Source organism: Magnolia sinica, chromosome 4 (assembly GCF_029962835.1).
Source record: "Magnolia sinica isolate HGM2019 chromosome 4, MsV1, whole genome shotgun sequence".
NCBI classification, from domain to species: domain Eukaryota; kingdom Viridiplantae; phylum Streptophyta; class Magnoliopsida; order Magnoliales; family Magnoliaceae; genus Magnolia; species Magnolia sinica.
Window position 1 is genome coordinate 79,466,202 of NC_080576.1, and position 72,089 is coordinate 79,538,290.

General features: G+C 40.1%; 2 protein-coding genes across 2 annotated transcripts; one reads left to right on the top strand and one right to left on the bottom strand.

The window, feature by feature from the left end:
• Positions 1 to 25,999: 25,999 nt before the first annotated feature.
• Positions 26,000 to 27,448, top strand: LOC131244184 (uncharacterized). The gene is made up of 2 exons (XM_058243830.1): positions 26,000 to 26,722; positions 26,837 to 27,448. The coding sequence occupies exons 1-2, from the start codon at positions 26,000 to 26,002 to the stop codon at positions 27,446 to 27,448; spliced, it is 1,335 nt and encodes a 444-aa protein (XP_058099813.1).
• Positions 27,449 to 41,368: 13,920 nt separating this feature from the next.
• LOC131243266 (uncharacterized) lies at positions 41,369 to 56,714 on the bottom strand. The gene is made up of 6 exons (XM_058242480.1): positions 56,517 to 56,714; positions 56,170 to 56,302; positions 55,920 to 56,023; positions 43,066 to 43,237; positions 42,825 to 42,965; positions 41,369 to 42,736 (listed from the first exon to the last, which is right to left on the bottom strand). Exons 1-6 carry the CDS (start codon positions 56,564 to 56,566, stop codon positions 41,645 to 41,647), a joined length of 1,692 nt encoding a protein of 563 aa, XP_058098463.1. The 5' UTR covers positions 56,567 to 56,714; the 3' UTR covers positions 41,369 to 41,644.
• Between the last annotated feature and the right edge of the window lie 15,375 nt (positions 56,715 to 72,089).

The following is a 72,089-nucleotide window of genomic DNA, read 5'->3' on the forward strand; positions in this document are numbered from 1 at the left end:
ATTCTCAAATTTAATATGCTTAGCAAGTGAGTTGAGATTACTCTCATTGCATTGTATTTCTAGATTAGGATGAGGTTAAGCTAGACAAATCCCTTCCTTGTCAATGAGGCATGACTGAATTCTTTGAATGGAGGATGCGAACATCTCTAATGATGCTCTAATGTCTTAGAATGTTTGCATAGCATTTTCATTAAATTATTATTGATCAATCCACCTTCGATCTGGATCCTCTTGGGTTGTTTTCTGTGAGATCTCATAAGTATGAAGCCCAATGGGATAATCGTTAGAATCCAAGGTTGGTTCACCTCTCCAATTTAAATTCTAATGGTTCCACCAATCAAGAGCATATGTGTCATATGTGGGTGTACTTGATGGTTGATAAGCGTAATCACTCATATAATAATCACACATTGTCTTCTTAACTAATGGAACATCATAACCCAATCGGTTCTTAATCGTAGTTCCAGCTAATTGATGACATATAGGGTGTTTCCTAACATAATAATCTGACCACCCTTCAACCAATATTTTATCTCTTAGAAGTTTATTAGAGTATTCTCGTGTCTACTCTGGTATGATCATGATAAAACCCTAATTCTAAACCTACACCTAAAAATTAAAAAAAAATAAAATCCTACATCAATTAGGGAAGCAAGTGAGGGGAGTGAGGAAGGATGTTACCAGAAGAGAGGAACTAGACTGAAGATCTTACAAACAAAAATAAGCAAATGATGTTAGTAATGTTAGAAGATCTAAACAAAATAACAAACCCTACAAAAATCTGAAATTAGAAAACCTACAAGAAACTATAGGTTAGAAAAATAGAGAAACCTAACCTAAAAAACATAAAACTAATTATGTTCGCGCCACTCCCTGGCAACGGTGTTAAAAATTTAATTGAACCAAAGGATTGACAACCCCAAGTGCAGGGCTATCATCCAGTAATAACTCAGTGAGATCGAGGCTGAATCCTCAAGGAGTGGGGAACACAACCTAGAGCTAATCTAAAGTTAGCGGTTTGTCTGGGTTTTTAATCCTATAAGGTAAAAAGGGTTTTAAAACAATAAAAATTAAAGGCTAAGGCCCAGGAATCCACTTATACCAATCACAATATCTCAATCATTGATTCAACTTTTATAACTCAATCAGAATTGAAGTCCTATCCTATCCAATTGCAAGATAATTCTATTAAACCAATTATCAACACCAATAAGATATGATTTCAATTGAGTGATTCACTCATAAAGCACTTGGATCTTAATCATGGAGAATCAAATGCATTTAAATCACCCTAAGGCGACAATAGATCAATCAATTATATGGATTGAATCATTCCCTAGTTCAACCTAACCAATTGTTAAATTAAAGCATTCATTGTACCCTTAGTGCACAACAAATCTAGAAATATATAACTCAAAGACTTTAAAGTAAATCCAAATATATGTCAATCCACTGTCATTATTTAAACCAATGTTATTGAATTAAATAAACTAAATATTGTAATTAACTACAAGCTTCATCCATTAGCCTTAGCTAAGAGATTAGCTTGGCATTGCTAATATCCTACAAGAAAAACAAAATTGACAAACTAGAACTGAAGGATTGAAGAAGAATGACAACTTTATATAAGATCTGTCACTCTTAGGTCTTTCTCCCAAGCCCTAATTCATACTTAAGAAAGCTTACAACATTCATTTAAATAGAAAAAATCCACACCGACTTGAACTGACTTCAAATTTATGCATTTTTATTATGCTTTGATCGCATCAAATAGGTCCTCGGTTGTAGCTGAATTTCTTCAAATTTCTTCTAAAGTCTCTCAGTTGTAGCTGAATTTCTTCAAATTTCTTCTAAAGTCTCTCAGTTGTAGCTGAATTTCTTCAAATTTCTTCTAAAGTCTCTATCTCCTTCAGGTTACACTGAACTTTACTTCGATGGCACCGAACATGGATTTGGTCTAACCTAAGTGTCGAAGCAAATTATCTTTGAAAATTACAATTTATCATCGAATTGTTTTGTGTACATTCGGTCAGACCGAGCATACCTCAAGTGGGACCGAACTGTCTGTTATTACTGTTGTTACACTTTATGATTTTTCAGTCTTCTCTCTACTTTTTACTTTATTTTCTTTGATCTTTGACACTTGAAATCTTCATTAATGTCCTCCAAATCTCCAATTTTTCATTAATCATTCTTTTGAGCATTAATCTATCCTTTTAAGCACGTATTCATCTTTAGGTTTCAAATCACATCGCATGTAAAAAACATATATAATTAGATCAAATAACACTTAAATACTAGGAAATCTAATGCAATTGGGAGGAAAAATAAGCAATATTTAGGTGTTATCATATGCATCATCATCGATCTAACCATGTTTATGAGTATCCTACCCCTCTACAACTCCATTTTGTCAAGAAGTATAAGCTATTGTGCACTATCGGACGATGTTAACGCTTTTATAATATTATTTGAACGTTTTAGATGTGCACTTGCCATATCTATTAAATTTAAGAATTTTTATCCTTCCTCTAGTTGATTTTTAACTTCAACTTTATATTTAAGAAAACAGTATAAATAAATAAATAAATAAAAATCTCAGATTTATGCAAGATGAGGTATGCATATCTATAGCACGAGTAATCATAAATAAAAATGATGAAGTATTGAATCCATTTCTATCATGTACATTTAAAGGTCCATAGATATTTGGATGGATTATCTTTAATAAAATCTGAGACGTAGCCGCTTTTATGAAATGATTTCTTAGAAGTATATTCGAACACAGTGTTCACAAAATGACAGATTGACTCTGGATAAAGAACCTAATAGACCAGAACAAGTCAATCTTATCATACGGTGTTTTCCAATGTGACATAACCTCGCCTACCATTTTATTAATTCAGATACAATTGATTCGTAAAGCATAATAGATAAAATAAAGGGTGCATCATCACATTCTATGTCAAAAATAAATAAATCTAAAAATAAATTTCCCCATGCAAAGATGATGTTGTTCAATCTTAATGAAACTCTAATTTCAAAAAAATAAATATCAAAATTATCTACTAACAACCTACAAACAGCAATTAAACTCTGATGTATGCACAATGCGTAAAGAGTATTAAGAGGATTATGATCCACCCTATACCATACGAAAATGGTAAATGACGATCCCTAGCACATATTTAGCGGTCTTATTTCTTATGTACACATTTTTGCTCCTCATGGCTACATGCTGAAATTTCTCGAGTCTTCGACAATCTCACATTACATATTTTGTTATGCCTAAATTCAAAATTCATTCATTATATAGAGTATCAATGAAAAAGACTTCAGAACAAGCGCCTTAAAATAAAGTATTAAGTGACTTAGGAATTGTTGTCCTTTTGTTGGCACATTGACGGTCATAGTGGTTAAATTTTCTACAAAGAAAACAAATCACGTTGATCATTTTTCTATTTTTTGTTCCTTTTCCTTTATCGAGGTTAGGAGGTGTTGCAAATTTCTATTCTTGGTCATTCTCGTTTGCCTTTTCGCAAGCTTTGGACCATCCAATGTTAGCCTTTTTCATATGAATTTTTATTAAAGGGCATTTGCTTTACCTGACTGAATTGCAATAATTTTCACCTCACATACCAAATGCCGACAAAAGTGTTTGAACATAGTAATTGAATCTTTTTTATTCAGAATCCTTTTGATTGAAGCCCAAGATTCGAGTAAGGACTGTTGTATTGCGATGATCTTTTAATTTACCATCAATAAACACCAACATTCCTAAGGGCACCTATTATTTGCTCTATTTTTAGATATTATCTCTAATAGAGTAATCAACTAACATCCTATATGCTTGAAACCCCAGCTTTATTGTCCTAACTCGCATATCTAACTTCTGCATATAGCTAAGAGCCAGTGCATCTTAGATTCCCTTAATAGTCTCATGCACCTCATATGTAGACATGAACTCCTTATGCATGGTTCTAATTTTCAGGCTGTGCGATTTTGCTTATGCCACTTGATGTGACACTTCATCACCACCTTATATCATGCTAGATTTTCATCTTCAATTATTAGTAGTTACTTTTGAACCTCATCTACAGTATGCAAAATGTCATCCTAATTTAGATGGTATCTCATAGTACAGGACTAGTCTTCATGATTATTGCCATTAAATTTCTGACCATTGAGTTGTTCAACGATTAATATATTTATAGTCATCTTTATATTGCAAAAAGTTTCACTATTTACCTATGATCCTGTCATGCCCCAGACTCGGTAACCGGACTCACAAGGAACCCAATAGCCGGTTCTAATCGCAACAGTCTCTGTAATACCCCATTCTTGCCTCCGGAGGCGGGTTCTGATCCTGAGATCCCACAAGGAGGATTTCTATAATCGAATAATCATTTTCAATATGAGCATATCCAAGATTACAGCAAGTAACATCTCAAAAATAACAAAGGAACACATCGCAAAATCCACTATGAATTTGAACTTTTACAAGTTACATAAGGTCCAAAAGGACATACATAAGATAATAGAAGAAGGAGAGAAAAGTCTGCAACACCGAGGTCCTCAAGCTCAACTCTAATCCAAGCTCTACCACTACAACGCCTGCTTAGGATCTCCTGCACACGTCAATCGTGCATAAGCTTTTAAAAGCTTAGAGGGTGGTGAAGGTGTGTGATAATAGTGCACAGAAGAATATTAGGAGATACAGGGAAAAATATCAATGACAATGTTGCTAGCCTTACCGAGGCTTATCATGAGTACAATGCAATGAGTACTAGACGGCATACCAAGCCGATGCATAAAGGGGCTTATACAGCCGATGCGAATGCGATGCAAGGTAATGTCAGTGCTCATATCCAATCCACATATCAAGTACGTTTCCAATCATAAGGAAATCACCGAGTCCAGTATACTACTGAATGACTGCCGCTTCCCAGACCCATATAGTCAAACGAGCATAAGAGACCTCACTATCCACCTATGGACAGCCAATCACTAACAAGGCTCGACGGCAGCGGACCCATTTATGAGCTGATCAGACTCAGCCTAGTAATGCCTTCTCACACCAGGCGGGTAAGGCCACACCCATACCCAACTGACTACACGACAGTGGGAGTCGCGGCCTAACGGTATAAGGCCCTCGTACGCTCATAGTTTCCACTCGGTCACGGCGTTGGGGTAGAACCTTGGTACCATGGAAGTTTTAGAAATTTCACCCATGGGCATCCTATGCACCCGAACTGCTCAAGTAACATTTCCGTTGTCCACATATACATCCATCCACGAATATCCCTGTGGAGGCAAGGCCCTGATGAAGCAAGGGCGGTATCAATATGAAATGCGATGCCAATGCATGAGTCGCACATACAGATCATGCACTAGCTTCAGGCACTTAATGTGCATAAGGGGAGAAACTCCATCCCTCTATGACCACCACACAATGCAATCAATTCACACAAATGATGCATAGAGGTCATAATGATGTAAGCGTGCTACTCGGCGATGATATCGTAGAATATACTTCTTCCCAAGGAGGGACAAGGTCTAGATACATAGACATGTACTCTAAGGAGAAGTCTGAAAAGGCCGAGCTACATGTCCTAGAGGGGGGGTGAATAGGACTATGCCAAATTAAAAAAATAACAGCGGAATTTAAATAAATTAAATACAGATAGTAATAGACAATCCCATAATGTTGAATTTAAAGACAACCTCAAAAGAATGAGTATTGAGAGGTTGATACAGATGTTGTTCTTAGGACAACCTTACACCATAAAAACCAAGGGTTTATGGTAGGACAACTTTACTAGAACGGTTTGTGCATCAAAAACTCAAACTTGATATAGAGGAATAAATAAATAAATAGCAAGGAAAGAAATCTATGTTATTACAACATTCTCCACATTTACATAAAAGAAATTACAACATTCTCCACAATGCAAAAAAGAAATTACAACCATTCACAACAAGAAATAAACAATCAAACCACAAGACCAGAAATTATAGTGATTCGCTTGTGTGTACACCAACTATTTAGAAAAACAGCCACACAACTACTCCACTCTTAATATCCTCACACAGTAGATATTAGCGTTCACTAAGAAAATAGGTTTTTCCAGGTTCACCTAAAACCCTCACAATTGTGTCTTTCAAGTAGGCTTACACTATTCAAAAAACCCCACACTCTGAGTTTTCTGGATCACCTTAGACAAACCAAAATAGAGATTTTTCTGGCACAATCTCAAAAATCAAAACAGAAATTTACAATAATGTAAAATACCTAGATATTCTCTTTTTGATGCCGCCTAGAAGAACTAAATCGGAGTAGAATTTCAACGTAGAAGTTCAATATCCAAACTCACTTATGAAATGGTTCTAGGGTCTAAATTGATTTTAAATTAAATCAAGTTGGGCTAGCTCTATTTGATTTTGATTCCAAGAAAAGGGTAATCTTCAATTCCTTCCTCAAATATGAATGGAATATAAAATACAAAATCAAATATAACAAAGCTAAATTAAGAGAATATTAAATGAGCATAATATATCTTAAAAAGAACACTAACTTATCTCTCAGAGTAGCATATTGATTTATCTTGAATTGAATGAAAAACTCTGAAATTCGTGCTCTATTTATAAGTGAAGAAATCGTGTTCATGACTGGTCCTGAGGACACTACGACTGGTCATAGGACCAACAGATTTTTGAAATTTGAGTGCGATAAGATAAAGTCGTTCCACGACTGGTCGTAAGCCCTGTACGACCAGTCAACGGATTTCCACGACTGGTCATGACCTATCCACGACTGGTCGTGTGGAACCTGAAATAGTTGCTGGACTTTGAGTCATAGCTACAGGACTGGTCAAGAACGAGTCGAGCACTATTCACACGACCAGTCGAGCAGTCTCCAGGACTAGCCAAGGCTTAACAAAAAATTTTAAAAATTTGCAACAAACTTAAGACTGGTCAAAAGAATTTCTTCGGCTGGTCGAGCCAGTGCTAGGACTAGTCGAAAGAGTCCAGGACTAGTCGAGAAACAGACTATTCACTTATAAAATGTATAATTGAATTATGTATTCAAAATGACCTATCCTATGGTCAATCTAGGGTCATTCGTACCTTAAACATGATATATGAACATTGAAACTTCTTTTTCTTCAATTGATAGTCGTTCTTTAAAGTTCACGAAGCTTGAGATCTTGTCATAAAATGAAGCTTGAACTTGTGACCTTTCGACGAATATTCAAACTTGAATTTGTAGCCTTAAGAAGCTTGAACTTGAAATATCTTGAATCTTGAGCTTGAGGTACAAAGTAAAAAGACTTTGTCTTGACTTGGAGTTTGAATTATGAATCTTGAACATTGAACAATCACTTGATGACCATGTAATCTTGCATTTCTTAACGTAAAGACCTTTGTTCTTGGGTGATGCAAAGTCTTCATTATGTAGTTGACTGGATAAGACACAGATTCTAAGAGAGGTTTTGGCACTACAAAATTTGACAATTATAGGAGCTAGAAACCATAGCACTTACAAAGTCCTCTAATCGGGGCCCAATACTTTGGGGTAGCCCACAAGCTAAGAGAGCCATAAAGGTCAAAGGAAGAAGCAGTCCTAATAGGGATTATAAGGGTCCTATGTGCCTACCTTAGGGCCACCAAGGAGGACATCCAACCTCAACTAGGTCCCAAAAGGTAGCCCGCTAATTACACACATGCAAGGCAAGGCCCAAGGCCTAGGCAATCCATGGCCTAACGGGCCATACACAAGGCCCAACACTTGGGTAACATGGTGGGCCCTCAAGAAAGGTTTAGGCCCAACCATAATGATCATGAGTTCACTCATTGTGGTGGGCCTAATGCGCAGCCCATTATTCCAACCACATGGGCAATTCTTATGTTTAAAACAAGTGAGTTGGGCCTCACATATTGGCTCAAGTATGGGGTTAATTTAATGGGCAACCAAGGGCCCAACTACTTGAGTATTTTGGCCCATAAAACCTATGACGAAGGTGTATTAAATATAGGCCCAAAGGCCAGGGGTCCATCAAGAAGGTTCTAGGACAATGGGCCTACGAAACCCAACATGTAACTATGAATACTATTCCAATAAAATCCCATTTGAAGTGGGCCTTAAGTATGCACTAATTAAGCCCAAAAATCTAATTTGAAATGGGTTAAGACATGTACAAAATATTTCTCTATTTTGGTGGGCCATGCTGCCCTAAAACATACATTTATAGGCAGCAAATTTTGGGCCTATTGCTGAAATTCCAACCCACCCACTATCTGAGCTTGCTGGAAATTCAATAAAAATTTATTTATATAGTTCCTTTAATCCCTGGTGACTTGTACATGTCACAGAGGGTCCACCAGATGGAGTAGATGAAATACATAAATCAGGTGGGCCATGCTGCTGGACTAGACGTCGAGCAGCAGCCCAATGGGTTGGGCGGTTGGGATGCCCCACCCAAAAGTGCATCAAAGTGGGTCCCACTTGTGGACCACAATGGAGGGGATGGCCTAGATAAAACATACATTATAGTGGGCCTTAAGAGGGTGAATGGTCAGCCCATGGCTGGATGTCAGCCCTGCTGGAACGTCCAGCTATGGGCTACCATCCCAGCAGCCATATCTCAATTTTCTGAGGTGGAAATGGTGGCCCACATCCCTAAAATGGGTCCCAACATGGTGGGCCACATGATGGGCAAAATGAGAGGCCATAAGCTCAAGCAAATCATGAAAAAACTTCATGGACAGCAAGGTGAAAATTAAAATTTCTACAGCATAAAACATTGCTGTCCATGCAATGTGCACCCAAAATGTGGGCCCAAACTTCACCTAGGAGGGGAGGGGTTGGTGTTTGATATTTTTCCCATAAAATATAGTAAGGTGAGGTCCACAAAAGTGGCCCACCCCTCAGAAAATCAAGCTGAGAATTGGGTTTTCCCCCCAATTTATAAGGCAGGACGGTCCAGCAAGGTGGACCACCCACCCCCTTTGGGCCTCATTTTTGGGTGCCATTGCATGGGCAATCTGAGGTGTGATCCATCACACTTCAAGGTGGGGTCCACACCTTCAAAATACAATCCTCAATTAGAAGAAAATTAATGGAAATCATGGACCAAATCCATGCCAAACATCAGCTACAACAGTCCCAACAAGGGAGTTCAGATTTTTGGACAGCTATGTATGGCTGGACATATCAGCCTATATGAGAATATATACAGCAAATAAAAGGATGTGTGGCCTTCCTTAGTGGGCCTCACACATGTCCAGATCATGGACTTAGGCTAGGACACTTGCATGCATTGATTAAAGTGCCCAAAAATTATGGGATTGGGTGGTAGGGGCGTCCCACCCTTGCTGGATTTTTGTGATGCCCCAAGCCCACCACGTGGGCCACCCACACATCATCATCTACACATCAGAGAAAAGATAATAAGGAAAGATAATCTGGCCATGGGGGTAGGGCCCCGCCACTAATGGGCTTTCCCAAGAATCAATCTCATCCATACAACTATGTCGATTGAACATGCAACATTAAACTAATGCATGCATGATCTATGATTAAAATGGATGGTTGGGATGTCATCTCAACCTGATATTTAAGGTCTAGATGACCTTGAAATGGAGTATATCATGAAATACATCATGATGGGGTCCATAGAGAATGGCCCCATCATGGATCATGACATGCATGTAGGATGGGCCTAAGGGCCACATCCATGGGATCAAATGGGATCCCCACCATGGATTGGTAGGTCCTATATGATCCATTCATGAAGATAAAGACGATTCAAAGGTTATAAAGGAAATCATAAATTTATAATCACCCACATGCAATGCAAGCCTTCAAACTCCCACACCATGCAGATCTTGGACCTAAGAAGAGGTTTTAATGGTGGAGATATGTTTTTAATGGTGAGAATGGAAGGATTTTAGGGATTAGAGGGCTGGAGAAAAGAGGGAGAAAGGGATGTTGGGAGGGAGAGGTTTGCTAGAAAATGGAGGAAAATGAGAAAGAGAGAAAGATAAAGAGAGAGAGAGAGAGAGAGAGAGAGAGAGAGAGATGTCATGATGGTTTTGTAAGAAAGGCCATCATTGCCTATGGGAGGAGAAAACAATTTTTAGGCTTAGGGTAGGTTTGTGTAGTGTGTATTGAGATGGGTGGTGTTTTCTATAAAATTTGTGTAGTATGTGTAGTGTGCAAAGGGACTTGTGCTAAGAGAGGTAGTCCACATGCATTTCACTGAAGTGGGCCACATGATTAAGGGCCATACAATGTAATATTCATAACTTTAACCCATATATCGGATGGACGCACAAGACACATCATTGGAACTGCAAGGATGATGCGAACAAGATGGCATAGGTCTCGGGTCAATCCAAGTCGGGTCTACGTGACCGGACTGAAGGATGACCGCAAACACAATCCGAGGGTCGCGGGTTCTCAGGATTTGACCGGTAGGACCACGGGACCAAGAGAAATGAAATGCATACCTACACACACATGCACACATAGGAACTTGAGTCGGGTCTTACATGATCTAACATATTTACACTATTCATCAACATTTCTCTATGTTAGATAAATTTTCAATTTACATAAATAGCTAGTCCATCTTCTATAAGATCTAAAATCCACATACCTGAATAGGTCATGCAGATTAATCAAGTTCTCTAAAGTAAGATAAATAAGATGCTTCTGTGACAATCTTACAAATATGCAATCCTTCATTATGAGCGCGGCATCATTCGGTGGTTAAAATGAGTTCACACTTAGGTAATGCATAACTTTTAATCAAATGGTGATTTTCAATATTGATCATCACAATTGATGATCGTTCTAAAAACTAGTGAACGCGTGATTAATAGTGATTAGACATATATAAAGAGAGATCTTCATTTCCATGTATGCACACATGCATTAATGCATGCCCATGTGTACTATATTATCAAGTAATACGTAAAGTAACACATTTTGTTCATTGAATCCTAAAATGTGTGACCCACCTAATATGTCACATATACAAACATGATTACTGTACCAAATTTCATAGTCATATTGTTTTAATCCAAAAATATATTATTATTATATACATTTTATTTTAATACATATATCGATCATCATCATCACAGTTAACGTAGACTATTAATCACAAAAAATGGATCGCACCATCAGTTAGATCTCATTAAAAAACCAAAAGTAACTTTCCAACACTTGGCTTAGATTATTATTAGTCTACAAATGGCATATTAAGGGCCCTTAATAAGATACACTTAATTATTCAAGTGTTAAGTCCCTTGATATACATTGATACACCATCCTCTAATGGCTCGAGCTTTTAAAGAAAGTGGTGAATTGACGTGGTATCAGAGTGAAAGGTCAAGTGTTCAAATCATGGAAGTATCAAATATACCACTGGAGTATATTCTCTCACGGGAGTTGTTTATTGTATGAGTTGAGTGCTCCTCCACCCTTGCCTAGTATGTTCCCATGTGGAGTTCCACCCCGTACATGCGGGGGAGTGTTGGAGTGGTAAGTCCCTTGATATACATTGATACAAGCAAATATGCCTCGGTAATATATTCTCCCGTGGGGGGCCAGGAAAATCAAGTTTGGCTTAATCCCTCGATATACATTGATATGCCATCATCTAATAGCTCGAACTTTTAGAGCAAGTGATGATTTAATATTAATTTTTAAAGAGATAAGTAACTTCGGCTTTAACTAGGACTGAGCTAAGATTTAGGCTCACCAGATTAATGGAATGATAGATAGGATTAAAATAGTGATTAACACTATCCACATTCTTCGTTAAGTGAGGCCAATGATCTATTATAGTTTTGGGGCACAAATAGGCTAAAATCCCATACTTTAAGCCCCAAATTTATCAACCCACCAAGCCCTTACTCAGGCCCATCTCTAAAATCCCAGCTCCCTCTTTCTTTTTCCCCATGTTTTTAAGAAAATCACCATCCTTCCTATCATTTTCTCTTCCAAAATATACTATGGAGAGGGAGATGCACACTAGCTGTCAGGCTTGTGTCCTAGTGACCATTTCATTTCTTAGGATCCCACAATACACCCCATCAAATTTCGACAACCCACAACCCGTAGATTGCATTTGCACGTGACCCTAAGTCACACCCTGTAAACCCGAGTCGACTCAACCTGAGACCTGTGCCATTACGACCGCGTCGTCTCCGCAGTTCCAACGCCGCGTCTTGTGCATCAATCCGGCGTTTAGATAGTGAGATCCAGCCCTCGCATTATCCCAACCATTGATCATACTTTGTGGGACCCATGATGTCCATGTCCATTTCCTTAGGCAATCATGTGAGTGATGTCACCCTAGCTAGCCTTGGATGACATCATCCAACCCCCATAGCCTCATGCTTCTTACAAACCAATGATGACCCTAGCCATGCCTTCTTACAACAAATCATTACCTAGCTAGAAGAGAGAGGCTAGCTACCCCACTTCCCTACCCCACTAACTCTCTCTCTCCTTCATCTCTCTCTTTCCCTCTTTCATTCTCCCATTCTTCCATTGTTGCAAGTGATTGGGCGTCCCAAGCTCTCCAAAAATTCAGCCCCTTGCATGCTCATATACCCCCTCATCCAACCATTCAAAAACAATCTCAACCATTGAAACATCTTCCTTGGCCCATTAGGATCCCATCGGTGGAAGAAGGAGCTTGAGATTTGGAGGTGGGTGCTCTCTAGAGTTAGATCTTAGTCTCTTCCCTAGATCTCTTTCTTTTCTTTGCATGGGGACTTGAAGGACCCACCAATCCATAATGGAGATCCTCCATGATCCCTTAGATGTGGCTTTTGGCCCATCTTGTTACATGTATGAGCCATGGTGGGACCATTCTCCATGGACCCCACCATGATGGTTTTACTTCAATCCATACCTTTTAAGGGTCATCTAGACCCCTGATTTGCATGGTGGGGATGGTATAGCCACCTCAGATTTTTTTTATTTTTAATGTTATAATGGGCCCATGCATGCATGGGACCCAAATGTGATTGCATGGTGTAGATCATGTGAGGGACTCATAGTGGCGGAGTCCCTCCTCTATTGGTCGATTCTTTCTCTCTCGCCCTACATCTCCTATTTTTTTTCCTGATGATCATGGCCCATCTGATGTGCTCAGCACATCTAGACCGTCTAACAGGGTGGGACGCCCTTGCCGTCCCATTTTCTAGACGCAGGTCGGCCCACCTTGCTGCCTTGTCTTACATGCAAAGGTCTGATGCATGTGGACCTTGGTTTAAGTGTGTGGGGCCCATCTAGGTAATCCAATCTTGATGTACATGGTGTTATTTAATTTTTTTTCCAACAAGCTTTTGGCCTAGAATTGGACAGCAACATGTTGTTGTCCAGACTTTTTCTCCAGGCCCATTTGATGTTTGTAAAGGGCTTTTGCTTTGATTTTGCCTAGAATTTATGTGTTGGGATGATACATGTGGGCCCCACTTTGATGATCATCATCACCAGGCCCCCCTGATCTATGTATTTTATATCTTGGTCGTCCATCTGTGGGCCCAACCATGTTATCCGTCCAGCAGGGCTATCCCACCGAGACAGTCGGTTTTAGGCAGGGAAAAACATAAATATCGTCTTGATTTGATGGTGGGCCATGCACGTGTGGACCTCACCTGATGTATGTGCCTTCCATACCACCCATCCAGCAAGCCCAGCAGGGCTAGCGGCCCATCTGGATCACCGTCCAAACCCCTAGATGGTGGAGCCCTACCATAATGTAAGTGTTGCATCTACATCGTCCGGCCCCCTGGACATGGGACCCATTTGATGCATGTTTTATCCTCAGCCATCCAGCCCTTGAACCTCTAGATTGACTGAACTGCTGCTGGCCCAAAAGTCCAGTAGCAGGCCCACCTCCTTGAATAATATACATCACCATGTTGAATAGAATTTGGGCCCCTTTGATGCCTTGTTAGGCCGACCATTTATTTGATTGTAGAATGGCCAGATCGTCCAGATTTTCTGGATGTTTAATGGGCCAAATGGGCTGAATTTTCAGCCTTAGAATTCCTATAGTGAGGTGTTATCTATCCATTATGGTGGACTATATGAGCTGATTTGTAAACCATCATGTTGAGTATATTATACACTTGGCCCAGCTATATTTTTAGAGCCTATGGGCTGCCCAAGAGGCCCACCATGTTGGATGTGCTAGACATAGCCTACCTATGCATTTTTCTGGGCTTTAGGCTACCCCATGTGGCCCACCTTGATGTGTGTGGGCTATGGGCTAAACTAAGAGGCCCAATAATGATGTATGAGATAATAAGAGTGAAGCCCATTTATTTTCTAGCCATTATGAGAGCTATGGGTTGTTTCATTAGGCCCATGTGTGAAGCCCATTGTGAAGTATATTAGGACCTTGTGTGGGGCCCATTGCGATATATATTAGGCCCTTGTGTGAGGCCCATGTGATGTATATGAGACCCTTGTGTGAGGCCATGGGCCCCACTATATGTTTGGCTCTATGTGGGCCACTCCTTGGGAGCAATGTTGGTTGAATGTCCACATGGTATGGGCAATGATGGTTAAATGTCCACATTGTGACCTTCCCTTAGGCCCATTGTTAGGCCCATTCTCATCCTTCTCTAAGTGGGTTGACCCAAATCATTGGGATCCATTGATATTTGCATGATCCATCTATTCATATTGGGCTAACCCAAAATGTTCCCCCCCCCCCCCCCCCCCCCATTTGGTTGCTAATAGGATTATTTTAATTTTAGAGTTCATCCATGACTCATTTAGGGCCCCCTAGTGAATCTAGCAGACTATATGATAGTATAGAGAAGGAAGCCCCTTCCAGATCCTTAGGAATATGGGTAGGCCACTGTAACGCCCCAGATTTCGGGGGTCGAGCAAAGCTCCACTCCCTATATCCAGCACATCACTTATGCAATATGGATGATAATGATCAGATTTCACCCATATTAATGGGTTAAGCATGAATGAGATTATACTAAAACAGCATATCATACTCTAGACATAATTAAATTAAGCAAGCGGAAGACTAGAACATATATATTTAAATATGTGGGTATTTTACCAACTCCAGAGTATGACTATGTAACCATGCTTAATATATACAAGTATTGTTTCAAAATATACAAAAAGGGAAAATGTAAAGTGTTCAACCAAACCAAAATCCTAGTGTTCCCTGCGTATCAACACGAGGTCTACATCGACCCACCTGATAATTGAAAGTAGGAGAACTCCTCCTCATCCAAGTAATCCTGCTCCATAGCATAGACTACCTCAGTACCTGCATCTAAACCATAGTCTGGTTGGTGTTTTAAAACACCATCCTAGGTGGGAATGAGTAGCTAATTCGGTGGAACTATAAAAAAAAGGTTATCAAGTCAATCAAGCAGTAATGATAAAGCAATACAATAAGCATTTCCTAACTACTCTTATTAATGCAGGGATGGTATGTAATAATAATGTATGCCCTCGCACGAAGCTCCCTCACAAGTGACTTCATCAACCGCTCACTCATGACAAACTTCCTAAATGTGCCCTTCATCACCAAAGCACATGCAATGTGGTGTATAGTCGTGTTAGCCGAGTAATTAATTAGGAGATTTGGGAAGCTAAGGTACTTCCCTTTATATCATTTACCCAACCGAAAGATCCATCTAGGGTCGTCAATCCTAGTCGATCACATACAATAAGCAAGTAGTAGGGCATCACCCCTAATGAAAAGCAGTGGATAGAAAAATTCAAGAGTTTATACTTAAGGTCACTACGGGGAGGCTTGTCACCTCAGCATAGGCCGACAACTCGAATACAGTATCTCATACCATCGTATTCGGTTCACGAGTTTGGGTTGCTCACTGGTCACTATGGGGAGGCTCATCACCCCAACGTAGGCCGACAGCTCGACCACGGTGTCCCATACCACAATGCCTGGCTCATGAGTCTTAGCGGATCATGGTACCTGGTTAAAATGGGCTTTTACACTGGCAGGAGTATCTTAGATTCAAGCAGTGGCGTCCATACATGATGAACATACAATAGGTCGATCGGTTTGTTAGGGAAGTTCGATTAGTATGGGCACATGCTAATGTAATTGACATGGAGTGCATAAGCTCCCCTTGTGGCCTAACCACTGTCGACAATCGTCTTGCGACTCGAATTTATCGAATTTTCCCGATGTGACGCAACTAATTCGGTCACCTGAACAGGGACTGTTACCAATTGCCTGGACTACGTTGTAGCCCCAATCTTAGTCAGATGTAACGAATAAATACATGTGATAATAATTTCAGCATTTGACAAACAATCCAAGTAAATACTTCATTTGAGCATTTTATCAAACACCTTGAACATGTTAACAAACACTTACATTTTATTCATAAATTGCGTAGAGGCAAGTATGATTACCTGAAATAAATTATACATATGTACAAGGTAATGTAAAATACTATCTTAATACTTGTAATAAGTACAAATCATCAACAATTTCTCATTCAGACAATTCATCAAGCACTTAGACTACACTATACCAAATAAATAAACTAGGTTAGTTACAATACATATTTTAGCGATTCCTTATACGGAGAGGTTAACTTACATATGTCAATGACTAATCCTATATCAGAAATCATAGAACGCACAAATCATATTCAAATACTCTTTCAAACATTTCAACAAACACATGGAATGCATATTTTTTCCAAAACAGTTTATACATGTATATTATATAGAAATCAGTGTATCTAAGATAATATGGCGGCAATTAAGTCAGACATAAATCACTAGCTGACATTGAAAGCATTGAAAACCATAACCTAAACATTTATAGTACTCACCTTTCGTCGAAATACTCAATTCGGACACGATTCAAACACTACGTTCCCGAAAATGGAACGTCGGGCACCTAAACAATGAAATAGGTTAGCTATTTCGTCGATTACTCTATTTGGATCTCTAAATCAAGATTAGGGTTAGTATTTCTTACCCAAATCATAACCAAAGGCGATTGTGTAGCGAGGTGGGGAGGTGAATCCATGGCGTGGAGTCATGGGAAAGAATCTCAGCAACGATCTCCCTGTTTCTCCCTTCTCTCCTTACTCTTTTCTCTTCTTTTCTTTCTTCTCTCTCCTAGGGTTAGAGAAATTCGTATGGAATGGAAGAGGGGTGGTTTAAGGGCTATATATAGGCCTAGAACTGATGCAAATGGTCCCAGGGCCATGGGATACTTGGTTTCTATCCAAAGGGCGATTGTTTTTGAAAACAGGGCCTACAGGAAGGTCCACAACTCACATACATCACAGGATAAGTTCCCTGACAATGGATCTATGCCATGACGTGAATTTTGGGGCGGTCGGATTAGCTGATCGACCGTGGAGGACCCGTGTCAAATCAACGGTCGTACTTACTCGATCGGGGCCACAAATATACGGATACGTGTAGGGAAATTTCCTTTCCCCATAGGTGAAGTTTGGTCAGAAACTGACGGTCTGGAATTCTCAATTTCGTGCATGAGTAAACGGCCCAATTCACTTAAGTTTCATTACATTTTCTAAAGATATTCTCATTTCTCACACACTTTGCTCAGAGCTCAAGTTGGGCGTTTCGGGACACTATCTGGGCTCGATTCCCGTGATGGTTGTTAAGCCCAATAGGATAGATATAATCCTATAGTTTCGTGGTCATCGGACCTTCGACGTGCGGTCTAGGTCCGATACAGAGTTTCAATGTACTCCAGAGAGCGATAGGCTCTTGGGATTTCTCTTAAGTTTTTAAGGGACGTTGAGTCAATGGTATTAATGATTTTGGGTCTTACCATTTATGGAAATGGTGGTTTGAGTTAAATTCACCAATTATTTAGTTTAGTACTGTAAACAACCCACCCAGGCTAATATCTTGAGAAGCTTAAGACAATCCAAGAACTATGATCATATCCTGAACCAAACCCTAATCCCAGCCTAAACCTAACCCTGACCCAAAAGTCTCAAACTTCTAGACCAAGACCCAAAACCTTGATCCAAACCGTTCAACCCACATACAACCCCCACATATATCTTATACCTTGACTAAAACCCTTTACCCAAACCTAAGCCCACCTATCTGAGCCATAAAAAATCCAAAAGAAGACCATCGGACAAACCAATGTGACGAACAAGGCCCACACGCTCGAACCCGGCCCGAACCCATCACCGGCGGTAGTCTGACTACCACCGGTGGTACTCAGTGTGCCGCCACATGCGGCCCGCGTGTGGACATCTGGGGATAGCTGTCCTAGCGTCCGAAAGTCAACTCTCTCAGGAAATTACCCCCCGTCCGAGCTTATTTACAATTTTACCAACCCAATAGCCAATGAGAATGTGCCACGTGGCGTCTCTCTCTCCTCAACTAATCACCACTTGCCACATCAGATTTTACCTCTCTCCAACCCAAAAATTACCATAGAACCATTAGAGAAGGCTATAAATAGCCCTCTCTACTTCACATTTCAAGCATCCACTTCTCATTTCAAAAGTTAAGTGAGAGAGAGGGAGAGAGGGAGGAACAGAGTGAGAGTGAGGAGGAGTTCTGAAGTCTCCAAGTCTAGATTTTTCAGCTATCCCCTTGGCGTCATCCCGACCTTCCTAACCCCACAAGTCTAGGTCGGATTGATCATGGTGCAGTCCATGTCTTAGCCCACTCAAGTTTAAGCCAAAGATCCTTTTACTTTATGCAAGCATTCATCATGACATCAATCCCCTTCTCAACCCCCCTGCTTCTCTAGATCTCCAGTGAACGTATGCTCTATGACTTGCCGTACACCGAATCCTGTCACATCAAAAATTCCTAGTGATCTAGTCCACTCTTCTTTACCTTTTTACATAAGCATCATCACATCTACCTTCTAGACACGATTGTTGGATGTATGCTCTATGGCTTGCCGAAATCTCGGATCTTGTCACATCAGAAATCCACATGTGCCTAGTCCTTCCTCGAGCGCATCATTCATCCCTTGAGATTTTTACACCACACTAAGTAGAGACCGTACATTTGTACGGGCAAAGAGGGTGCCTAACACCTTCCCTCTTTGTAACCGAGGTCCCTTACTTGGAATCCTGGATCGCAGACCAAGAGTCAATCTAAGGTAGGAGAATCTTCGGATCTCTCCAACCCTACGTATTCCGCGGATTCTAGCCGACTGCGGGATTCTGAGATTAATTGGCTAGTGGCGACTCCAACATTCACAAATTAGTCTAATCACCCCATCGCCAACTCAAAAACATAATATATAAATCAGCGTGGGCACCGATTTCCAGTTTCTACAGAATGGCAACTCCACTGGGGATGATACTAGAGCACACTAGCTGAGACCCAACTCGAAAGTGTGTGGTGCTTTAATCTCAAGGGACATCATCACTACATTTATACAAAAAAAAAATCTTTATCTTGCACTTTCTTGGGCACAGATCCGAACCATGACCACTCGATCCCGCACAGCCATGACCTCTCAAGCCACCCATGAAGAGGAACCGGCAGCTCAAACAGCCGCTGAAGCATTAGCACCCACACCAACACCAACGCCCACTTTGCTACCAATAGCGTCAATAGACCCACAGGCTAATACAACCATGCAAGAGCTACTACTTCGAACAATACAAGAACCACTACTTCACCTAGTGGCTAGTGCTATACCGAATACACAGGCAACCCAGCCTAGTGTACAAAACAGTTCACTCTCTCAAACCCCTTTCGCCTTCTCCCTCATTCCTCCAGCAAATCTTGTACTCTCTCTCACAGAAGAATCAGCACAAGATCAACAACAACCAGCAAACGGGAGCAACCCTCTCGCACCTCTCTACTCAGTACATCACAATAATCAGGTTACAACACAAGTTCCCCCTAACAGGAATCACATACAAGAACTAGCGGATGCCCACAAAGGGGGCCAGTTTTGAGTCCAACTCACTCCCCCGAACGGGAGTAACATTCTGGGATTGGCAGATACCCCTGGCGGGAGTCATTTTCGAACATCACATACTCCTCCAAAAGGGAGCGGCATTCAATTCCAGCTACCTCCTGCCACCGGGAGCCCGCCATCCTTCCAACAACCCCCCATTCTTGATTCATATGAAGAGGAAGCAGCACAAGCCCTGCAACAAGGGGCAAGATATCCGCAGCAAGGAAAGTTAAAAATTGAGGAATTACGAAAGCAGCTACAAATGGTGCAAAATTAGCTATAAAGATAGCAAGGAGTGGATCACCCATCCACCAAATTCAGAAATCTGTGTCCTTTCCCTAATGCCCAAGTCCCTCCGAACTTTGAGGTACCCAAATTTAAAAGGTACGACGGTAGCGAGTGCCCCACAGCACATCTAAAAGCCTTTTTGTGTGGAACTCAATGCAATAGCTAGGAACGATGGAGCCTTGATCCGGCTCTTCCAGAAATCTCTCAAGGGTGACGCTTTGGATTGGTACATCTCACTGGACAATCATCAAATCAGAACCTGGGAAAGACTTTCTCAGGCATTCATTGATAGATTTTCATATAACTTGAACATGGCTCCAAGAAGGTCTGACCTGGCTGCCTTGATACAAAAAAGTGATGAGTCCCTATCAGCATACGTAGGGCAATGGCGAGCCATGGCAGCTCGAATGAGAAACCCCATCGATGACGAAGAACAAATATCCATGATCGTACATTTAGTAAATCCCAACATTTCAGGATATCTAATCTCGTATCCCTATGTAAACTTCTCTCAGCTCATCGAGGCTGGAGAACAAGTGGAAGCCGGGATTAGATCCGGAACCATCTCCCCGTGGCCACACCAGGCCCCTACAATCAGAAGAAACAAGGGGTAACCCATTGGATATGGGAATGGAAACGGCACTGCCCCCGCGCAATGCACTATGGAGGTTAACAATATCGTCACCAACACTCAAGGCAACCAGTATGCTCCACAACCGGAGCCACAACAAAACAAGCAGTACCAGCCACAGTCAAATAGGTAGTACCAACCACAGCAAGCCTAATAGGGATATCAGGCATAGCCACCTCAACAACAACCGCAACAGCCTAGGGGGAATGTGCAAGGCCCATACAAATAGGCAATGTTAGGAAGGAAGTTCACCCCTTTAGCACAAACATATAGTCAGGTTCTGACAATGTTAATGCAAAAGTAACTTCTTACACCACTCCAACCTCGACTTCTACTTAATCCCTTGCCACCCAGTTATAATGAAAATCAATATTGCGCATATCACCAGGTTCCTGGCCATCTAACAGACTGCTACTTCGCTTTGAAACATGCAGTCCAAGATTTAATTAAGAGCCAGAAGATTGCGATCACCCCATAGGCCAACATTCTCCAAAATCCCCTGCCATCGCATCAAGCGGGACCCAGTACATCCAGCACCTCTACCGTCAACCACATTGAACGAGGATGACCTGCGTACTCCTCTTCACATCATTCCATACAAGCAATCATGCCTGATATAGCAAATCGAACGTGGGGATACCAATTGGCGCCATCACCTGGGCCACAGGTATTGCTTGAAGTAGCACCAACAACACAGCCTCTCATATTCCTTGAAGCAGCACCAACAACACAGCCTCTCATATTCCTTGAAGCAGCACCAACAACAAGCCTCTCATATTCCTCGAAGTAGCACTAACAACTCAGCCTCTCATCTTGCAAGAGGCACCCCCAGCATCCACCAAGTCATATCCTCAACACCGCACTCCCCAAGGGGCACGTCCAGTCCCAAACTCGGCAAATCCAAAAAGGTCAAATTCTGAACTTGTCATTCTCCCAGTAGGCCTCCCTGATATAGCCCCGCTAACTTTTCAAGGGGCACCCCTAGTTCAAAAACCAAATTTCCTAATGCCTCACCAACTGGCACATGCCCAGAGGATCCCTCCCACACATCAAGTCAAAGAAGAAAATCCCATTGTCAAATCTCACCAAGATTCGGTCACATTTTAAGAGAGATCATTAAGTCCATCACAAATAGTTCCAGCCATAATCTCTTAGCATCAAGAACCAATGATATACCTGGAAGGAAGAGCGATTCCCTCTTACAACCCGAAAGCAGTCCCATGGCATTACCCAGAATGTGCCAAAGTGGGTAACAACGGGAGATATTTCAGGAGAGAAAACCAAAATTCAAAAGAAACCCGAGGAACTTTGTCAGGAACCACCCATAAAACCGATGCTGCTTACGATATAGCAGCCCAACTCAAATCCATTCCCGCACAAATTTCCATCTGGGAACTCTTATGCACATCAAGGTCACATCGAGAAATCTTTGCGAAAACATTGAATGATGCACATATCTCCCTTGACGTACCTCCTGAAATGGTGGCAAGTGTGATCGGACAACTCCTCGCGCCGCGAGCCATCACTTTCTCTGATGAGGAGTTGCCACCCGAGGGTCGCAAACATGGACACTCATTAAACATAGTTGTCCGTCATAAGAATTTCAAGGTCCCACTCGTGCTCATTGATAATGGATTCAGCCTTAACGTTTACCCTTTAAGGACTGCCGAACAGTAAGGGATAGAACCATCTTCTTTCAGACCCAGTACCACAAGTGTTAGAGCCTTCAATAACTCTCGGAGATAGGTTGAGGCAGAAATCGACCTTGAATTGGAAATTGGACCAGACATGACCCTTGTCACGTTTCAGGTCATTAACATTCCTGCCACATTTAACCTTCTGTTGGGGCGGCCATGGCTCCATGCTGTTGGAGCCATCCCATCTACCCTCCATCAAAGGATTAAATTCCCTTCGGGAAATCGAATCATTTCAATATTGGCTGAGGCAGAAACCATCTGACCGGTGACGGTCAATATTCCAGAAACTGACATCCCAATGATTGACATTCAGCATGCAGAGGGTGACATATCGTATCACAGCTTTGAATTCAAAAATGTGAATACAATCGCCAATCCACGGCCTCTCGCTACCGAATATGTCATTCCCCTTACTGGGCGATTAATCCTGAATTACCGTACCGAGTTCCATGAAAAAGGTATGGTGGTAAAGCCAACACGTGCCAACGTGCAAAGACGGGGACTGGGATATCAACCGACATCAGAAGATCAAGATGAAAGACCTAAAAAGGGTCAACCATTTAGGTGCACACCCATCAAGTTCATTAAGGCTGGGACAATTTGTGAAGACACGATGATTTCTCTTGAGGATCACTTCCAGTAACTCAAACTCTTAGAACATTCCAACCAGGAGTCTGTCTAGCCACCTATAAGGTGGGATAGGATCCTCAGGGCATCAAAAGCACATCCGACGCCAGGGGCAGAACCCTCAGACCCACCACATGAGGCTAGGGGCATGGAAAAGGATCCGCCCATAGTGGACCCAGAACTAGGGGTGCCCCTTGTAAAGGATACAGGTAGGAACGGGGAAGCATCCATCCCCACTCGCAGTCAAGGGGACACATCCCCACCATCTGCTCAGCAACACAAGGGGCAGAAGTAGCCCATCCATTGGATTGATAAAGGGAAGTGACCTTCCCTTAATTGGACAGACATTAGGATCCCACCGCAAGGTGAATCCGAAGAGCCCGAAGAGTTCCAGCCTCTGAGCGAAGAGATCAAATCAGACTTTGATTCTAAGCTAGCCCAGCAGACATCATGGTCACCAAGACAGGTGACCCTCAGGAACAAACAGAGCAGAACAGCAAGATCGAAAGGGGGAAAGAACCAAGCTGGTCAACCATCCCCCTGATGATCGAATCAGCCGATAGGCCATCCATGGATGTCGGTCCAAAAACAAATGCCAATGTAAATAGTAGTTGGTACCCTGGACTAGGACAGGATCAATCATGGTTCGCAACACCATCTTGTTCGGGATCCCTTGGCAACACAAAAACATCACATATTTCAAAAAGCACAAAAAAATCAAATATTCCTCAAAATCACAAAACATCAAAAAATTTTCAAAATACACAAACAATAGAAAAATCGTCAAAAATCACCATGCCAAACATTTCACACATAGTGCTAGAGTTCAAGGTCGACTCGTATGATTTCGATCTGGAGTTAGACTTCGAACTCATGGGTTTGGAAGAAGCCATGGATGAGGAAAATGATGATACCGCTCTCAAATTCGAGGATTCTCTCAAAAAGTTTGAAACAAAGGCCAATGTTGTAGCAGACGATTTTGAAATTGTGAATTAGGGGTAGTGGAGCTCCCCAGAGAGGTGCATATCGGAAGATCACTCTCCCCAGAACACAAGCAGAGGATGATGGAGTTTCTGAAACCAAGGTTGTCCAACTTTGCTTTCTCTTATGAGGACATGCCAAGACTCGATGAGGACTTGGTGGTACACTATCTACCAACAAAGCCAGACATGAAGCCTGTCAAGCAAAAGCTGCGGAGAATGAAGCCAGAATGGGCCCTGAAGATCCGTGATAAAGTCATCAAGCAATACAACGCGGGATTCCTGGTAGTCTCCAACTACCCAGAATGGCTCGTAAACATCGTACCAGTTCCAAAGAAGGATGGGAAAGTCAGGATGTGCATCGATTTTAGGGACCTTAACAAAGCAAGTCCTAAAGATGATTTCCCTTTGCTCCACATTGACACACTGGTATATAATACTGCTAGACACAAAATCTTCAATCAAATCAAGATGGTCATTGGAGATCGAGAGAAGACTTCATTCATCACACCATGAGGAATTTTCTGCTATCGGGTTATGCCCTTCGGGCTAAAGAACGCAGGAGCTACATATCAGCGAGCCATGACTACCGTGTTCCACGACATGATAAACAAGGAAATGGAAGTCTACGTGGACGACATGATTATCAAGTCTCACACAATCGAAGGACACTTTGAGGACCTCAAGAGGCTCTTCAACAGGCTAGAAAAGTTCAGGCTCCGTCTCAATATGTAAAAATGTGTCTTCACTGCAACCGGAGGTAAGCTGTTAAGCTTCATTGTTAGTGAGGGTGGCATCCGAGTATATGAGACCAAGACTAGAGTGATCATCGAAATGCCACCACCCAAGACTGAAAAAGAAATTCGGGGCTTCCTCGGGCGAATCCAGTATATCAGCCGATTCATCGCACAGCTCACTCCAGTCTATGAGCCCATATTCAAGCTACTATAAAAGAACTCTCCAAAGGAATGGAATGACGATCGTCAAGTAGCCTTCGATAAGATCAAAAAGTACCTGCTAAATCCTCCAGTGCTCATACCACCTACTCCAAGTAGGCCATTACTACTATATATCTCCATCACAGCAGAAGCAATTGGATGCATCCTCAGCTAACACGATGACACAGGAAGAAAGGAGCAAGCGATCTATTATCTAAGCTAACAGTTCATAAGTTATGAAGCCAAGTACTCCAACTTAGAGAAAACGTGCCTCGCCCTGGTCTGGGCAACACAACGATTACAGCAGTATATGATCGCTCACCCAATCCTCCTGCTCGCTCACATGAACCCATTGAAATACTTGTTCGAAAAACCAGCACTAACAGGCAGGATCACAAAATGGCAACTACTACTTTCGGAGTTTGACATCACATATGTCACTCAGAAAGCAATCAAGGGACAAGCACTGGCCGACCACTTAACTACAAACTCTCTGCCTGACTACCAACCACTGAAGACCTTCCCTGACGAGGATATCCTCCTGATTGAGGAAGAAGAAGAAAGAAAGACAAGGGAGTGGATACTCTTCTTCGACGGAGCTAAAAATTCAAAAGGAAGTGGAGTAGGCGCCATACTCTACTCACCCAATGACGTTCCAATCCCCATATCTAGGCGATTAGCATTTTAATGCACCAACAACATAGCTGAATATGAAGCATGCATCGCCGGTCTAAGAGAAGCCATCATTCTCAACGTAAAGAAGTTACGAGTCTTCGGAGACTCACAACTCATCATCAATTAGATAAATGGTGATTGGAAGACCAAAGATGAAAAGCTGATCCCATATCATGTCTACCTGAAAAACTTAATGGAGGAATTCGATGAGATCACATTCTCACACATGCCCCGAGTCAAGAATCAATTTGCAGACGCTCTAGCTACCCTCGCCTCAATGTTGGAGATCCCAAAAGGAGTTGCGAAATGGGAACTCACCGTCGAACTCCAGGAGGAACCCACATTCTGCCTACAGATCGATGAAGCTGAACCTCCCTTAAATGATCAGCCATGGTACACAGACATCAAGGAATACCTCGAACACCAGAAGTACCCGAAAGGAGCAACACTGACCGATCGTCGCATTATACAACGGTTAGCAGCACAGTTCGTCATCACTGAGGGTATCCTTTACAAGCGATCCTTCAACCAAGTCCTTCTCCGTTGTGTGGATGAGACAGAAACGGCACAGATCATGTCAGAAATCCATGAAGGATTATGCAGCCCACACATGAATAGACATATGATGGCAAAGAAGATCCTACGACTCTACTACTATTGGCTTACAATGGAGACAGACTGCTATAAGCATGTCAGAAGATACTTCAAATGTCAGGAGCACGCGAACCAAATCCATGCGCCTACTTCCGAGCTCTACAACCTAACAGCACCATGGCCCTTCTCTGTATGGGGACTGGACATCATCGGCAAGATCAACCCCAAAGCTTCAAACGGGCATGAGTACATCCTAGTGGCAGTAGATTACTTCACCAAGCGGATAGAGGCGATATCATACACTACCATCGCTGCATCTCATGTAGTCAAATTTATGAAGAACCACATCATTAGCCACTATGGGGTCCCTCAGGCCATTATCACTGACAACGGAACTTCATTCGTCAATAAAAGGATGGGCGATTTCCTCGACAAGTTCAAGATTCAATGCCATCGGTCAAGTCCTTACCGTCCTCAAATGAACAGTGGGGTAGAAGCCGCAAACAAGACCATCATACGCATATTAGAGAAGATGGTGAAGACATATCGTGACTGGTCGGAGATGCTTCCTTACGCGCTCTGGGCCTATCGGACGTCTGTACGGTCTGCTATAGGCGCAACTCCATATGAGCTCACATATAGAATGGAAGCGGTACTGTCAGTCGAAATCAAAATCACATCACTTCGAGTATTGCTGGAAAGCGAAGTTAAGAAAGGCGAGTGGCAACAAGCAAGGTATGATCAACTGCACCTGGCAGACGAAAAGTGCATGCGGGCGCTAAGCCACTCCCAATGTTACCAAAGAAGGATCGCTCGGGCCTACAACAAGAGGGTCCGGAAGAGGAGCTTCAAAGTCGGCGATATGATCATGAAACGCATCCTACCACCGCATTTACCAGACTCCAGAGGAAAGTTCAAACCCTCGTGGGATGGGCCGCTGATCATTCGGGAAGTACTCCCGGGAGGTGCTCTTCGACTCACCAATCTAAGAGGAGAAGATCTTTCCGAGCCTATCAACGCTGATCATGTGAAAATCTATCACAGGTAACCATACCTGACCTTGTCAATGCTAATAATCGCAAAGTTGTGTCCATTACTTTCCCACCAAAAACAAAAAGGGTATCCGCCATCTCCCATCAGAAACACCCGTCACTCCCCTCACAAAAAAGAAAAAAAGAAGAGAAAACAAAAGGCACAAAAAAAGAGAGAAAGGAAAAAGAAAAAGAAAAAAAAGAAGAAAAAGACAGGAAATCTCCAAAAGAATGACCCAGAAAAAGAAGAAAACAAGTCCATCCCAAATCTCCAAACAATCCCACCAAAAGCAGCTTACGATTGTTCCCAAAAATAAGGACAGGAAGGGAACCAGTTGGCTGGCTATGAAGGAAATCTCTCCGTCTCTCCCAGCATTCCAAAAAAAAAAAGAGAGAAGAAAGCATGCCAAAGCAAAAGGGCAAGATGAAAACTCGAAAGGGCGCCTTGAGTAAAAAACAGCGGGTATGCAACGGACTTGGTGAAAACCTGAAAGGGCGCCAAGGGTAAAAATAGCACAGCTGCCAAGGGGCAGGCAAGATCAAAACTCCGGGACATAGTGAAAATCCAAAAGGACGCTATGGGAAAAAATGACAGGAAGAACCGGACGTAGTGAAAACCTGAAAGGGCGCTACGGGCAAAAATGGAAAGAAATAAAAATTAAAAAAATAATAAAAGTGCAAGTACAGAAAAAGTCGAGGCAGCAAGCACCGCGATGAGATACAAGGAAAGATCAACTTCGGATCAGTACTCTATCAAACTCTGCTCAAATCTAAGGGACACGATCCTAGACACCCTCTCAAGGAACCAAGACCCCAAGAACACAATCTAGACTACTGCACACAACGTAGGCTGAGCCTAGGAATCTGATCCCAATCACCCAAAAGGGAAAATTCGATCCAAACAAAACATTAGCTGATTTAGCACAAACAATTTTCTTCTATCTTTTTACAAGTACACTACTTTCGTTCCTTAACAGAAAATAAAAAAAATTTCCATACATACGGGATAAGCAGTTAATCAAAACCAGGGATCACAGGTGAGCTCCTATCTCTCATACATCGATAATCTCTGTCTAAGCCTCTCTATCTCCATGCGCAGGTAAAAGATCTCATCCCTATCCAGGCAATGTGCCGCGAGCATACCCTCATCATACCGTCGCCCCACTGCTAGTCGACAAGCCATATCCTCACATGTGTGACGAAGGAAAGCAATCTCAAAGATTAGATGACCATTTGTGGCAAGTAAGAAGGATGGATCAATGAAAGGCCGCTCCTCAAAGGCCTCGAACGAATCGACAACACATGAAGAGGATGAAGCAGTATCGCCCACCATATCCTGATCAGCAGCCTCATCCGCTAAATGCTAGCCTAGGACCTGACGATAAAGTGACTGCTCGGCCACCCATCGCTGATATGGCACTGTGGCCAAAGGAAGTGCCCAAGACTCGAGCCCCAGAATCGTAGCATCCAAAGATCCCTACCAGGAAATCCATACCCGCCTGTACAGAGCAGTCAAATCGGAAGGAAAAAAAGCATGTCCAAATCCAGAAAAGGTGAACTCCGGAATATTATGCCAAAAACCAAACTAACGAAGGAATTACCCGGGATGGTAGGAACAGTACCCCCGAAGACCTAGCAACAGAAAAGGAGTGCGAGTCGCACTACAAATCAACGGTGAGCAACAGAGCCATTGAGCCTCCCAGCTAATCTCCCACCCTCGTAACTGAGAAAGCATACGGCGATATAGCGACTCAGTGGCCTTAGCACCAAGGGGAAGGCCATCAAGCAACAAAGAAAGTACATCATCGCGACGGGAATCAGGTCATACAAGCGGAGGTGTCAAATAAAGATGCTCCCACAACCACACCTGGAAAATATAAGTCAAACTCAAGTTACAAACAGAAAACAAAGCAAGGGAAAGGATCAGAGAAAAGAGTACCTGAAGGAATGAACAGCAGCCCCAGAGGATATGAGTGTGTCCGAGCGAGCATTCAGTAAGCCCCAAAAAGAGCTCTACCGCACCACAGATATGATGCTCCTACGATACAGGTCACGGCGGAATACGTCCAACAAAATCGCCAATGATGACTGTCGCCAGCCTGAAAATAGTAACTCAACCAAGACACAGAATATCAATGCATTCAAGCACTAAAGCTAGTGATCTGATCCGGGACCTCCACGAGCGCTAGAACAGCGGTCATACAAAAGCTCCAATGAAAGCTCACCAGCTCGACCCTCTACGGTAGGAAGAGCAACAAGAAATCTAAACTAGGAGATCAGGTCGGTGGAAAGAACATGCTCGGACGAGGGAACATAAGGCTCTCAGGTGAGAGGAAGACCAAACAAGCGCGCAAACTCCAACGATGGGCCTAGCTCCAAATCATTAAAGAAAAACAGATTCAGAGATGGAACCCAATCATACAAAGTTGCGCTCAAAAGTCGCCAGTCTAGGCGAACTCGGTGAAAGTGGAGAACCTCCCGGAAGCCCAAGGAGCCCAGCTCAAAGATCTCGGACTCAGTCAAGCTCTTGATCTAGATATGCAACCGCTCAGAACAGATGTTGCGTGGCTGCAAACTACAAGTCTGAATAGGCACGCCCTCTATAATCTGGAACCCAGGATCCACAGGCAAATCATCGAAGATAGGCATCCCCTCATCCTGTAGGTCTATCTCATGATGGCGGAAGAAGCCGGACTCACCATCGCATCCCGTAGAGTGTCCCGAAAAGCCACAACAGGTGGACCCAAGCCGCCAACAACTGCCACATCAGGAGCAGTCTGAAATACAAACCCCCCAGGAGGCGCAACGCATAAAGCATCCCAGTAGCTGACTGGACTAGTACCCTGATCCCCGACAATAGTTGCCTGTCCCATCACTACCTCGAAGTCCACACCAAAAATTTGACCCAGGCCATCCGCAAAGAATCCATCAACTGTCATATCCAGACCGCTCGAACTGCTAAGATGGGACCCGCCCTCCATCTAGACCGGATCCATCTCATCCACACCATCCATTGCTGTCAACATATCATCCCCAACAGCCAAAGGGGGCCCACCAAAATCCGGACCATCCACCATCTCTCCCACACCATCTCCATCATCTAATGGCCCACCCATGCCAATCACATCCCATGACCCACCAAACATGAACCATCAAAATCATCAAGTCCACCCAACCCATCAAACCTATCAAAGCCATCTAAATCATTCAAACCCACCCCATGGCCACCATTAATGGAGGTAGGAGTAACGCCATAAATGGCATTAACCTCCTCCAAAGAGCCCATTACTCCTCCACCAACCTCCATCAATCCATCCATAAATGGATCCCTTCCATCATTTATGGACCCACCAACCTCTCCACCACTCATAAACCCATCAAACTCTTCATCATGGCTAGCCATAATAGCTCCAAAAAGGGGAAGAAACAAAAGAAGATGAAGACAAGGAAGAAAGAGACAAAAGAGAAAGGAACAAAAGGGACAATCGGATGGCTGGAGCAAATGGGAATAAGCAAAAAGGGGACAGATAGAATGTACAGAGAAGAAGAGGGCTTGCTGGAAGACAAGATGGACAGAGGCGGTTATCTAATTACCGCTAGCGGTGCTCAGAGTACCGTTGCAGGTACTGTCATCCGTGAATCACTGCAGCTCCTGACCGAACAGACAGAACAGGCAAAAGTCACCCGGGCCCACTTTCGGGTGAAATTCATTCAGGGCCCACTACGGAAGGCCATGACCAAGGAACATACACCCACGTGCTCAATCGAGATTGCAAAGATCAACAAACGACCCAAGAAGGCAACGTTAAAAACTGAAATTTCATATAAACATGGGGATTTCATAGCTAAGGATACATGATTACATGATACAATGAATGAACTAATTGCCATCAGGAAGATAGGTATTTGTATCCTTATGACGAAAATGGGGCCCCAAGATCCCTCCTCCAGCAAAACGTGCACCGCCACCAGGAGCATAGCCAGACTGCAAAATCGGACGAATGCCATACTACTCACACCAGGAACTATACTCTCTATCCGGGTCAACAAAGGCGCTAGCGTCAAAACCCTCCAAGGCAGCGATCAACTCCCGCTCAGGTACCGACCTCCAATCAGAAGGATCGGATGGTGGGCTAAGTGGCACCAAGGGACTGCCGGTCAACTGCCAAAAGAGCCTCTCCCCAAGGTACCATTTTGTCATGCGAGGGTCCTCAAGAATGAAACGCCGCCGCGAGGCCTGAAAGGCCTCCTGAGCTCCGAGAGTAAATGCCACATTCGATTAGAGATACGGCCTGGTATGAAACTGTAAAAAGGAGAAAAGTCAAGGACGAAAAGATAAGCAAAGGCAATGTATGGGCAACATAAGATAAGATAATTACTCACATCATCAGGGACGAGGGCATCGATGTTCGACCTCTAGACGAGATCATAAAATAGGCGCGTACGGCTGCGGTTATCCTTATACCACAGCATCATGCGAGGAAAGGGAGGCGAATGATCAATCAAGGTGGGCGCTAGATGGGAAAAATGATCGAAAAAGCAGACCTGCGCAAACCACGATCAGAAAGGGTGCACCAGGCCATCCCCAGAGAGAATAGTGCAAAAGGGACATCAAGAAAGTACCTCGATGACTGGATAAAAGCCAGTCAAGGATCGGCTGATACAGCGGCTGGCCTTGTCCAGCCCTTCGCACAAATGAGCCAGGAGGGCCGGATTCCAGTTGTACGGCGTGGGAAAGGTGATATCTGCCACGAGCGACAACAGATAGGAACGCATAAGCTCATTCCCGTGGCAGAAAATCATCGCTCCCATGGTGTACAAAATCAAGGCTCGAGCCTTCATCACAGCCGCGGCTTTGGTCTCAGGGATGCGTCTGGCAAAATTTAACGATAGCCAAAGTAGCTCGAATCGATGATCGAAAAAATCAATGGCATCTAGCATCATCCCCAACAATTCCATCTAGTCATCTTCGGAAGGTACTGGAAGATCATCCTCGAAAGGGACAGATCCCCCGTCATATCGGAGACCCAGCTGTATGTATATGTCATAAGAAGTGATGCCCCACTACCCAAAAGGCAACTAGAAGGTATGGGTCTCAGGGTGCCATCGTTCAGCCAAAGCAGATAAGAGAGACATGTTCGTCTTGCTCAGGCGAATCCGAAATAGGTGAGCAAAAGGAGTATGCTCCAGCACCTCGAAGAACAATGGCTGAGGATCACGGAACCAGTCGGGCTAATGCGTCCTGACCCCTCGTCCCCTCAAGATCGAAGGCGCACCACCCTCCCGGGCTATATCGGAAAGGTGTTGGCCCTCTCGCGGCACATAGCATGGATCAGTCGATTGGCGGGAAGGACCAGCCTCATTTCTACCACGACGTGGCATACTACACAAACAAGGTCCATAGGTAAGTATCCTTCTCACCATAAAAAGACAGGGGGCCCATTTTCCAAAAGCCCATAAGGCCCAGGCCCATTTCTAAGGCCCATTTTAAAAAGCCCATTCTAACTCCCAGGCCCATTTCCAAAAGGACCCATTCCAAGGCTCATTTTTCAAAAGCCCATGAGGCCCAGGCCCATTTCAAAGTCCATTTTCAAAGGCCCAGGCCCATTCCAAAAAGCCCATTCTGAGGCCCAAGCCCACTTTCAAAGGTCCATTCCAAAAGCCCATTTTCAAAGGCCCAAGCCCACTTTCAAAGGCCCACTTCCCAAAGTCCATTTTCAAAGGCCCAATTTCCAAGATCTATATCCAAGGCCCATTTTCAAAGACTATCATCCTCACCCATATGTCCATAACTCAAATCCATCTTCACATTCAAATAAATACATCTAGACACACCAAGATCATGATGTGGGGCCCACTTGAAAAATCTCATTCAGCCATCATCCACAAAAATGACCGATCATCAAAACCTACACCATCAAAACACTCAAGTAGACCCCGAATCACCCATCTGACGATCCAGATCATTCAAAAAAAAGCAACAAAAATAAATAAATAAATAGAATAAAAGATGGGGCTCCTTTCTTATCACACCCCACTCTAATAAAAGCAAAAAATAAATGATACAAAAAATAAATAAATAAATCCAACCAACTCATTGGTCTAAAAACAAAATCGTGCAAAATCCAACGGTTAAGATCGAGTCAAAACAGATCAACGGTCCTAATCATGACCCTCCCAAAAGTCCAAGAGAAGATCCAAGCCCATCAATAGCTCCTCCAAACAAAGAGAAATGGTGATCCAGTAAAATTCAGACAAAGCTCCTTAAATGGATGATCAGATCACCTAAAAATGAGAGAGGACAAGAGAAATACAAGCCAAAAATCAACAAAAAACTCCACCAAAGAGCTTCCAGGGACCACAATGGAGTCCCTGGACGTCCATGAGTCGGTTTCAAATAGAGGGAGAGGAGCCACCGTCTGGACCAGGCCACACGATGGACCAACGGGCAAACTGACGGACCGGCGGTAGACGGACTACCGCTGGCGGCAGTCCGACTGTCGCCGTCGACCGCCAGCAGCTTGGGACAGTGCGCTGTCCCCCATGGTGAGCTGCATGGACCAGTCCTTCCTTTGGACCGTTGGGTAAAAACCCAAGAAAAAAAAATTTAAAGATTAAAAATCACGTGATATTCTCTCCAAAATATTACGAGAAATTCAAAATCTCGCGATAAAGTGGGAATCTCAGGCATACACCACTCCAAAATTGCTGGAAAATAAAATTTAAAAATAATAATAATAATAATAATAATAATAACAAAAAAAAAGGGGGGGAAGATGACTCTTCCAAAGTACAAAACAAAGGGGTAATAACTATAAAAGGACAAAAAGAAGCAAAAATCTCCATTAGTTTATTAGTGGGGACCAACTGAATGTAATAAAAGCCGGACAATTATGATCATCCGAATCTTCCAAAAAAATAAAATAAAATAAAATAAAATAAAATATATATTCAAAAAAATCATTAGCCCCATTAATTAATGGAGACCATCTGACTTTGCTACAAATAAAAAACCGAACGACGACGCCCACCCGCGGGATCGAACGGATATTTTTCTAAAAATCCAAAAATATTTTCAAATAAAATCCCCAAGGAGTCTAGCTCTAAAGAGGATAATTTCCAAAAAGTTTTCGAAACCGCACGCGGCACACAGTACACTGAGGAATCTTCCATATTCTCCAGTTATGGTCAATGCAAATAGCTAAATAGGATTCGGTCTCCCCCAGTTTCCTCGGAGGATAAGCGAATTCGTACATGATACATGCACAATTGGCCCAATCTCTATATCTGGACAGTCGTATGAATGCTAGTAAAAGTAAGTGGATCCATCTCTGGAAAGAATAATCAAACTCAAAGTGACAACAATCCATTGTAACCAAAATATCAGAATAGGTAAACTGCATGGAAAAAGATTACCTGCACATACCTAGTTTGGAATGTTCATAAAATTTGATCGAGTCCAAGTCGGCATAGTGAGTTCCCCGTAAGGCCGCACCAACGCGCAGGGCAGCTAACCACTTTAACGATCAAATGGATCGAATACTCCTAGGGTGATTATGTAGCAAAGGAACGACAGACCTAACAGTATGGGAATCCTCATAAAGCCGCACCAACGTGCAGAGACCCTACTTTTCATACTTACCCTCCAATGCTATCAACAATCGAACGTGAAAAGGATATGATTGGTGACCCGTAAAGCCGCGACAAATGCGTAGGGGACAATCACAACAGTTTTCTCAGCCCTCGTGATATGTGCAAGTCACCTCCTTTCCAAACAGTCAACTGACAATGATACAATGGCAGGCAACAGATTCGAATTACTATCCTTTCTGACCAGAAGGGTGGGGTGTCCACTCGCTTTATCTTAGGAAGGGGCATCTGTAGACACCCCACCCGCTAATATCTTGAGAAGGTTAAAACAATCTAAGAACTATGATCATATCCTGAACCGAACCCTAATCCCAGCCTAAACCTAACCCTGACCCAAAAGTCTCAAACTTCCAGACCGAGACCCAAAACCATGATCCAAACCGTTCAACCCACATACAGCCCCCACCTATACCTTATACCCTGACTAAAACCCTTTACCTAAACCTAATCCCACCTATCTGAGCCGTAAAAAATCCAAAAGAAGACCATCGGACAAACCAACATGACGAATAAGGCCCACACGCTCGAACCCGGCCCGAACCCATCACCGGCGGTAGTCTGACTACCACCGGTGGTACTCAGTGTGTCGCCACATGCGGCCCGCGTGTGGACAACTGGGGACAGCTGTCCTAACGTCTGAAAGTCAAATCTCTTAGGAAATTACCCCCCGTACAAGCTTATTTACCATTTTACCAACCTCAATAGCCACTGAGAATGCGCCACGTGGCGACTCTCTCTCCTCAACCAATCACCACTTGCCACATCAGATTTTACCCCTCTCCAATCCAAAAAATATCATAGAACCATTAGAGAAGGCTATAAATAGCCCTCTCCACTTCACATTTCAAGCATCCACTTCTCATTTCAAAAGCTAAGTGAGAGAGAGAGGAAGAGAGGGAGGAAGGGAGTGAGAGTGAGGAGGAGTTCTGAAGTCTCCAAGTCCAGATTTTTCAGCTATCCCCTTGGCCTCATCCTGACATTCCTAACCCCACAAGTCTAGCCCGAATTGATCATGGTGCAGTCCATGTCTTAGCCCACTCAAGTTCAAGTCAAAGATCCGTTTACTTTATGCAAGCATTCATCATGACATCAATCTCCTTCTCAACCCCCCTGCTCCTCTAGATCTCGAGTGAACGTATGCTCTGTGACTTGTCGTACACCGGATCCTGTCACATCAGAAATTCCTAGTGATCTAATCCACTCTTCTTTACCTTTTTACATAAGCATCATCACATCCGCCTTCTAGACACGATTGTTTGACGTATGCTCTGTGGCTTGCCGAAATCTCGGATCTTGTCACATCAGAAATCCACTTGTGCCTAGTCCTATCTTGACCGCACCATTCATCCCTTGAGATTTCCACACCACACTAAGTAGAGACCGTACATTTGTACGAGCAGAGAGGGTGCCTAACACTTTCCCTCTTTGTAACCGAGGTCTCTTACTTGGAATCTCGGATCACAGACCAGGAGTCAATCTAAGGTAGGAGAATCTTCAGATCTCTCCAACCCTACGTATTTCACGGATTCTAGCAGACTATGGGATTCTGAGATTAATTGGCTAGTGGCGACTCTAACATTCATAAATCAGTCTAATCACCCCATCACCAATCAAAAAAACAACATATAAATCAGCGTGGGCACCGATTTCTAGTGTCTACAAGTACTTAACTAAATTCCGCCCTAATTATGACAGAATAAGGTCCTAGGGTAGTTCTTTATCCTTTTTTTGGCACTTTTAGTTAGTATATCATTTTAATTATTTTTTCAGTAGTTCATCATCAAGTATGATTTATCTCCCCCAAATTTCATTAAATTTTGTGTTCTAGAAAATTTCTAAAAATTCTAGAAGTAGCAGCTGTCCGAACTAATAATTTTTGGATAGTTGTCACATCAACCTAGATTTAACTATATTAAAATTTTTATCTTATTTTTTACTTAGTTTTATATGAAACTAGACTTATCAAGCTTCAATCTGACTTTTGAATCACCTAAATTGAAATTATATTGAGGGAGATATGACTTTTTGAAGTAGGCTGAAAAATGCAGAAAATTGCAACGAGGGTCCACCGAAATCTGGTGCACCGGCGGTGGGCCGCCGACCAGGTGGTGGCGCCGCGCCCCCCCCCCCCCCCCCCCCCCCCCCCCCTGTGGTGTCTAGTGGTGATTCTACCATGCGACTTCTGAAACGAGTGTATTTTACAAACCGGAATGAGTTATTCGATGTGCAATATATGATTTTGGGGTAGGAGAAGCTACTCTATCTAAATAACCTATTTATGTTATGAGATTCCATAAGGTTAATGGTAAAAAAAACCTATTTTATTTATATATTTACTATTTATAGTAAATTTTAGTTTAAGTATTGTTCTTCATCATTTAAACTTTAGGATTAGTGTCTTAGAAAATTTTTGAAGAATAAGGTGTGAAAGGTGAGATTTTGAAGGAAATGGGTTGAAAGGGGGATTTGGGACTTTGGGATTGAGTTTTGAGAAGTCGATAAGGTGTTATGATAGACCTATTGCCCAAGGACGTCTAACTCCAAGTTGGCAAAAATTCGGGACGTTACAGCCACCTAGGCCCAGCCTTGCTGGTAGGATCTGTGATGTCAAATTTGGTATATCCACAGTTGAGGACCGACCTTTATGTTATGATTCAGATCTGTTGTCCTTCTATGGACCCCGCCTTGTGTATAAGCCGATTATCGATGCCGACTATGAGTATGTGATAGCATAGCATCATGATACGTACTCATACGCATCATCTGCATGCTTGTTACAAGGAGTGACTGATCATAGCACTATGCCATTGGGCATGTTGTTTATGGGACTCCCTGATAGGCGGAGTTGTCCCACATAAGCGTACGGTGTGTGCAGGATTGATGCATGACTGGATTATGTGACTCATGCATCTTGCATTGTGTGATTATGATTACTATACACCCTAGCAACATCAAGGTTGTAGCCTCCGCAGGTATAGCGTGGATGGTAGGATTGGATACCGGAAATACTTGTTAAAGCACGGGGGTGTCATAGATTTCCCAGGGAGAAAGTTCCCAAACTCTTATGGTACCATGGAGGATTCTCCAATGTCTAGACCGAGTGGATGTATGAGCGCATGATGGCCGAATACCATGAGGTCGCTTATCCCACTGTGTCACAGTCGGTTGGAAGGGGTGTGACCTTACCCGCCCGGAGAGAAGGAGGTTATTGCTAGGTTGAGTATGACCAACTCGTAAATGGGTCCGCTATCGACGTGTCGAATAGATATTAGCAGACTATTGGTCGAGTGGATAGTAAAGTCTCTTCCGCTTGCATGGTTGTGCATCCAATGTGGGGTGGCAATCTGGTGTATAATGTACTAAACCCCGGTGATATTCCAGAGACGAACTATATTGATATGTAGATTCAGATGAGGATTTATATGCCTGAGTTGCATCTCGCATATGACATTGGTCATGTGGGCCCTTCATTACATAGCCTTAGTATGGCCAATAGCATTCATGTCTTGCATCGTATAGCCATGGTATGGCCGATAGCATTCATGCCTTATATTGCATAGCCTTGGTACGGCTAATGGTATTCATGGACTTGCCAGCATTTTCGCATTACTTTGATATTGCATACTTACATTTCTACCTTACGCACACATTTTCACCACCCTTTAAGCTTTCTATAAGCTTATGCACGATCGTTGCATGCAGGCGACGCTAGGACAGAGCTGAGTAGGAGCAGGAGCCTGCAGCCGAGCTTTTGGAGTTCTCATATTATTATTATATGTCCCTTATGCATTGTACCTTAAAGTTTTTTATCATAGTGAATTTTATGATGATGTTCTTGTTATTGTTCGTGAGTTATACTTATGGTTATGCTTATTATAGAATACATTTATGCTGAAAATCCTCCTTGTAGGATCCAAGGATCGAAATCTGGTATATGGTGCCAGGAGCCGAGAATGGGGTACTACGGAGGTTGTCAGTGCCGGATTCGGCAATCGGAAATTTTGTAAGCCCGGTTTTCGAGTTTGGGGCATGATACTTTAGTCGACAGCGGGAAAAACTAGCTACGACAACTGAAAGTGGTGGTATCGATGGCCAGTGAAAGCATTTATGCTTGTTGATTCTTCTTGAAACACACCATAGAGCATGTGATTATTCGAAAACTACCCTAAATGTCCCTTTCCTCCACTCTTCCTCATTTTTATTTTTTTATTTAGACCCATTGTCATGGTTGCTCCAGGTGTTGTTGCTACCCCGGCTCCTGTTGGTGGCAGTCAAATTTAAGGAAGAAGAAATTAAAAGAGTTGGAGATATTGTGAAGGAGAGATAGATAGAGAGGGTGTGGGTATACCAGCGACATAGCCTGTTATCGGTGCCGCTAAAATTGAAAGAGAGGGAGAGAGTGGGAGTGCGATGCTGCCGGCTGGATGAGTGGGCCTATAAGATTCGACGGTCTACACGATATTGAAACCTTCACAGAAGCCGAAGATGAATGGCGAAAGGTTAGAGGTCCGCCTAACCACTATAGAAGTAAAGAGGATCTGATCACTCTTCTGCTTTTGTGATTAAGATAACCCTTAGATTATGATCAATGAGTTAGATCGTTTATCAAGCAGACCAAATGGACAAAATATGAGTATATTATTTTCTCTATTTTTTCTTTAGAAACTTATGACTTTTAAATGAGATTAATGAGAGAATCATTTCCCTTTTCTTCTCTAAGGATGGATCGGAAAGTATGGATGAAGTAAGAGTTATCTTATTTCATCCGATCTCTCCTTTCAAATAAATTAAATTTTAACTTCAATATTTTGAAATTCAATTTCAAACTTCAAAGAGAAACTAGAAGGGGGGAATAGGATAGAAAAATGTATGGGACCAACTCACTAGTGATTTTCCACACGTGGGCCAATAGGGCCTAATCCAACATCTCACACTCAATCACAATGTGGGATTAGCACAATTTATATTGTTCATCTAGCTCACCTCATAACAATCAAAACTAAAGATCGTGGTCATAAGAATCAAAAGCGTGAGACTAGCTAAAATATTATTGTCTTCTCACAGATGTTTGAATTCTAAACGACCACCTAACTAACATTATTACCACTAAAGGTTGGCTCGGATGGGTGTGCCCACAATATCCGATGGTATATACGATGTTCGGACCTTTGCAAAAGCTGAAGATGGATGTTAAGCAGCTAGAGGTCAACCTAACCACTATAGGAGTGGAATGGATTTTGTCACCCTTCAATTCTACAATTAAGATAGCCATTGGATTACGCTCAATGGCTTAGATGCTATATAGGGCGGGGTAGATAGACAGAATATAAGTATATTTCTCCTTTTTTTATTATGCTATAGAAACTAACTACTTTTAGATGGAATTAATGAAAGTACCCCTCTCATTTTTATTTTTTTTATGAAGGGACCGATTGGAGAGTTTGGATGAAGTAGAGTTACCCCATCACATCTCATTTAATCTCTCCTTTTATCCAACACCCTAGTAGTTGCCCACAAGCCCATATCCAACATTTGGGAGTAGCATTAATGGATAGTTTAGTCGTGTGCACTGTAGACTAAGAACTAAACTAGTTTAAAGTGAGATGATACAAGTTAGGCTTTAAAAGGGCTTGGAAAATGCTAAAAAAGACATGGATGGAAGTAGTAAAAAAAGACTTAATTACATACGATGTAGCTAAAACTTTGACCTTTGATAAAGTGGAATGGCGAAATAGGATTCATGTAGCCTCTATTCCAATCAAGTGGGAAAAGGCTTACATGATGATGATTATGATGGAAGATCATCCAACACTAAACTCCACAATTCCATAAGAGTAGTACTGAAACATGGTTTCATATTGATTCCATCATTTTTAAGGGGTTCACTTTAGATTGTAAGTGGAAATCTCATTCTCTTGCAATTTTGACCAGGTGTCTTTTACATGAGAATCTTTGGAAAAGGTAAATAATTGCTATTTCCAATCTATCTTCTTTGCTATCCGAACACCGCAAAAGATGTACACAATAAATAGAAAACCATCTCTTTCTTTTTATATTCTTTTTCCTTTCTTTTCCGAATCCTGACAAGCATCATTGCATGCGCACAAATTTACTAGGAGGCTGCAAAGACATTATTGACTTCTTTGATTGGATATATGGGGTCCTTTGGTGCAAGAATATTTTTTCTCACGTTTCAAATTTTCACAAGCATCAGCTGATGCCTGTCAGATAATTTCTTCCTGTTTGGAGCTTTTCACAATAAAATTAGAATACAATGACGGTGTCTATGAAGCAGAAGAGAGGCAACCCCCATAGTAATATTCAATCACAAGGTCCCGTAACTAATGCTTTGGTATGAGTTTCACCACTGCAGAAGCCATTAACAAATATTACACCTAGATAATGCTCTGTAGAGAGTGCACACCAATAGAGGGCATATATTACACTCTTTTTCCTCGTAAAACTGAATTACTCACATAACCCATACCCTGTATAAAATCTGATAACAATCTCACCAGCATAGCTACTGAACCAATAACAAAGGCACCTTTAAGTAAACAATCCTACTCAGATCTATGATCAGATCTTGAATTGTCCACGGGTGAATATGTGCCAGATCTGAGGTTCGAGTCCGGTGGTGTAAACAGGTTGGGGTACGAGAAATATGGGTCATCCTCCAATGAGGTGGATCGCAGAGGTTGATGAGCAGACTGATGTTTGAGAACTTGCTCTTTAGAATCAGGTGCTTCAGGTTCCGTCTTGGGTGTGTCAGACATATGGCCTGATCCTTGATCTGGATGAGAATCCCATGAATGTGATGCAGCAACTTTACCTGCAAAAGATTGTTGGCCATCGAATGCTGGTGTGACTGTGACAGATGGCCGATCTGGTCCATCCACAGGGAATGTGCTTATGTTGTTCTTGTTCTCAGAGACACTTCCGTTTCTTCTATTGAGGAGCTCGGTGATCCTGACCTGCGCGAGGCTTGCCACTGAGCGTGCAGCTGCTGCTGCACGTTCAGCAGTTTCTGCAGCAGCATGAGCAGCAGCCAGGACATCCTGCATGTCTACATTTATCTCGCTTTTGGCCCTTGAAAGGGCGCGGGCAGGCTCGCTTCGCCTCTCAGAAAATGATGCAGAAGATAAGGATGGGGAGGAGACAAATGGAAGGAATTGTTTTTCTTCTGTTATACTGGTTGAAGTGTCAGGCGGCACATATGGGGAAGTAAATGATTTCTCCGGCTCAATGGTGTCAGGTTCCCAACAATACTCAGGCAAGACATCTTCCTTAGCTCGAGTTGATTTTGCAACTTCATCATCAGATGCAGAATCTGAAGAGGCTGCTGGATGGGATGAAACCATTTCTGGGGCTGATACAGTAGCAGGACCTGGTTGATGAGTCGATTTCGTAACTTCACTATCAGATCCCAAATCTGCAGACGATGGATGGAATGAAGCCATTTCTGGGGCTGTGACGGTTGTGGGACCTGGTTGAAGCAAAACTTTTGGAACTTCTGGAAGATCTAAAGAATCAAGGCTGGGATCCAAATCTGATTGATCACTGGGTGCTTGGATGTGAGTGGAGGATAATGGTCCATCGTGTTTCTCTTTAGGAAGAGGCAATTTGGACCCACTGATGAATTGGGTTGGACCATTCTATCAGGAGAGGAGGTCTACGATCAGCCAAATGTCAAACAGAAGAAACGCTTTGTGATTATTTACAATGAAGGAAAATTTTACTAACCAAAAGATCTTCGTGTGGTTTTGTAAACTCCGATTCGGTGGCAGCTGGATCCCAATCTAACTCATGCTCTTCAGCAATTTCCTTGAGCAACTTCAGTTTTACTTCAACGGAAGGGGCACGGACCGATAGCAGTTCAATCATCTGCAAGAAAATATTAAATGCAAGAGATGACTATTAGAAGAAATGAACAGAAAATTACATAGTAATCGTAACTCTAATACTAAAACAGCTCATACATAACCTGGCGATTAACACCACAATCTGGCATGAGTTCAGTTGCAGCCGCAACAAATTCCTTTCCATATTTGGAAGCAAATAGCATCTGAACCTGCTGTAGTTCTGGTAAGTCTGAGCATCTTGGCGCAGCAAAGCATATACTGGAAATTGCTTCTTTCAAATCTAGAGGACATTCCCTGATATTGTTGCAGTCTTAGATATTCAGCCTCAAAAGAAGTATACTTCCCTATAAACAGCTAAAGAATGACATATTCAACATGCATTTACCAAAAAATTAACAAAAAAAGAAATATTCAACAGATGTCACTCGAGAAAAGTATCTGCACAGCCTACCATTTTAGAACTGAACAATATCATATGGATCTGTGACTGAAAGTGCATACAAGTTACAAGGTTGGAAAAGATCAACCAGTACTCAAACATCTCTTTCCTTTTTTCTTTTCCATACTGATTGTTTGTACAGATTTTATGAAAAATTGTGACATCGACAGTTATTTCTCACTTTAGACATTCTCCAACTACAGCAAACCCTGGTGTCAGCATGAGCCAAGAGAACCATACTGAGGTTATCAGATACATAGTAGCTTACTCATAAGCATTTTCCCAAAATACAGTATCCCATTATTGAAGTAGGCAGTCCAGTTATTTTCTCGAAAGTACTCCTGGAACATAAATTAAATTCATGAAGTCACCATACTCAAGTTCCACTAGTTCTTTTTGGTATATCGTAACTGATATTATACCTCAACTCACAATACTTGGCTGAGGCTCATAATGTTTTGTTTGACAGGACTGATCAATGTACATTATTTTGCTGCCCGAGTTTTTAATGGTCTGTTTTGGATCATGCTTAGTTGCAAATTCCTGCTGGCTAGGTGCCACTCCAGCTTGCAATCATGCTTCAGACTCCTGCTCCCACTTCCTAGCTGTTGATACCTGATAACATTTTGGAACAGATGCTTCCCCACTCCTGCTCCCGCACCCGAATCAATTGCCACTTCACTTCACAGTTCGTGTAACCATGATCATCCGCCGTCAATTAATTGTTCTTGTGCATAGAAATTCATGATGGATTCATCAACACACATTGAATGGATGCTTCACAAGGTAGAATAACACATAAACACCCAGTAGCTGGTGATGCCATAGAAGACAGCCAACTCTTTGTATGACTCAATCGCTGCTCGCTACCCTTGTTGTGTCTCTTTTGCCCCTTTACCATTTAAGGTAAATCAGTAAAGCTCTAATAATATGATACCCATATTAGCACTCGATTCGCCAATTGAGATGCCATCCCATACAACTCAATGGTTGCATCCAATCCTTCGGAATTCGAAGGATAAAATCAGATGGATATAATCATCTTGCAGTATAATTTTTGGGTCGTGTACCATCCATAATTGAGTCAGCCATTTGGATGGTCTAGGTTGCCTTACAATTATGCCATGCATTCAGCAAAAGAACCCCCACCATTTTTCACATGGTGCTATACTGCCACAGTAATTTAGCCCTCTACAGTTGCTGTTGACAGCTGTTTGCTTGAGAGGCTCAACTAAAAAAGGAAAATGTGTCCTACTGGGGCTGGGGCTGGAAAAGAAAAAGAAAAAGGCGATGGTAATAGGAGAGTGGGTAATCCGGCTGAGCATGAACATCCATACACAAGCACATGACCCTGTATACACGGGATGCAAATAGATTAAAACAAGCCATCATAGTAAATGGGCATTACTTTGTTGAATTTGAACCATCGACTTCTGCATATTAACTGCCCGTATGATAGCCACAAATAAGATTGGAGATTTGGACCATCAACTTTCTCTCTCATTGATAGTACTAGGACGGCTGTACCAGAACTGGTAATGGCTGGCTTAACTCAGACCTGACTCCCCATGATTCAGAAAGAGATGGGAATTGTACAATTCATATCATATCATATGGGTGTCTGATTCAAACCATCCACCCAAATTGCAAATCTTGAATAATTGTATGATTATCTGATCGAATCGTACAAATTGTACGATAATTGTCGAAGTGCATAAATGGGGCCAAAGTTACATAAAAAATCAATTTTTTTAGTTTTTATTCATTTTTTTTTTTATATTCTTTCTTTTAATCCTTTTGCCTAGGAAACATGAAAAAGGCCCTCCCCTATTCTTATTCATTTTTTTCTTCTTTCTTTTTACCATTTTTTTTTTGTTCGTTTTTTCTTTACCCCTTTTACCATTTTACATATGATAAGCATATTGTATGCATGTTCTCAATTTATAATATCATGATATTCGATTACTTTTCAAGGTGTATATTGATGGGAAATGAATTATTGATGAGTTTTTTTATTAGTCTGATTTATTGAATTTATTCCGATGTTTTCAATTTCTTAAGAAAAAAAAAAAAATTATGATTTGAGATTCGATATGAGTTGACCCCTATATTATGATATGCACTATGATAACAATTTTGACAACATGTGATGGCCACATTCCAACGAAACTTCAGGGGAAAATTTTCAGGGCAATCATTCAGCCAGCTACTATGCTTTATGGGGCGGTTTTATGCAATTATGAGGCAACCTAGATAGAGGACGGACATTATAGAGACAATGGCACTCACAAGGAATGTTCCAAATATCGGTATCATGTTACGTATCACACCCTTGGGATATGGATACTTATTGGTCATCGCATGGGATATATCAGTTGTATCGCGTAATGTATTGCTGTTGTTGTAAACATGGGGAAACATTGAGAAATTGGTTGAATTTTTCAATGAAACTTCAGTGATTGTTAAAAAAAAGACATCAATACACTTATGAATCAAAACACTACAAAAAACAAGTGCACATAATAAGTTTTCTTTGTATGGGGTCCTAACATATGCGTTGTCTAATTAAATTGATGTAAGCAATGTTGTCAAATCGCATATGTGATTGTATGGGATCAGCATATGTTATTCGCATATGCGATCGCACAATCGCATATGCCATGGCATATTTTTTATTTAAAAAAAAATAGCCTAATGAGTACACATGATTGGATTGGGTTATTTTATTTATTTCATTATAGTTTGAGTGTTTCATTAAGTTATATATTTAATTACTTATATTATATTATATAAATTTTAACAAAACAATCAAGCTACATTAAAAGAGAACTAATTATTATAAACTTCGAAAAAAGAAATTTTACTGATAAATGGATAACTTGAAACAACTTACAAGTTATAACTTACAACTTAATTTACAAAAAGCAAGCACAACTTATAAAATACAAAAAATAAACATACTTGAAATAACTGTAAAGAGATTAGAGTAAGAGAAAGAGTAAGAGATTTAGAGCATTGGAGTAAAGAATAGTGAAAATGGCGGGGATATGAGTGCCTATTTATAGGCAAAAGTTCTCCAAATTTAAAAAAAAATTAAAAAAAATTTAAAAAAAAAAAATTGCTTCCACTCTGGCTATTAGGAAATATGCAATCGCGATCGCATATTGGTCGCATATAAAAGTATGCCATGGCATACTTACCAGAATCGCATATCATGGCATATGCGATTCGATCCACAGGATGCGCATATGCGATCGCATTTGACAACAATGGATGTAAGTATGTTCGAAGTCTATTCATATAATTTATAAATGTAAGACATGTGAAAACACAAGCAATACATTCAAAAGCAAAATAAGAATTACTACATCAGGTTACATGTTTGATTTTATGTTTGGACACAAATATTGCAACCAATTTGCGAGAAATTGGAAATTTTTGAATTTTTTTTTTAATTTTCCACAACTCGGTCCATCTCCTATAAATCTCAAAATCGAAGCTCCCAATCCAGTATGTAACAATTTGAAACTGATTTAACATGATTTACAAAAGGAAAAAAAAAAAAAAAATGATCGAAAATGCTCACCGGATCAGACATGTGAGATATATCCCACTAGTGCGTTTCTTGTCACACATGTGGGATACAAGATATATCGTGAGATATATTGACTGATATTGTTGATACTTAAGACACTGCTCACGAGTAAACATATAAGTACAACGGATCAGGAAGAGCTTAGGGTGTGCAAGAAGAGGATGTTGAGATGGATGTATTGGAAGATTAAGAAGGAAAGAATCAAGAATTAGGTCATTTGGAGCAACTTAAAAGTAGCCCCAAAAGGAGAGAATAATGGATGGCATATTGAGATAGTTCCACCATATGCTCAGAAGCAAGGGAAGGGAACTAACATCAAAAGCACAAGAATGCAATTACTGGGGAAGATGAATCGAGCTAGGATTTATGGCAACACATACTACGAGAAGAAATTTTTCTCAAACTTCTCTTGAACCAAGATATCCCCACGGCACTTATTTATAACCTACAAACAAACCCCCCAACCCCCAAATCTTGAAATCGAAGCTCCCAACTTTCCACAACTCAGTCCGCCTCCTCCAAATTCAAAATCGAAGCTCCCAATCCATGATTTTTTTCATACAAAACATGAAAAATCATAGAGCTATAACAATTTGACATTGATTTGACATGATTTACACAAGGAAAAAAAAAAAGGATCGAAAATCGTAAATGCTCATTGGATCGAACATATGGGATATATCCCACTAGTGCATTCCGTATCGCACGGGTGGGATACAAAATATATCATGGGATATATCGATTGATATCGCTAATACTTAAAACACTGCTCACGAGTAAACATATAAGTACGACAGATCAGGAAGAGATTAGGGTGTGCAACATGAGGATGTTGAGATGGATCTATTGGAAGATTAGGAAGGAAAGAATCAAGAATTAGGTCATTTGGAGCAACTTAAAAATAGCCCCAAAAGGAGAGAATAATGAATGGCAGATTGAGATAGTTCCACCATATGCTCAGAAGCAGGGGAAGGGAACTAACATCAAAAGCACATGAATGCAATTACTGGGGAAGATGAATCGAGCTAGGATTTATGGCAACATGTGTTAAGAGAATAAACTTTTCTCGAGTTCTCTTCTCCTTCTTCAAGGAAAACAAAAAAGTACCTTTACTTTACAAAAGCAGCCAAATGTGGCAGCTTTATATTCATATCTTTTTAAGAGAAGGATGGTCCAATGGGTTGGACTATAAGTCACGGTCCAGAAGCCAATAACTTCCAACCTTTTATGCATGTGAGAAATCCAATCTATCCAATGGGTTGGCCATATCTCAAGGACTGCCTTTTGAAAAACTTGGGCATATCCACTCATCAAGTGGACCACACTTTTTTTTTTGGCTATTTATAACGGCTAGAAATTTGTCCATGGTATGGCCCACATGATGAGTAGATATGGATGATTTTTGCACGACATGAACCTCATATCAGGGCCAATTTATTGGAAATGTTGGATTTCACATGCACTTAACCAGTTAAAAGTTATCTATTGGGTGGACCAAAGTTTGTGGTCCAACCGGTTTGACTTTAGACGTCTTTTTCACTTATACCATGGTATAGTGGAGTATAAAGATTGATATACTTGAAATTTGTGCACTTGGAATGTATTAAATTAAACTAAATCAATTAAAATGTGGGGCCTGTTGTTGCTAAGTCAAAATCCCAAAATCAGATTGTGTGAATGTCGTTAACCATTGATATATGGACACTTGTTGAAATGGGACCGTTAGATATTTTTTATTCTTCACCATCCAATACATGTCAAACGATTTGATAGTTGGATGATAAAATATGCATAAGTTGGAGCCAATTGCATAAGTTTGTACCATAGGATATTTTTCATTCTTCATCATCCAATAAAATCCACCGATCTGGAGCCAAATACATCAGTGGGATGAATACCAATAGATGGCATAAATTTGAGGCTAGTATGGGCATCAAGGGGTCCCCCACAAATCAACCCCAAATTGGCGACACTATTCATCTGAATTTAATTTCAATTTCATCTTAAAATTTACTGAGGGAAATGATGTCAAATGCTTATGGATATGCATTAGTGGGGTGGGTGCCAAATCTTGCATGAATTTGGGGCCAATTTTGGGGCATTTAAATGGCCCCCAAAATTCGGCAATACTATTCATCCGAATTTAATTTTAATTTTTTTCTTATAATTACTTGGGGGGAGATGTCAAGTGTTTATGGATATGCATTAGTAGGAAAAATGTCATAAATTACATGAATGTGAAGACTATTTGGGGACATTCGAATGGCCCTCTAAATCAGCAACATTATTCATCTTAATTTAATTTCAATTTTTTCCTCACAATTTCTTTGGGGGAATGATGTCAAATGCTTTGGGTGGTGCATTAGTGGGATGAGTGCTATGACTCATATGAATTGTGGGCCAATTTGAGATCAATCTAAAGCTTATCAAGTTAATAAAATGAACAGACAAGCCGAGACAACATTCTCAATAAAGGGTGGACCATTACATCATCATCAGCATTAGTAAAAATAATAGTAATAACTAAAAAAGAACACATATTTGGAATACTATAAATATTTGGGAGTTTTCTCACATTTCCCTAAATTTTTTGAGCAAAAAAAATTCCTAAATTTTTAGAGCAAAAAAAAAATCGTTTGAACATTATGGGGGGCGTACTAGCTGTTATGCCCCCGTGTCAGTTTCAGTGGGCACTGGTACCGATACGGCACACCTTGGCCAGGATCCATTTAGGACTTGCTTCTAGCTATGCATGGGGTTGGAATTTTAAAAAATAAAAAATAAATAAAATAAAATAAAAAAGCAGAGAGAGAGAGAGAGAGAGAGAGAGAGAGAGAGAGAGAGCAGGGGGCTGTGGAAGTTAGCTATGATGGCTAGCTCTTAGGCTCTTTAGGGGGGAAGAAACAACCGGTGCTTCCGGAACCAGAGAGGGGCAGCATTGGTGGTTTCCAAAAAGGCAAAGTCAGATGTCTTGGATTGGGCCTCAAGTTTTAAGGTTCTCGATGAGTGCTGCTTTTTTCTTAGTTTGGCTTTTGTTGTTGTTGCATTTCTATAGCCTCTAGGCATTTTTTCCTTGTTAAAAAATTTCTACCCCCCCCCCAAATTATCAGGCATTTTTTTGTGAAGCGAAGTTTTGGGTACTACTATCTTCAATGATGATCTGATGGGTTCTTCTCACATGTACCCATGTACGCAAAACATTGGTACACAAGCAAATCTTCAGTCTCTTCTTCCTTAGGTGCTGTTAGGATCCACTTAATGAAACACAATATGGGATCGTCTAGCAAACCATCTAGTGAAAACTCGCCAACATTGGCACCCAGCTCTTCACTCTTTCCCATTAAAAACCTTTTCATAAAGGTTTAAGTTCTTTGTCAGGCACAAAATTGCAAGGTGACCCTGGACCTGATGTTACTTTTTTTTAAATGGTATACAAACATTGCTATGAACACCTTTTGATGTCTCTCCAGATTCATTTACCTCCTTAGAAACATTGTCTTGTAAGGTCATTTGATTTTCGCTTTTGGCAATCACGGGAAATCAGCTGGTTGCAATACGTGACATTATTGTGCTAGGAATTAGTTGTCATCCATCTATGCTTCTCTTGCACTTGTAGCGCAATCTAATATGATTCATATGGGTTTCTGGTTAGACCTCTATGTAAGGAGAGGAATTAGTTGTCATTCATTTATGCTTCTCCCACACTCATAGTGCAATTTAATGCGCTTCACATATAGTTTCTGGTTAGATCACTACCATCTCGCTTTTTATGCTCCTGATCCCTCTTCAGTAACAATCTACAAGCTGCATTTCTGATTCCACCTGGTTACACATCCAAGAGTTCCCTGAATATTTTAGATTCATAAACCTAATGGAAAGAATCTCTACTTAAACTTGGCCTTCGTTGCTCCCCAAATGGCCACAGCGCCATAGACTTCTCACTCCAAGTCGTGCCATTTTAGGGCTAGTCCCTTTAGTTTGAATCAGCAAATCATATCTTGACTTCTATGACCATCTGAAACCATTCAAAACAATTTTCTAATGGTTCTACCCAATCTTGGAAACATTCGGGTCTATGGTGCCATTGAACCCTTCAATCTTCACTTTGATGTGCTCCATTGAATGTTCAACATGAGGAGGCTAAACACACTCAGGATACTCATTACGAGGATATAGAAGTGTGTAAGGTCCTTACTAGGATATTGGGGCTGTCGAAACCATGTATAGGTCTTGTCCTCGTATCTGTGACTCGCATCACCTCTACACAGCATCTGTAACCCAGGTTATCTAGAAGACCAGCTTATTAAGTCCTAATTACCCGAGAATTTATAACATCTCTCTCCATTAACCTCCATAGTTGTCACTCGAGTGCTTGTCTTGCGTTGTTCATCGTAAATAAATGCTAGTCAGGCATTCATTTGACCCAATTATTGTAGAATTGAAACATAATTTTGGCCTTCTCGTAATATCCTAAGACTTGGGATGCCCTGCTTCTTGTGGGCAAAAAAGTTCAAGATGGACGATTTGCCACACAGATCGCAGTTTGGGACAAAAGACACTCCCTACCATAGACTTGGCTGCAAATATGATCACAGATAGTTGCAATCAATAAATCTAAATTGCTCAATCAAGACTACAAGTGCATCTTTGTATCACAAGTAAGATCCGGCCATAAATCTGGCCACAGATTGTCATGGCCCACACATCCTACAGGAGAGATTGCAATGAACATTGATCCATAAGTTGTTGGATCACTTATATAGAGGATACAAACACAATTGTGCTCAATCAACAGATCTGAACACAAATCCTTTTACAAGCACCATTAATAATTCAAGTGCACAAACCTAGTAATGGATGGAGTGGTCAGTTGGGTTTTCGGGGTCAGGTTTGGGTTTGATGGAGTAGATCTAAAGGTTGGAAGATTCAGTGGCCAGATCTAAAGGCCGGGCTTTTGTTTCAACCTTAAGATCCAGAACCTAAGGGCCTGTTTGATTTTCATATTTGCAGGTAAATAGCCTGTAAATAGATCATTATTACTTTTTTCACTAGTTTGATTTTCGGAGTAATTACTTCATCATATATCGTGTCAATTTCAATTGGATTCCATCTGTTTCTATACGCACAAAAAATATGAAGCCCACCGTGATGAATATGGTATATCCATGCCATCCATCATTTCCACAAGCTCATTTTAAGGCATGCATTAAAAAATGAGGCAAATCCAAGATTCAAATGGACCACACCACATGAAACAGTGGTCCTAACGGACCTCATCCGTTGAAAGTCAATACCTTCGTAGGGCCCACACAGATGTTTATTTTTCATCCAACTTGCTCATAAGATCATACAGATATGGATAAAGGGAAAACATAAAAATCAGCTTGATCCAAAATTTCTGTGGCCCCCAAGCAATTATCAACTATAAGCATTCAATTCCCACTATTTAATGCGATGTGATTCACTTGAGCTTTAGATCTGCCTCATTTTTGGGGAGCTGGCGGAACGGATGCATGGCATGGATATGAACTATACATCCCTCTAGGCCCCATGGTTTTTGCATCCAAAATATATTCCCACCTCTTATTTGTGCCAAAACATTTTTCCTGTCAATGTCAACCTCGATCCAAGAGATGGAAATACAAGGGGAAGTAATGATGACTAATTTACAATGCATTTGCATTGTAATTTGGAAATCAAACAGGCCTTAAAGGTTGTACTGCTAAGATCTTAAGCGGATCTATAGTTTTGGGGTATGGGTAGTGATGTACAGTGGGTCGCAGATAGTTTCATGGCCAAGATAGATCAAAAAAGGCCCGATAGGAAGCGGAGGTGATCCGGACCGTCAGAACTTAAAACGGATGTATCTCACAAACCGGAATGAGCTATCAGACATACCATATATGATTTTGGGGTAGGACAAGCTACTTTAGCCACCCAACCCGCTACGCTGGGTTGCACACACCGAATTTGCGAAATACCACCAGATCGACGATCGAATCCCTGTTTTAATTTCGTTTTTACTATTTATAGTAAGTTTTAGTTTGAGTATAACTCTTCATCCGTTGGGCTTTAGGAGTTTGTGTCCAACACGAAAAGTGCTTAGAATAATTAGGAGATCGTCATGGTGTGGCCAAATAGGACACTTACTATTTTTGGCTGAAAACCATGCGCACTAGTAGACATCGTGACCGTCTATAAATAGTAAGTTGTAAGTCGCGATTTCTAGGAGTTTTAGTTGTGATCTGATTCCGAAACTTCTTCGAAACTTCTTCCATGGCTTAGTATCCCTATTTAAAGGGGTGTAAACTAGTTTATTAGGATATCAATCAAATTACGAATTTCTTTAGAATTTATTTCTATTTTTCTTGCTTTTCCTCGTGGATTTGAGAAGTCTCTGTGAGGAATCCAGAGAAGCTTCGTGAATTCAAAGTAATTATCCTTGAGGAAGACAGTGATCGACCTCATCATGTTCATCCATGTGTCAGGTAGGGTGGCGGCTAAGGTTTAGTATGCAGGGACTCAACTAGCTTTTAAAGGGTAGAAAGAGAGATGAGAAAAAAAAAAAAGGAGAAGAAGCCTCAATCCCAAGAGCTAACTTTGATACCAACTGTAGTGCAACCGGAAGCACCGGAATGCAATTAGCTGGGGAAGACGCTTGAAGCCTGTTAGATTGGTGGAAAACAGGATTCATTAGAGAAAATAACACCTATTTCCTCTGATGTGACGGTTCTCCTTGATTGCAAAAGCCAAGGGGCTTAGGAAAATTGGTTTTCATTTCCTTAAATTTCCTCAGAAATGGAATTTTCCTATTCCTCTCTAAAACTGATGCGGACATCAGTGATGCGCCCTTTAGAGTGCACCAGAGGAGGAGGCGTCACCGACAGAGTACCAGAGCGGAAGAGTTAATTTGGATGGACGACGGGTCCATCGGACCCACTTTCTGACACGCTACGAGTGCAAAAGCGGCATGACCGCACCCTGACCATAGATCCATAGGTCGGATTTCACACCCTACCACACGGGTGTTCACCCCGATCATAAATCCATGGGTCGGATTTCATACCCTACCACATGGGTGTTTTAGTTTTGGACTTTTTTGTTATTTTTCTTGTTTCAGGAGCTTTATTGCAACTTTCTCTATTTTTCATCTTTTTATTATTTTTCTTGTTTCCAGGGAGTTTAGTGCACTTTTACTTTTTCCATAGCTTATATATACGTTGTGAGGAACCCTATTTTCGTTATTCTTAAATGAATAAGAATTCATCTATTTTCTTCATCTTTATTCAAGAGATTAGGGTTTCAGGATTGGCCCTTGGGTGTTGAGGATTCCACTCCAATTTCGGGTTTCCCTCTTTCTAAGATCTTCGAGGTGCAGGAAAAGGTACGAATCATCTTTCTTTTCTTTTGACGACAAAGGACCTATACCTTCTTCATCTTGAATCCCTCATCCTTCACCCATTTCGTTTCTCTCTGGATACCCCTTTCTAATTCCAAAGGAAAAGAGGAATGGTTAGTCAGTAGAATCAGATCTAAGCTTACTCGTGGACTGACTTATGCTAGATCTGGGATATCCTCATATCCCGAGGTCCTCCCTTTTTACTGTTTACGTGATCTTATGCTAAGAGGCATGATCCTGACAGAATAACCTCATCTTTGTGTTGAGATTTACCTAATCCCTTTGTTTGGAAACAGTTAGTTAATTGGTGTATTTATTTGAATATTCTTTAACCTGATTATGCATGCATCTATGGTTAGGTTATCACAGGTCCCTGCATCAAAAACCTAGGAAATGGAGATATTCACCCTTTTAGAGTTGTTTTTTTTTACTTTTGAGAGACAACTCTGTACTTTTTTTTACCACTGACCATTCCACATTTCCATTGGAATCATGTGTGCTAAAACAAATAGGTTATATAACGGGTCTTTTCCACATATTTTGTTTTCCATAGTTTTCCTTGAATGTGATGTTTTTCTTTCCTCATTTACTTTTTGGTTTCCACCAATCCAAACAGGCCCTTAGCAATCAAACCAAGATCTATGATAACACATGCCAAACCTTTCTCAAACTTTTTTTCGCATTCCAAGCTAAAGAGTCACACTTCCCCATAAAGCAGCCTACAACCAAAACCATAATGAGAGGAAAAGACAAAAGTGCCCCCACTTAACCACTAGTCACAATCAGCCCTTAGGTGAGGGTGATTTGCACTTTCCACATTTTATTTAAAAACATAAAAACTAAAACCAAATAAACAAATAATTCACCCTTAAGTGGGCTCCACGTGGGATCACGTGTGACAATGTTGGCCCTGCTCATGGGATCAGCTACCCACTTGCATCAGGAATTTCAATTAGGTTTGGACCACAGAGGTGGAGATACAAAGATCTAAAAGGGGCTTCAATTTAAGGTGAAAAGGAAGGATGTGAGGACTTTTTCACTTGCCAACAAAGTTTAAGGCATTGACCAAAACTAGTATGTATTGCCCCATATATATTGGTATTCCCCATGAAAGACACAGCTATATCGACCCGAAACAGTACAATACAGGGCCAATACATGGCCGTATCAGTGGTGGATGATACAATACTCAATACCCCAATTTAAAACCTTGCCTGCAAAAGAAAGAGCCCCACGTAGGAATTTCAGGAGAAACTTGATTTGTAAAACCGACAGCAGATAGATAGGAGAAAGCTAGGATGGTGATATACAGATACATCTCTCTGTCTACCTACACGTAATAGATTATTGCTTTTAACTTTCTATTTTGTTTTCTTTCATAATATCTAAGAAGGAAGCTTGATATCTAGGAAGGAAGCTTTTAACACCCCCAGCTCTTAATTTCACTATGTGTACAGTACTCTCATTTCCTCTTCCAAAGCTACCTTGTTTTCCTTCATTTAAATTGAAATATAAAATCGAATTACCAAGCCTTATAAATTACCTCTGTGTTTCAATAATTGGAAGGCGGACGGAAATAAGCTCACAGAAAAGCTCGATAATCTCTTGTGCTGCCATCATATTCTCTTCCCGAATGATATGCTCCACCTGAAAAGAAAATGATAATAATAATAATAATAATAACAACAAATCAACGCCAAAGATCACGACGACAGCATTGCATGCCCCCACTGCCCGACATAGAAAGAATAGATATGTGGTTTTCTTCATTGAGAAATATCAAAACGGTGTACCCGTATCCGAGCGGTAGCCTCTTGGCCGGTCTCGAGGAGCTTCGCAATATCGCGGCGCATCTGCTTCAGCTGAATCTCTCTCCTGTTACGTAGCAGCTTTATGCGCGGAATCGTCAGCTTCAGCAGCGTCTTACTGAAATCCCAAAAAAATAAAATAAAAGTGAAAAAATAAATAAATAAATCACAACTAAAAAATTCCAACCCTAATTGAAAGAAGAGAGAGAGAGAGAGAGAGAGAGAGAGAGAGCTGCCATTACGGATTTTTACCAAAACCCAACCCTAAATTGGACGATGGAGAAAAATCTGCAAGCGAGGATCGGAGAGAGAAAATTGGAGGAAAATATTACCATTTGGGTCCATTGAATCCCTTCTTGAAGAAGGAATCGAGCATCGACATCGATATTAATCCAAGATTTCACGATCCTTTCTCCACCTGAAAATAATAGTAGATCGATAGATATATATATATATAGGGAGAGAGAGAGAGAGAGAGAGAGAGAGAGGAAATCAAATTATATTTTATTGTTATATAATTAATTTATATAAAAACCGAGGAGATTAGAAGATAGATATAGAAATAGAGATAGAGGAAAGAAGCCAAGAAAGCCTCACCTGCTTCGACGCGGAAACAAGCAGTTTCCTTCGAGAAGAAGCTACCAAATGTCTCATTTTCTTCACCGCTGTCCACTAAAATGCGCCGCTGAAATACGCTTGTGTGTTGTTTGAAAACCCGGATGGGGCCGGCCGTTTCAATATTGATCCGGTCCAAACCGGTCTAACCAGGGTTCTACACAGCAGAAAGTGAACCTCTTCAAATATTTAATCCCATCATTTTTTTCGGAATCCCCGTGTGTGTGCGATAATTGCATATTTCTACAAAGATGAGGCATGAAAATTAAGGGTTTAGATTTTATCTACACAATGAATTACAAAATATTTTCTTCTTTGAAGTAAATTTTAATGTTGATCTTCTAACCGAAAGAATCTCTCTCAGGTATTGTTGTGGACACCCCACAATCAAAATATGACTACATGGCTTGATAACTTTGGTGGGCCTTCAATCCGAGCAAGTACACACGGCTAAAATCACCACATGAGGGCAACTAACAATCCCAATCCAACCAGAATTGGGTCGAATTGGGCCCTAAGTGCCGACTTTTTTGCACAAAGCCAATGCTGCTAGCGCCAGCTGTGGTATTTTTTGGCTTGCCAAGCTCCGTTTTTTTTTTTCGGCTTGCCAACACCAGTTGCTCTTATCTCTTTAACAGGCTCACCAGGCTCAGCTCTTATATCTTCAAGTCTGCTTTTGCTTGCCCAAGCCTTGCATTGATGTCAAAGCCCAAGGCTCGAGAAAACCAAACTTGCTCAATCTTATCCATTCAACTTTACATGTCCCTACCTCAAATGCTTATAAAAGAGGGTTTTGCCCTAACAACTAGAGCACAAAGAGAGTCAGGGAGAGAAAAAGGACAATCAAACTTAGACAGAGTATGAAAGGGTGAGGCTTTCATTCTTCAATTTCATGTATTCTATTTTAACTTTAAAGCCAACGTTGTATTCTTGATCTATCATTTTCCAGTATGTATATTCCAACCCCACTACTTTAAACACCTGAAGTGATAGGCTCTACTCTGACATCACTTAAACTATGCTCTACAGTTACCTCTCTTGAGGATCTTTTATATTAGAATACGTGAGTTAAAAGAGTAACTGAAACCTTTGTGTTCTTTTTATTTTTCATACTTCTATTCAAAAATCATTTTTCTAACGTTACCATTTCATTTTCGGTTTATCTTTTATAATTTAGACATTTAAAACTTAGTATTTTACTGAAAGTTATTTGAATCCCCTTTAAAAGCATATAACCTGTGAAAGTAGAGATTGTTTTTTACACGAGCAGTAAAATGGTGCCTAACCTTTTCATTTCCGTAACTGATGCCCTTACCCAGAATCTATGGCACATATCAAAGTAGGAGTCACTCAAGTTGAGAATTCTTCAGTTTTTCAAATCTCAATGCAATTCCACGAATTCTAGCCTACTGTGAATTTTAGAGCCTTTATTTTAGCTAGTGGCGACTCCAAAACAATACCCAGTTGAGTCATTCTATCAGTCTTGTGAAAGGCAGTGTACAACCCAGGACCATACTAGGTTATTACAAACCAAGTACACACCACCCAAGCTCAACGTTCGAGGATACGAGCATGTTGCATAAGGGGTTATGAATGGTATAAGTATAATTATTAGTTTTTCTTCTTAACTCATCCACATGATTTGAGTATGAAGGTCTTATCTATGGGTTCTAATAGATCTAAATAGACTTCGAAGATCTGGGCCTTCATATGTTATTACTCGTATTAACTAAGCACATAAAATCATAACCTCTCTTCTCAGCCCTTCTGCGATGTTTGAGTATGAAGGTCTTAATTATAGGTTTCACTGGATTTGGATAGACTTCAGATTTGGGCCTTCACATGCTATTGCCCGTGTCAGCTTAGCATATAATATTCTAGAGTTACAAAAGACGCATGCTCTATGACTTGCTGGGTATCTGGATTCTGTCACATTAGAAATTTACATATATTCTAGTCCTATATATATATATATATATATATATATATCCATCATTCGACTCATGTAACCACTAGACGATCCGATCTAGACGCCTACTGGGTAGCCTAGGGAAAATTTTCCTGATCATTCACAATTGTAGATGAAGAACCAGCGTCTAATCTTTTAGTAGGGGTTAAGGATTACACAAATCGTTCGACAGAAGCAAACCACGCACACACATCTGTGAAAAAGATCAAGAGATGAAGGAAGAAAGTGCACACATACACACACACTCTTCTCTCCATAGGGTGATGCCAAGAGGACGTCCAGGCTCTCTCTTATATCTACACTTCTTCTCCAATAGAATCTTCGACAAGGAGGAGTTTGGGTTTTAAGGAAGAACCCAATTATAGTGCTTCACCACCTTACAAACTTAAGTTTAGCATATTGTGAAAGAAATTTGTAATCTTTCTTATACATGCATATACTCATGAATTAATCCTTCCACTATGCAGGCCATTTATTATAGATCCAAATTCTATACTGATCAAGTGGTGGACTATCAAATCTATGTTATCGGATCATTATCAAGTGCAATAAAATAAGTTTTAACAATTACAAAAAGAAAAAAGAAAAGAAAAAAAAAAGTAAACTGTTGAAATTTTTTGTAAGGCTAACTAAAATTTTTTAAGTGTTAGTCACAATAGTAAAATCACTTAATAAGTCCTTGATATAATCAAATATAGCCCTAAACTAGTTCATTGGTAAATTTAATGGATCCCATTTTGGCATGTGTAAGAATCAATGAACCCTAATGGATGTATTTGAAATCATTTACTTTCAATAACCTTTAGAAAGCCTTGTATAGTGCGCTAAAGCCACCCTGTCAAAATCTAAGACTTATAAATTCTCTCAGGTCTAACGATTAACCTATTCTAGGCTAATGGGGCTCCTAGACTATTAACTTAAACTTGATTCTTCAATGCAAGTATCCAAAGGTCCAATACCAAGATCCCATATCCATGGCACACTCAGACTCCTGAGGAGGATGATAGCAAAAACACAACCGACACCAAGTTGATCCCAGTGGTGAAGACCTTCCATCCTAACCTAAGTCAATCCCTTCACACATGATAACCATACATCTCAAAACATCATGTCGATAGATGTATCCCAAGCCTTTATTCCAACAATGGCTCATCAAAGTACTAAGATTTATTAAACATAACTCTTTCTGATCAATGACCATTATGTTAAATCTTAAGTTCTCGAGGACCAGCAAAATAACTCTTACATAACCCATATCATATAAGTTTAAGGTAATGCCATAATTTATCCAAGCCATATCACATTGTCCGACATGATCTATAGTCATTCAAATCAACAACTGAAGTCGACCCTATCACATTCACATGGACAATGAATCAGGGTGCATATTGGTTTCATAGGGCACAACTCTAACACAGGTGGGTCGGGTCGATTTAACGGTCAACTTACTCAACTAGACTTGTCCCGACTCAACTCAAACTTGGGTTGGGTCAAATGGACTAAGATTGACTTGAACCTCAATTGTAACCTTAGATAAGGGTGTCAATAGGCCAAGTACCCTGCCCAACTAGGGTTTGGGTTGGGCTTAAACATACTAGGTTTGTGGAATGATCTTAGGCCTCATATGCATGGCCTAATAAATTTTAAGTCAAGATTGGGTTCAAGTAATTTTAGCTTAACTTGGGCTGGTCAAGCCAACCCAGTTACTACAAAAAAGAGGGTTTTTACCAACGAAACTTTTAGCGACGACATTTTTTTTCTTCGCTAAAAGTGACTTTTAGCAACGAAATTTTTTCCGTCGGTAAAAGTTTACTTTTCGCGACGAAATTTTTTTCGTCGCTACAGGGTGTTTTGAATTATTGAAAAAATAAAAAGTCGAGAAGTTTCTTTTTAGCGACGAAATTAATTTCGTAGCTAAAGGTGGCTTTTTGCGACGAAAATATTCGTTGCTAAAGGGTGTTTTGAATTTTTTTTAGCGAGTAAATTAATTTTGTAGCTAAAGGGGGCTTTTAGCGATGAAATATTCGTTGCTAAAGGGTGTTTTGAATTTTCAAAACACAAAAAAAGTCGAGAAGTTTCCTTATAGCGACGAAATTAATTTCGTAGCTAAAGGTGGCTTTTAGCGACGAAACTATTTGTCGCTAAAGGGTGTTTTGAATTTTTGAAAAGACCAAAAAAGTCAATAAGTTTCCTTTTAGCGATGAAATTAATTTCGTAGCTAAAGGTGACTTTTAGTGACGACAATATTCATCGCTAAAGGTTTTTAAATTTTTGAAAAGACAAAAAAGTTGAAAATTTTCCTTTTAGCTACGAAATTAATTTCGTAGCTAAAAGCCAGTTTTAGCGACGAAAATTGTCGTCGCTAAAGGATGTTTTTGATTTTTTGAAAAGATAAAAAAGTCGAGAAGTTTCCTTTTAGCAATGAAATTAATTTCGTAGCTAAAAGTCACTTTTAGCAACGAAAATTTTCGTCGCTAAAAGGTGTTTTGAATTTTTGAAAAAAATAAAAAGTCAATAAGTTTCCTTTTAGCGACAAAATTAATTTCGTAGCTAAAGTTACCTTTTAGCAATGAAAATATTCGTCACTAAATGGTGTTTTGAATTTTTGAAAAGACAAAAAAGTCCAGAAGTTTCCTTTTAGTGACGAAATTAATTTCGTAGCTAAAAGCCACGATGAAAATTTTCATCGCTACAGGGTGTTTTGAATTTTTGAAAAAAACAAAAAAAAAGTTAAAAAGTTTTCTTTTAGCGACAAAATAAATTTTGTAGCTAAAAGCCACCTTTAGCGATGAAAATTTTCGTTGCTAAAGGGTGTTTTGAAATTTTGAAAAGACAAAATAGTCAAAAAGTTTCCTTTTAGCGATGAAATTAATTTCATAGCTAAAAACCACCTGTAGCGATGAAAATGTTCGTCGTTAAAGGGTGTTTTATATTTTATCAAAAAAAATTTCGCGCTGTCTTAGAAATGTTCGCAATAAGACTTTTACCGATGAAAATGTTCGTCAGTAAAAGTGTTTTTCCCAAATCTTTTTCCTGACGGCTGAAAACCGTCGGTAATAATGTAAAAATGTTTTAATTTTTTAAAATTTTTGTTGGTAAAAATATGTGTGTGTGTGTGTGTGTGTGTGTGTGTGTGTGTGTGTGTGTGTGTGTAATTAAAAGATAGTATTTAAATGATTTGTAATATCACATGAAAAAGAATATTGAGAAGTTTAGAAATTTTAACAATGTTTGAGAAAAATTTTGAGAATAAAATGATGCTTTTGAAAAGAAAAATCGACAATTTAAAATTTTTAAGAAAAAATTAAAATATGAGAAAATTTTTGAGATTTTGAAAATAAAAATTTAGAATTTGTATTTTAAATATTTTTTGAAATAATAAAAATGATATTTTGTTAAAAGAGAAAAAATATGCATTTTGAAAAAAAAATATTATTTTTAAAAGGAAATTGAAATTTATTTGTGAAAAATAAAATTACTAAATTATTATGCACATCTACTAATTGAACCTTTAACTATTTTTGGACAATCTGATCAGTCTAGATTGAAGAGTAAATAACTTCAGATGTTTAAATCAAAATTCACTCAAATTGTTGATCAATTTTGTTTACCCAATATCTTTCTCATATGTAGCATGATCGGGTTGAGTAACTAGTCAAATTGAGGGTAATGATCAGTAAAATGGAGTGAATGGGCCAAATATGTGAAATGGGTCAAATATTATGGTCAAAATTGTGACCCAACTTATTGACCTCGTGAGAACCTAAGAATTAATGTTAGTAACTTCTGTGGGCCTCATCATGATGTGTGTCGAACATCAACACTATAGATTTGATGTGTCCTCTTTAGGTTATGAGATATCTCAAAAATCATCGGTAAACGAAACTCAAGTGGGCTATGCCATCTAAAACTATGTGAAGACATCTAAAAAAATATAAAAGCACTTGGTGGGGCCCACATGAGTTTTGGATGCGGTTGAAACTTGGTCTGACCCCTCATCCAAGTGGGACACACATAATGAGTGGGTTGGATATGTGAATCACATTTAGGCAGGCCTAATATATAATTATGAATGTTTTAAGTAAATCCTTCTCCACTACATTTAGGTGAGTTACTCATTACCCTTACCAGAGTAAACTCTGTGGGGTCCACTTTATTTATTTATTTTATCTACTCCATTCATTCATGTTAACAGATAATTTGAGGTCTAAAGAACAAAAAGGAAGCATATCCAAAGCTCAAGTGGACCACACCACAAGAAATAGTGTAATTGAACCTCTACCATTTAAAATTTCTTGGAGGCCATAGAAGTTTTGGATCAAGCTGATGTTTGTGTTTTCTATTCATTCATATATTTTTGATATTATGAAGAACCTTTAACCGTTTTTGGACAATCTAATCAGTTCAGATTGAAGAGTAAATAACTTCAGATGTTTAAATCAAAATTCACTTATCCACCGTGATGCATGTCGCTTATCCACATTGTTCATCCATTATGCCAGATGAATTTATGGCATGAGCTAAAAAATGAGGCATATCCAAAGCTCTAGTGGACCATGCTATTAAAAAAAAGTGAATCAAGTACTTATCGTTAAAAACTTCTTAGGGCCATTGTTTCTTTTGGTGTGGGCCACTTGAGGGTTGGATATACATAAATTTTCAACTCATGTGTCAAAATGTTGTGGTAAAACAGATGGACGGAACAGATATGTCATATATGTCATAGTGAGGTCCAAAAATTTCAACTAGCACTTTTGAACGGTTTCCAAGGCAGGAATTTCCAAACGGGTGAAAGGGTCATAATTACCCATTCACCCGGTATTTACACTTGCAATGAGAAATCAAACAGGCTCTTAGGTGAGTTACTCATTACCCTTACTAGAGTAAACTCTGTGGGGTCTACTGTTTTTTTTTACTAGAGTAAACAGATAATTTGAGGTATAAAGAAGAAATAGAAAGCATATCAAAAGCCCAAGTGGACCACACCACAGGAAATAGTGTGATTGAACATCTACCATTGAAAAATTCTTAGAGGCCATAGAAGTTTTAGATCAAGCTGATGTGTTTGTGTTTTCTCTTCATTCATATCTTTTTGATATTATGAACATGTTGGATGTCAAATAAAATTACTGTGGACCCATGGAAGGTATCAACAGTTAAAATCATTATTCCACACTGTTTCAAGTGGCATGGTCCACTTGACTTTCAGATTTACCGAAAATTCTGGATCAACCCATGCCATTCATCCATTTTTCAAGATCATTTTAGAGAATTTTCCAAAAAATGATTCATATCCAAAGATTAAATGGACCACACCACAAATAAGGGGAACAAATTAGCTACTCCCCCTTACAAAATATTCAATTGTGGAGATTAGATCCGATCTATCCAATGACTCCACAAAGGTTATAATACATTATTTAATACCTAAGATTTCATCCGATCATGTGATTCGTTCAGATCAGATTCCACACATCAAGGTATCTCACACAGATCTCTACGCCAATAAGATGCGCATAAAATGGTGTCTTTTTATTGCATAACACAATTTTTAGTGGGTTAGATATGTGAATCACATTTAGGCAGGCCCAATATATGATTATGATCAATGTTTTAAGGAAACCCTTCTCCACTACATTTAGGTGAATTACTCATTACCCTTACCAGAGTAAACTCTGTGGGGTCCGCCGTTATTTATTTATTTTATCCACTTCATTCATCCATGCTAACTAAAATTTTTTAAGTGTTAGTCACAATAGTAAAATCACTTAATAAGTCCTTGATATAATCAAATATAGCCCTAAACTAGTTCATTGGTAAATTTAATGGATCCCATTTTGGCATGTGTAAGAATCAATGAACCCTAATGGATGTATTTGAAATCATTTACTTTCAATAACCTTTAGAAAGCCTTGTATAGTGCGTTAAAGCCACCCTGTCAAAATCTAAGACTTATAAATTCTCTCAGGTCTAACGATTAACCTATTCTCGGCTAATGGGGCTCCTAGACTATTAACTTAAACTTGATTCTTCAATGCAAGTATCCAAAGGTCCAATACCAAGATCCCATATCCATGGCACACTCAGACTCCTGAGGAGGATGATAGCAAAAACACAACCGACACCAAGTTGATCCCAGTGGTGAAGACCTTCCATCCTAACCTAAGTCAATCCCTTCACACATGATAACCATACATCTCAAAACATCATGTCGATAGATGTATCCCAAGCCTTTATTCCAACAATGGCTCATCAAAGTACTAAGATTTATTAAACATAACTCTTTATGATCAATGACCATTATGTTAAATCTTAAGTTCTCGAGGACCAGCAAAATAACTCTTACATAACCCATATCATATAAGTTTAAGGTAATGCCATAATTTATCCAAGCCATATCACATTGTCCAACATGATCTATAGTCATTCAAATCAACAACTGAAGTCGACCCTATCACATTCACATGGACAATGAATCAGGGTGCATATTGGTTTCATAGGGCACAACTCTAACACAGGTGGGTCGGGTCGATTTAACGGTCAACTTACTCAACTAGACTTGTCCCGACTCAACTCAAACTTGGGTTGGGTCAAATGGACTAAGATTGACTTGAACCTCAATTGTAGCCTTAGATAAGGGTGTCAATAGGCCAAGTACCCTGCCCAACTAGGGTTTGGGTTGGGCTTAAACATACTAGGTTTGTGGAATGATCTTAGGCCTCATATGCATGGCCTAATAAATTTTAAGTCAAGATTGGGTTCAAGTAATTTTAGCTTAACTTGGCTGGTCAAGCCAACCCAGTTACTACAAAAAAGAGGGTTTTTACCAATGAAACTTTTAGCGACGACATTTTTTTTCTTCGCTAAAAGTGACTTTTAGCAACGAAATTTTTTCCGTCGGTAAAAGTTTACTTTTCGCGACGAAATTTTTTTCGTCGCTACAGGGTGTTTTGAATTATTGAAAAAATAAAAAGTCGAGAAGTTTCTTTTTAGCGACGAAATTAATTTCGTAGCTAAAGGTGGCTTTTTGCGACGAAAATATTCGTTGCTAAAGGGTGTTTTGAATTTTTTTTAGCGAGTAAATTAATTTCGTAGCTAAAGGGGGCTTTTAGCGATGAAATATTCGTTGCTAAAGGGTGTTTTGAATTTTCAAAACACAAAAAAAGTCGAGAAGTTTCCTTATAGCGACGAAATTAATTTCGTAGCTAAAGGTGGCTTTTAGCGACGAAACTATTTGTCGCTAAAGGGTGTTTTGAATTTTTGAAAAGACCAAAAAAGTCAATAAGTTTCCTTTTAGCGATGAAATTAATTTCGTAGCTAAAGGTGACTTTTAGTGACGACAATATTCATCGCTAAAGGTTTTTAAATTTTTGAAAAGACAAAAAAGTTGAAAATTTTCCTTTTAGCTACGAAATTAATTTCGTAGCTAAAAGCCAGTTTTAGCGACGAAAATTGTCGTCGCTAAAGGATGTTTTTGATTTTTGGAAAAAAGCAAAAAAGTCAAAAAATTTACTTTTAGTGACGAAATAAATTTCGTAGCTAAAATCCACCTATAGCGACGAAAATATTCATCACTAAAGGGTGTTTTGAATTTTTGAAACGATAAAAAAGTCGAGAAGTTTCCTTTTAGTGACGAAATTAATTTCGTAGCTAAAGGTAGCTTTTAGCGACGAAAATATTCGTCGCTAAATGGTGTTTTGAATTTTTGAAAAGACAAAAAAGTCCAGAAGTTTCCTTTTAGTGACGAAATTAATTTCGTAGCTAAAAGCCACGATGAAAATTTTCATCGCTACAGGGTGTTTTGAATTTTTGAAAAAAACAAAAAAAAAGTTAAAAAGTTTTCTTTTAGCGACAAAATAAATTTTGTAGCTAAAAGCCACCTTTAGCGATGAAAATTTTCGTTGCTAAAGGGTGTTTTGAAATTTTGAAAAGACAAAATAGTCAAAAAGTTTCCTTTTAGCGATGAAATTAATTTCATAGCTAAAAACCACCTGTAGCGATGAAAATGTTCGTCGTTAAAGGGTGTTTTATATTTTATCAAAAAAAATTTCGCGCTGTCTTAGAAATGTTCGCGATAAGACTTTTACCGATGAAAATGTTCGTCAGTAAAAGTGTTTTTCCCAAATCTTTTTCCTGACGGCTGAAAACCGTCCGTAATAATGTAAAAATGTTTTAATTTTTAAAAATTTTTGTTGGTAAAAATATGTGTGTGTGTGTGTGTGTGTAATTAAAAGATAGTATTTAAATGATTTGTAATATCACATGAAAAAGAATATTGAGAAGTTTAGAAATTTTAACAATGTTTGAGAAAAATTTTGAGAATAAAATGATGCTTTTGAAAAGAAAAATCGACAATTTAAAATTTTTAAGAAAAAATTAAAATATGAGAAAATTTTTGAGATTTTGAAAATAAAAATTTAGAATTTGTATTTTAAATATTTTTTGAAATAATAAAAATGATATTTTGTTAAAAGAGAAAAAATATGCATTTTGAAAAAAAAATATTATTTTTAAAAGGAAATTGAAATTTATTTGTGAAAAATAAAATTACTAAATTATTATGCACATCTACTAATTGAACCTTTAACTATTTTTGGACAATCTGATCAGTCTAGATTGAAGAGTAAATAACTTCAGATGTTTAAATCAAAATTCACTCAAATTGTTGATCAATTTTGTTTACCCAATATCTTTCTCATATGTAGCATGATCGGGTTGAGTAACTAGTCAAATTGAGGGTAATGATCAGTAAAATGGAGTGAATGGGCCAAATATGTGAAATGGGTCAAATATTATGGTCAAAATTGTGACCCAACTTATTGACCTCGTGAGAACCTAAGAATTAATGTTAGTAACTTCTGTGGGCCTCATCATGATGTGTGTCGAACATCAACACTATAGATTTGATGTGTCCTCTTTAGGTTATGAGATATCTCAAAAATCATCGGTAAACGAAACTCAAGTGGGCTATGCCATCTAAAACTATGTGAAGACATCTAAAAAAATATAAAAGCACTTGGTGGGGCCCACATGAGTTTTGGATGCGGTTGAAACTTGGTCTGACCCCTCATCCAAGTGGGACACACATAATGAGTGGGTTGGATATGTGAATCACATTTAGGCAGGCCTAATATATAATTATGAATGTTTTAAGTAAATCCTTCTCCACTACATTTAGGTGAGTTACTCATTACCCTTACCAGAGTAAACTCTGTGGGGTCCACTTTATTTATTTATTTTATCCACTCCATTCATTCATGTTAACAGATAATTTGAGGTCTAAAGAACAAAAAGGAAGCATATCCAAAGCTCAAATGGACCACACCACAAGAAATAGTGTAATTGAACCTCTACCATTTAAAATTTCTTGGAGGCCATAGAAGTTTTGGATCAAGCTGATGTTTGTGTTTTCTATTCATTCATATATTTTTGATATTATGAAGAACCTTTAACCATTTTTGGACAATCTAATCAGTTCAGATTGAAGAGTAAATAACTTCAGATGTTTAAATCAAAATTCACTTATCCACCGTGATGCATGTCGCTTATCCACATTGTTCATCCATTATGCCAGATGAATTTATGGCATGAGCTAAAAAATGAGGCATATCCAAAGCTCTAGTGGACCATGCTATTAAAAAAAAGTGAATCAAGTACTTATCGTTAAAAACTTCTTAGGGCCATTGTTTCTTTTGGTGTGGGCCACTTGAGGGTTGGATATACATAAATTTTCAACTCATGTGTCAAAATGTTGTGGTAAAACAGATGGACGGAACAGATATGTCATATATGTCATAGTGAGGTCCAAAAATTTCAACTAGCACTTTTGAACGGTTTCCAAGGCAGGAATTTCCAAACGGGTGAAAGGGTCATAATTACCCATTCACCCGGTATTTACACTTGCAATGAGAAATCAAACAGGCTCTTAGGTGAGTTACTCATTACCCTTACTAGAGTAAACTCTGTGGGGTCTACTGTTTTTTTTTACTAGAGTAAACAGATAATTTGAGGTATAAAGAAGAAATAGAAAGCATATCAAAAGCCCAAGTGGACCACACCACAGGAAATAGTGTGATTGAACATCTACCATTGAAAAATTCTTAGAGGCCATAGAAGTTTTAGATCAAGCTGATGTGTTTGTGTTTTCTCTTCATTCATATCTTTTTGATATTTGAACATGTTGGATGTCAAATAAAATTACTGTGGACCCATGGAAGGTATCAACAGTTGAAATCATTATTCCACACTGTTTCAAGTGGCATGGTCCACTTGACTTTCGGATTTACCAAAAATTCGGGATTAACCCATGCCGTTCATCCATTTTTCGAGATCATTTTAGAGAATTTTCCAAAAAATGAATCATATCCAAAGATTAAATGGACCACACCACAAATAAGGGGAACAGATTGGCTACTCCCCTTACAAAATATTCAATTGTGTAGATTAGATCCGATCTGTCCAATGACTCCACAAAGGTTATAATACATTATTTAATACCTAAGATTTCATCTGATCATGTGATTCGTTCAGATCAGATTCCACACATCAAGGTATCTCACACAGATCTCTACGCCAATAAGATGCGCATAAAATGGTGTCTTTTTATTGCATAACACAATTTTTAGTGGGTTAGATATGTGAATCACATTTAGGCAGGCCCAATATATGATTATGATCAATGTTTTAAGGAAACCCTTCTCCACTACATTTAGGTGAATTACTCATTACCCTTACCAGAGTAAACTCTGTGGGGTCCGCCGTTATTTATTTATTTTATCCACTTCATTCATCCATGTTAACAGATAATTTGAGGTCTAAAGAACAAAAAGGAAGCATATCCAAAGCTCAAGTGGACCACACCATAGGAAATAATGTGATTGAACCTCTACCATTTAAAATTTATTAGAGGACAGAGAAGTTTTGGATCAAGCTGATGTTTGTGTTTAATATTCATTCATATGTAGTATGATCGAGGCGAGTAACTAGTCAAATTGAGGGTAATGATCAGAAAAATAGAGTGAATGGACCAGACATGTAAAATGGGCCCATCATGATGTTTGTGTTTAATATTCATTCATATGTAGTATGATCAAGGCGAGTAACTAGTCAAATTGAGGGTAATGATCAGTAAAATAGAGTGAATGGACCAGACATGTAAAATGGGCCCATCATGATGTGTGTCGAACATCAACACCGTGCATTTGATGTCTCCCCTTTAGCTTATGAGATATCTCAAAAATCATCCATATACGAAACTTAGGTGGGCCATACCATCTAAAATTATGTGAAGACATCTAAAAAAATATAAACAGTACAATATTGGATGTCATACCATTTTGGGGCCATAAAAGTTTTGGATCAAGCTGATTTTTGTTTTTTCCCTTCATCTAGCCCTGTATGACCTAATCAACATATTGGATGTCAAATAAATAGTATAGTAAGCCTTAGGAGGAATTTAATGATGGATATCCAATTATTATTGATTTCATGTGGTGTGGTGCACGCGAGATTTCTGTGGTGGGGTCCACTACAGATTTTTCTCTGCCTCATTCTTTGGCTCAGGACGTAAAATGATATCTCAAAATGGATGGATGGTGTGGATATAACAAATACATCATAGTGGGGCCCACAAAGCTTGGTGGATGTTGGTCAATGCTCTATGGGTCCCACCATGATGTATGTGTTTCATCCATGTCATCCATCCATTTTTACAAATCATATTAGGGCTTGATACCAAAAATGAGAGGGATATAAATCTCAGGTGGACCACACCACATGAAAACAATAGTGATTGGATATCCACCATTAAAACCCTCCTAAGGCCCACTGTACTTTTTATTTGACATCCAATCTGTTGATTAGGTCATACAGGCCCAGATGAAGGGAAAAAAATATCAGATTGATCCAAAACTTTATATGGCCCCCAAAAGGTTTTTAATGGTCGACGCTCATTTAACACTGTTTCCTATAATGTGGTCTAGTTGAGATTGGGATATACCTCATTTTTTGTCTCATACCATAAAATGAAATGGAAAAATAGATGGATGGCAAGGATGAAACACGTACATCATGGTGGGGCCCACAGAGCACCGACCACGTGACCCATGACCGCTCGAGAGAGATGACTTGAAGTCTCTCTCGCTCTCTGTCCTCTCTCACTCTCACTCTCTCTCTCTGTCCTCTCTAGGAAGCAAATGATGGACATCTAGGCTTATCTCTCTCTCTCTCTCTCTCTCTCTCTCTCTCTCTCTCTCTCTCTCTCTCTCTCTCTCTCTCTCTCTCTCTCTCTCTCTCTCTCTCTCTCTCTCTCTTGTCCTCCTTTTAACAATTTTGTGTACTTTTGCAGAACTGCTTTTCTCTCATTGTCAATTTGTCTGTTTCTTTCTTGTTATCAGAGAAATTGGGGTTGGGGAGGATTCTGGAATTGAGGGTATATTGAGTAGACTTGAGAAAGAAAGGAATCTGTTTGGCCGGGCAGATTGGATTAGATTGGATGGTATTAGAGTGGATTGCACGGATTTCAAGGTAATGCTAGCTGCGTCAGTGGATTGGTGCAAGATCTATGGGATTGATATATCCGGTCTGTTTGGCAGGCCCGGCCAATCCCGTGATTAAGCCTTCCAATCCCTTTCAATCCCTCGAACCAAACACGTCCCATGCAATTTTGAAGGGATTAGGGTGGATTGGATGGGATTTAAAGGTAATGATGGTGATGTCAGTGGATTGTCTTAAGATCCATGGGATTGCTATATCTCGGGATCAGGATCCCGTGTCTGTTTAGCGCGCCTGACCAATCCCAGGATCTATCTTCCAATCCCTTCCAATCTGCCTGGCCAAACAGGCCCTAAAGGTAATGATGGTGTTGTTAGTGGATTGTCTTAAGATCCATGGGATTGCTATATCCCAGGTTCAGATCACCCCGTCTGTTTGGCATGCCCGGCCAATCCCGGGATTTAACTTCCAATCCCTTCCAATACCATCCAATCCCTTCCAATCCACCCGTCCAAATGAGCCCAACTGTCTTTTTTTATTGAACATTGGCCGAGGAACAACTATCATTCTGTCTGATAAATTACAACAGATTTGTAAGTTTTAAAAGGTTGGTAAGTCATTTTTATGTAATAACTATATCACGCTGTAGGTAGAGGCTCTTTCTTGGGGACCACAGCCGCTGCTTCTGCTGCTATTGTTAGGTAATTCTCTGACTATGATGATTAGTGTTGAGGGTCAAATATTGCATATCAGACCCAATTGTTGCCTAGATTTATGAACATGGTACCATTTAATAGCTCATTTTAATCATGTTTCTGTTGCAAGGTGG

Bases quoted from the DNA above. Each gene is read 5' to 3' on its own strand.
- LOC131244184 (XM_058243830.1), top strand. From the start codon at position 26,000: ATGGAGGAATTCGATGAGATCACATTCTCACACATGCCCCGAGTCAAG. The intron at 26,723-26,836 runs GTAGTCAAATTT...TTCCTCGACAAG, and splicing joins CTACCATCGCTGCATCTCAT to TTCAAGATTCAATGCCATCG.
- LOC131243266 (XM_058242480.1), bottom strand. From the start codon at position 56,566: ATGTCGATGCTCGATTCCTTCTTCAAGAAGGGATTCAATGGACCCAAA. The intron at 56,024-56,169 runs GTACACCGTTTT...TTTTCTTTTCAG, and splicing joins AGGCTACCGCTCGGATACGG to GTGGAGCATATCATTCGGGA. The intron at 42,966-43,065 runs GTTATGTATGAG...ATTTTCTTGCAG, and splicing joins ATTGTGGTGTTAATCGCCAG to ATGATTGAACTGCTATCGGT.